Below are 72,089 nucleotides of genomic sequence, written 5' to 3' on the forward strand. Positions count from 1 at the left end.
TGCCTTGTAGGTAAAATCCCCTCTTCCCTCCAGATCCAGTCAGTATCTCAACAGTTAAAAGTACACCCATTAGGAGGAGCAAACTTCTAATACAAACACAGCAGCAACTGCTCTGCCAAAGTTTTCTTCTACTCACTGGCTTTATAGAGGTGAGTACCAATATTGTTTACTCAATTAATAATTGTAAATGTCAATGTTTTATCTTTTGTTTACAGTCCAATAGTGAGGAAAATATTTCTGCAATGTTTTCTCTTACAGAAAACACCTCTGGGTTAATTTTCTCTTTATTTTCCAGCCAAATAGCTGTGTGATGCTTTACACTTTGATGCATAATAAATACTTTGGTTTAGAATATTGATCTGAAACAGGCACCTCAGAGACACCTGGTTAGAAATAAAATTCACATCTGAGAAACAACAACATTGCTTTGACTTCAAATATATTTTAGAACAGTATCAATCAATATGTTATTTAAAAACATAGAGCTGTGCATTCAGTGTCAGAGACATAGAAAATAGACTGTTGGGTGTGGATCATATATTTAAGATTCACTAAGAAATATATTTCGCCTCTTTGTTAGTATCATAAAAGCACTAGTGAGGGTATGGTTTCAAAATGTGAATATAGCATGCCATTTGCTGACTTGAAAAGAACTTCACCAATCCCTTCTTATCAGTCCTACCGTAAAACAGCATTTAATGACCTAAAACCAATGTCCTGTTTATGAACATCTTCTCCAAAATCATCTGGAAAGAATTCATTGGACTATTGCTTGACAATATTCTGAAATCTTCTTACCACTGCTGTGTGTTAACACACTGCATCATGCCTCTGCAGACACAGGGATACTTGTAACTCATTTGTTGAGGCAGGCTGTGGCATGCCAGAGAAGCTACATACAGTCCTGGAAATAAGATACAAAATGTAACTTCACCTTGGAAACTTTATATGTATTATTTATCATATTGCCTAGATATTGCCTATCCTCTGTTCGGCAAAGTATGAATATTTTCATTCCTAGTATCCAGAGGTTAAGAAACATTTATAGAATACAAAGCAGGGTTTTTTTTTATCATTTTAAAGTGAACATGAGCAATTATTTTAAATTTAGACCAAGGTGTTAAGAAATATTAACTCATTATGGGCCATATTTTACTCTCATTTACAGGATTATAAAATCTGAATAACTCTATTTGCCTCAATGCAGTATTTCCAGATTTACTCCTCTCAAATGATTTCACTAGAGTTGCTTTGAATTTACACCATTCCAAGAGCAGAATCTGGCCCAGCATTTACTGAAATTTGTTTAGCATGTAAGTCGAAGTCCTTACTTAGTTCACAAAGTAGGGAAAAAAGGCCCTAACAACTGTGACAACCAATATCACTTCACATGGGAGGCAAAATGCCGGAGGCACCTTCCTTTATTGTTCGCAAAATATTTCTTTGGGCACAAAATGAAATCAAGTTAAGCTTTGGTTTGTAGGTAATATTGTTTATACTTTTAATACATACACTGAAAAATAAAATAACCTTCTATATGTTTGTGTCCAGAGTCAGATGTAGAGAGGCAGGTGAAATTGAAAACAAATGCACATAAAACTTTTTCTAACTTCAATACAGGCTCAGTTGGAGTTGTGGGTCAAAATTCAGGTCACTGCTTATTTCTAATTCATGTATGAAATAAAAAACAAAGTGATGAGATATTCTAGCTTTTTCTCAGTCTCCTCCACCCAAAAAACTTTCATTTTGTCAGCTAGAAGCAATGGAAAGATGGGACATGACATATATATGCCTATGCCTTTGCGCCAGTTAGAGGATTAATGTAATCCAAGGTCATTTGTCTTGCCCTATTATTCATCCATAATTCATGGTAGTTAAAGAGGGAGAAGGCTAAAACTGGGAATCGGGGGATTTCCATTTCATTCTTGACTCTGTCACTGATTTCTGTGTGACCTTGGGCAAATCACTTAATCTTTTTGTGTCTCAGTTTCACAATATGTACAACGGGGATAATAATATATCTCTACCTTACAAGGTGTTGAGTATTACTTAAAGGTTGTAAAGCACTTTGAGATCCTTGTATTAAAGACATTATTGAAGGGTAAAGTATTACTATTATTAGAGGCACAACGTAGGGTGGGTAATATCTTTTATTGGACCAAAATATATTACCTACCTGACCTTGTCTCTCTCATATCCTGGGACCAACACAGCTACAACAACACTGCAAACTATTATTACTATCAGAATTCTGAGCCAGATTCTATGGAAAACCAATGACAGGGAGCTAAGAGAGAGAAAAATTCTATTAAATTACCTTTGCCATTTCCCCAAGATCATTATGTCTCTGTGTGTATGTGCATGTGTACTTGCTTTCCAGCTGAATGGGCAGGGAATACAGTCCTGAGATCTGTACAGTGCCTAGAGGATCCACTTGAGACAGAAGCCATCCATACTGAGGCCTGTGAAACTGCACCAGTCAAAGGGCCTTGTTCCCCTCTCTCTTCCCAGGAAGCTGCCCTGCCAGCGACAGTTCTGGCCACTGCTGATCCCACCTCTTCAAGAGGGGTTTACAGTGAAATGTTAATGCAGCCTCTTCTCAGGAACAGACCAGATTCAGCAATCAGTGAAGCTGCACTGGTCAATACGAGTTGGCTGCAAGTGTAGACAAGGACAAGCAGAGACTTGCATTCATTGAGCTAATCATGGTTTAGGCCTGCTTCAAGTGTACTGAAAACTCTGTAGCCCAGATCTTCCTCACTAACCCCACTGTTAGTGCCATATACATGGTAAACAAAAAGGGAGACAAGATGGAGCTTTCCATAACTCCACACAAGAGAACCTTCAGGACAGAAGAAGAATGCCTGTAGCCTGAAGCATTGAATCTACTGCCTGACCGTGTCCACAATGTAAATAACCTGTACACCAGAGGGACTGGATTCTTAATGTCCCTGGGCAGTAATATAAGTTTTGTGACTTTTCATGGAATTTCTCATTTTATTAAAACGAATGAAATAAAAACAAATAGTTGTGTGTAATAGCATCAAGGGTTTGATACAAATGCCACAGGAAGTACAACAACAACAAAAATCAATATTCTTCCATTGCTAACCCAACCAATTGTTCCAGGTACTGCAAGTATACCTAAAATCTCAGTGATTTCACAAGCATAAAATTGCAGCTGTAGAACAAAGATTCGCGTTTCTTGTGTTGATTTGTTACATTAATTTGTCCATACTTTAAATGATGATTTGTATTTAATTTAAACTAGTTGTATGATAAACTAGGGCTAGATTCTATTCCCCTTATTCCCGCTGACTAGTACCTTACTCCACGGGTAACCCTACTGAAATGAACAGGACTACTTGGAATAAGGTACTAGTCAATTTGAGTAAGGGTGGTAGAATTTGACTGCTAGAGACTAGCTTACATACCATAGAATATAGATCCCATATAGTATTAAAAAACATTTTGTTCAAAGACTCAGATTTCAGTGAAGTCTGTGATACCATGAGAAGAAATATGGGTTTAGTGGAAAGCAACATAACCTTACAAGAGTCTACCCCAAATGCTGGTTCTTTGATCTCTAATTCCCATGCTCATTTACAGTATTTCCTGTTAATTTAAACAGTATCATGAACCACACATCACAACAAGGGTAAAACTAAACAGGAAATGCTCAAGCAGACCTTTGGTCTCAAAAGTGACTTACTAATACTGTATAATCTGACAAAGAATGTCTTTTGGTATCTTTCATTTGCTTTTAAAATGAATTCACTGCTCATGAAAGGAGTGACAGTGCTGAAAACTGAAGTCTATTTGGCCACAGAAAAGACATTCTGGGCCTAATTCCCCACTGCCTCATAGCTTGTATAGGCTCTTGCACTTGTGTAAAGAGCTACCAGATGAGAATGGCAGCATTCTACACGCATTCTGCCCAAGATTTGCACTCTTGTAAATGGCTGTACAAGTTGGAAAACATACTACTCCATACCTTGCCATTATGTCTCAGCACTGACCCAATAGTGCAAATTAAAAGTTGACTTGCAAAAGAAAAAAATTGGTCATATATTCTTTTTTGCTTCTTAGTGGTTTATAAACAAACCCTGGAAGGTTTTGTTTGGTTTTTTTTCTGCTTGTTAAAAATAAGAGATCTTGTCTAGCCTGGAAGCCAACAGTGACTGGAGCATTTGTGAAATAATGATATCTTTTATATTCTGTCCATTGTGAGAACTCATAATACACTCTTTTCCTCTTTCCCCTTCCCTAGGTCCTGCAGTAAAACTAGGAAGGGCAAAATCTGACATATTTCCAAAGTTATTTTTAAGAAGCAGAATATATATATATATATATAGAAATGGCACAAACTCACATTTTAAAGTTATTTACAGGTCACTTTTAAAGAATAGTTCATTCTGAAAAGTTCTCTGTAAAAATAGAATTTGAGGGTCCATATTTATTGTCCCTAACTAATTTTGACACCAAATATTTTCAGTTTATAAGTAAAAAATATTTGTTTTAAGTGCTAGTTATACACCCTCTCTGCCCCACACTCCCGGGATCCACAAGTCCAGGCGTTTTCCTTTCCTTCTCCTCCTCAATAACAAAGGTATTGCAGGCCAAATGCTCTCTTCAGCTACAGGAGAAAAATGTAGTAAAACTATTCTTTGTCTTCAGTGCACAAGCGTACTTACTGTCATTAAAATTTAGCTCACAATTTGTTGATGATAGACAAGAAACAGAATCCAAGTCTCTCTCTCAGTTATATTTTTGGCTCTGTGGGGCTAACAGGAATGAAAACAAGTAAAACATATTTGTGTCACTGAAGTGTGCAGAATGCAGATATGACTCTACATATAAACAAGAAGCAGATCAATTGAGTAAGAAATTGCCATTTTTACATACTGACTTCTCAGCATAGAACCACATTTAAAAGGATACAAGCGTGAATTCTTAATGCCCTTTCAACCCTCAGCCTTTCTGCTGAGACTATGAAAAGGAACTAAATTATTGCAAGTTGTGGTGGCAATTTTCTAATGTGGACATCTGCCACTAGGAACTATACTGAGACCAGGAGCTCATTTCACATAGTCCACCATATAGAGTTCAACCATTTCTTCCCTTGGCCAGATTTGAACCGGTATTCCACAGGTGAAAAGTGCTGTATGCTATCACCTGAGACATCTAACCCTCCAAAATAGTGTACCCTTAAACAATTGCACTAACTCTTGCTAAAAAAAATATAGTAAGTTTATTATTTGGCTGCTAGAGAACTAGCAGTTAGACAAGGTAAACATTCACATGAACTAGTAGTATCCCCAGATTTATTTTAACAGTATAGCTATTAATCGTGGCTCCATTCAAGTCAATGGGAAAATCTGTCACTGGCTTCAGTGGAGCCAGGATTTTACCCATTGTCTCTGTACAAACAAGGAAGAGCACATTTTCTATTCTATTCTATTCATGTTCTTATGCTGGGCCCATCCTTGTGTGTATTGAGAGTTGTATCTGTTTTTGATACGTGCTTTGTAAGAAACACAGACAGACAATTAGTGCTTTCCAAATGTAAGATGAGAAAACTGCAAGGAAAATAAGTTCTATATGTTCTAAAATAGGTTCTAAAAGGAAATCATCAATACTGAAAAAGGGGTTTTAAATAAATATATGCATACTTGACAATGGCATTTCATTAACGATGACTTCTTGTTACACGTGGCAAAATTAGAGTGTGACAAAACATGATCTGGAATTCTCTTTAGTACATCCAATAACAAATAACAGCACAACTTCTGAATGCCCTGGTATGTGTATAATTTCTCCATATTTTTTCAAATAAACAGAGAACCTGAAACATAAAAAGCTATGTATTTAGACACCTGATCTCTACAAATCTGTAATGTTTTCCAAAGGTGGCGAGAGCTGACTCTAAGAATTCAAGAGGGAAAGTAAAAGTGAACAATATGAAGAACATTCCAACAGTTGACCAGGGTGCCCAGTAGATACAGTAAGTGACCTTCCATAATTTATACTCTTCCTTTTTCCCTTTCTTTTTGTGAAATTTCAGTTTGAAAAATAGGAACGTAAACTGAAAAGGGAACAGGCAAACATATAGCATATTACATCTCAGCTTACTAACAACTGTGAAATATGTGACAGTTTAAAAATACATTGGGCCATATCCCACTCAATTTGCTCATTTGAGTAGTCCCGCTGAAATCAGTGAGACTACTTTCATTTAATAGGGCAGAGAAGATCAGGATTAGTCCATTGTTCCTGAAAGACCAGTAGAATGTATGGGCCAAGTGGTATACTGATGAGTTTGGACTCCTTTAATAAGGTGATGTGACTTGGTGGTAGCATAAATATCACCTAATTGCAGCCACTCTTATGTTAACTAATCTTTTTTATATTGCAACAGTTAAATAGTTATGTAAAACATGTATATTTGCAGAGGCAAAATAATAAGGTTGTCATATATCTCTTCTAAAAATGTGAATAGAGGATTGTAATTTTAAAAACTCATTTATGCTCAAACATTAATAGGCAGTAGGTTTCAAACAAAGAAAAGGAAGAACTTATTCACACAATGCACAGTCAACCTTTGAAACTCATCGCTAGGGGATGTTGTGAAGGCTAAAACTATAACCAGGTTCAAAACAGAGCTAGATAAATTCATCGAGGTTAGGTCCATCAATAACTATTAGCTAATATGGAAAGAGATGCAACTCCATGTTCTGGGTGTCCCTAGTCTCTGACTGACAGAAGGTGGAAGTGGATGACAGGGGATGGATCACTCAGTGATTGTCTGTTCTGTTCATTCCCTCTGACTACTTGGCATTGGCCACTGTCAGAAGACAGGATGCTGGGCTAGATGGACCTTTGGTCTGACCCAGTATAGCCATTCTTATGTAATTCAAGGTTAAGATTCCTGTACCATCCTCATCTTTGTGCTCTCATTCCCAACTATTTTTCATTTTGCAATCATAGATTACAACAGCATGGGTTTTTGATGACGTGACCCACGACACCCTTTTATCAGCTGGGGTATTGCCAGTTTTGCAGAGATTTACACTGCACTGAGAAGTGAGCCTGTTGCCCACATGTGAAGGGAGCACACCATGCAGGTTAATCTCTTGCCTACATTTGGAGTTTAGGGTCTCCGATCAGTACTGGAAGGGTGAATGGGGTACATGGGATTTCCAGATGACATCTGGGTAATGGATGGGAACAGAATAGTGTATGTGGAAAGTAAGATATAAGGTTTCAAAGTGCACATACAAAATTTCAGGTGGGATGGGGGTATGTGTGAGAAACTTCAGTCTAGGGATCAAAATTGGATTTATAAAGTGAATTATAGTATAGCTTGGAGCATGAAGGGAACTACCATCACAAGACAGCGGTAAAACATGCATGCTCTTTCTTTTTCATGTTTACTTTTTCAATCTCATGAGATTTTATCATGAGTATCACAATATTTGGTGTTTTTTCAAAGTCCTAGCTCCCACAGTCCTGTGATTACATGAGAATCTCAGCTTTCATTTAACAACAACAACAAAGTACATTTCTAGCCTTCATTGTTGTGAGTGAAAAAAGCTTGAAAACATGAAACATACAGGCTCATATGCCAGAAGAATCCAAATAAAAAAAAAATCCAAATGTGTTATTTTAAAAATCTCATGATTTTTAAACTAATCTCATGGTTGTCTGATGTCTGATTCATGAAATATAGGAGCTGGCAATACTTCAATCTCTTAGTTTCAACAAACACAATATAAATAACAATAAAGCACATAATACTCTGTCACTGGTGGACTTTATGTGACACTGGCAAAGAATCACACAAAGAGTCACTTTCTTCTAACACAGAGCAAGGAACTCTACTGGACATAAGAAAAACATTGTTCCTTCTAAGGCCTTGTCCACACACAAAAGTTGCACTGTTTTAACTATACTGGTGCAGTTGAAGTGGTACAACACCCCCAGTGCAGATGCAGTTATAGTAGTATAAATGTACCTATGTCAGGGTAGATAATAGGTTATCCAAGTATAAGGGCTAGTCTACACTGGCAACATTAAAGCACTGCTGTGGCTGTGCTTTGACGTGTCTTGTTTAGTCGCAGCGCAGCTCTGAAAAACCACCTCCACGAGGGGCATAGCTCCCAGCACTGGGAGCGCTGTCTACGCCGGCGCTTTACAGCTGAAACTTGCTGCGCTCAGGGGGGTGTTTGTTCGTTCCCCTGCGTGAGAAAGCTGCAGCGCTGTAAAGCGCTAGTGTAGACAAGCCCTTAGGCACCTTTATATTGGTATAACTGCGCCCACACTACTAGGGGTTGTGCCAGTGTAACTATTTTGGTAAAAATTCTCACCTCACCTTAAATAGTTATACATTGCGGATAGGTCACGCCTAAGGCTTTGTCTAGGCTAGGTCTTAAAGGTGTGTTAGTTAACATGTGATAACTAACATTTTCTACGTCCAGTGTAGACAAGGCAGTACATACTTTAACATGTTGCTAAGCTTGTTTTAAAGCCTAAATTCCCCTTGACTTTAACTCAACCAGCTCAGTATGTATTAAAACACACACTGCCTTGTCTATCCCAGAGTTTTATAACATATTAGTTAGTAGGTGTTAGCTAATACGTCCTAAGAGCACACCTTTAAGACCTTTAAGTAGCCTAAAGCTACTCTCTCTGCTTCATTGCAAAGCTTGTGCTTCCAACCTTGCCAGCCTTCTCCTGCCTGGCTCCTGCTTACCAATTTGAAGAAACAGTACCCAGACCTCATAGTAAGTGGAAAGAAAGGATTGGATATCCCTTATTTAGAAAGAAGAATCCTTACGTTACAGGGACAAAAATAATAATGAGATAAAATCACATCATATTGTTATGACCTTTAGACCCATACCTTTAGAACACTGAATATTAACTAAAATAGATGGTGGGTGGTTCTCAAGTTTTAGTAAGCAATTATTTGAATGAAGAAACATTCTTTATTTTTATGATTCTTTGACACAAAATGCCACACGTGATCAATCTGTGTTGGTAAAAAAATTATTCCAGTTCTTTAGAATAACTTTTTAATAGAAAATATGTCTATAAATATGACTCATTTATCCAGTAGAGATGGAAACATTTGAGATTCAAAGACAATTAGGAACAAGGATGGTAAAATAGAAAAATAGAAATGTATTATATTAAACTTATAGATTATAGTTTCTCAAGAAGTCAGTATACAGACAGTGGAGTATTACATGGGAGATTACATTAGAGGGTATTATTTTATAAATAGATACTGAAATATCAACTGTCATGAGGAGTATTGGAGTCCAAATAGCTCAAATAATCAACAAAAGTGACAAGGTAGCAGTTGGTTGTCTGGAAGAGATCAAAGAGACCAGGTGAATGAGATCTTTTATTGGATTAATTTCTGTTGGTGAGAGAGACAAACTTTCAACAGAGCTCTTCTTCAGGTTTCTGAGTAAGTGTGAAAGCTTGTCTCTCTCACTAACAGAAGTTGTTCCAGTAAGAGATATTACCTCCTGGTATCTCTAATATCCTGGGACCAATATGGCTACAACAACACTGCATGCATGGAAGAAGTCAAGTTAGATGTAATCACAATTTAGGAGGGTATTGTTCTATTAGTGGTAAAAGTGTAGCTCAATCGTTTGCGGGGGGGGGGGGGGGAGAAAGGGGGAAGGGGGTGCTACATTGTCTTGATTAGGCATAAAGGTGTTTCTTTTAAAGTAAAAGAGAATAACTCCCCCCCCTCTCAATTTCAGCTGATATCAACCCATTGCGAGTTGCATACTTTGATGGAAAATATTTAGGCACAGTGGACATAAAAGTTTATTTTAAATTAATAGAATTTGCTTGGGAAAACTGTATTGTGAACATTTTTATTACATAAACAGTGAAGGAAATTCACAGAAATTTATCATTTTTTTTTATTCAGTGAGGAGCAATTATCAGTGATTAAAGGATATACTGTAATTAGTCCAGCAGCCTCACAGTCCTATACTTCAACATATGCAGACATAAATAGCAAATTGCACTTAATTTTGTGCTTTGAGTGCCTGATCTGAAGCCCACTTGAAGTCAGCAGAAAGACTCTCATTGGCTTCAGTGTGTTTTGGATCAGGTCCTTAACTCTTAGTTTATGAGGGGCTGTTTTTGTTTTTAGAATATAGAGCAGAAACATTGACAGCAGATTCTGTTTTGAGAACACTCCAGGAACAAAGAAAGATAGACATGTCCTTTGAAAGTTAAATGAATGATGACAAAGTGTCACCAAATGAGAAAAACAGGCAAATTTGAACCAAGATTCACAATTAACTGCAAAATGGAATCGTTAGTGCCTGTGCTCATTATAGAGCTAAGGATTGAGGCAGTCCAATTAGTGCTTATGCATGAGACCAGTAAACTCACAGTCAGGATAGACAACAGTGGCCCCAGTAATAAAAGATGTTTTGTACATGTTTAGGAGATTGTGTGGTGCATTTGTGAAACAGTAGGTAATTGTATTTTCCCTCAGTTTTTCAGCATCAGAGATGAACCTTATTTGTTTCTGTAAAGACTTGCTCCACTTGGCCTCAATCACTGTTCTGAAGTGAAAAATAACATCTGCAATAAAATCGCAGTTTGTAAAAAACAATTTTAGGTCAATAGATCTAGATTGGTTCTTGTTCACAATACAAAGAGTTTTAGGAATTCTCTCTGTTTATAAACAAAGTATTATCGTTCAGTGACTAATGGTGAGAGGTGTTTAATGAACAATGCCTGCGACCACAATATGCATGAGTAAACCTATTAAAGGTATTCAACATATGTTGACTGAGAACAGATGAGAGCCTTCTGGAGAAAGAATTCCTTGCTTTCCTGAAGGTTTCTGTGCAAATGAAACTTTTTACTAGCTATAAGCAAGGAGAAATTACAGTTATAATGGGGCTTGAATAGTAAACATTATTTTTATTTATGTTGTGGTAAGTGCTTCAGGATCCCCATCAGGGATCAAGGCCCCACTGTCTAGGCACCATACAAACAATCAGATCATTTCAGATAAAGAGAGGGAGAAAGAGGCAGGAAAGTTGCAGGGCCGAGGGGAGGTAGAGAAGGCAGCTGTCAAAATATTTCAGAGTGTAATGAAAGGTACGTTCTATTTGTTTTTATGTGTGTGTTCCAACACTTTGGCTGGGTCATTCAGGGCTGCTGCCATCGGTAGGGGAGGGGAGGAAGTTTGGGTCTCATCTTAGAAGGGGTCCTCCTTGTCATCCTCCCCAAACTTGTCAACAGGTTGATAGCTTAGTACTGATTCTGTCACTCATCTTTCCCGTTCTCCTTACTGTAGCAATTGGCTAAGGAAAAGAAAAGAGTTGGAGAGGGGGCAGGAAAGGAGAGAAACAGGGGCTGCGGAGGAGAATGGTTGCTATATCAGAGACAGGAGGCCAAGGGAGTGGAATCAGGAGGAAAAGCAAAAGACAAGGAGAAGGGACTGGTGAAGAGGGAGAGACACATAATACTAGAGGCTAGAGGATAAGAATGGCAGGGAAGCACAAAAGACTAGGGGAGTCCCAGTCCCAGATATATCACTTGCAAACGGCAACACTTCCTCAAATAATGTACAAACTGGATATCCTTCTACTTCATTGTACCTGCTGTGGGTAATTGGGGAGGGTGCACTTGCAGTCTGATGGCAGATCTGGTCTCACAATCTGGTCTCACTCACTTCCAGTAATATTTTAAACAAAAATCAGTTCCTCTTTTTCATAGGTACTTGACACTTCCATGGATGATTTGTTGAGTTTAATATAATTAATTCTCTTTACTATACTGATATCTAAGTTACATACAGTATAACAACTAGCCTTCCCACTTTCAAGAGTCATTAAGAATGTCATCCTTCTGACCTGCTGAGTGATTATAATTCTTCCACCTACTCCTTTAGAAAAATGATGATTTTGTACCACAGTAGACAGTAATAAACATGGGCCTTATTCTTTTCTTAGACATGTGGTATACTGTATATTACCACATATCTGAGTTCTCTTGGTTAATCTAAGTGAGAAAGACACCCTATGCTTTAATTATAATAATAATAATTATTGCCCTATTTGTATTGTGATGTATTTGTATTGTGATGACCCCAAAAAGACACTTTTAGGTCCCAAAAGGTTATCTCCTAAGTAAAACAGATGGTGAGTACATAGGATATGCAGGGAAACTGAAACACAGAATAAGTAGGATGCTTTCGTTTAAAAATTATTCTAATAGTATTATATTATTAAGTCAATTCTTGTGTCTTCATGGAAGTGAGTCTTTCAGAGAGGTTTGCATGAAGAGAGGAAAGTGTCTTGGCAGAATGGAAATCAAGGAAAGGCTGAGTATTGGAAAGTGCTTCCTGACCTGAGAGTGAAATCGACCAATCTGTAGAATAGTTTCCCCAGGTACACACCTCATCCTTGAAGGCATTTAAACACTGACTTATTTTTGTCCTGATTATAGTTTTGTCTTTGTCCATATCTGTTGTGAGTACAAAGTTAAAAAAGAAACTCAACATAAAAGCCATATCTTTGACACAATATCTGTCCTTGCTGTGAATACTGTTTTTTTAAAAAAGTCTCTTCTTGTTTTTGTTTTCAGGGAAACCATCGCATTAGCCCCAGCGAAAACAGTATACCATGTGCAATTTGTGGATTAAATGGATAGAAATTACAATGCTGCTTATTATGGTTGATGGCCAACTGTTCAAGCAGGCAAAGGCCCCGCTGCTACTCCACAAACCTTTCATTGTTGTTTGGAATGCACCTACGGAACAGTGCAGGCTGCGGTATAAGGTGGACCTAGATCTCAGTGTTTTTGACATTGCATCAAACACCAATGAAACTTTGAGTGGATCCAATGTGACAATCTTTTATCACACTCATTTGGGGCATTACCCCTATTATTTAGACACTGGGGTTCCTGTCAATGGAGGGGTGCCACAGAATGAGAGTCTGATAAAGCACCTTAACAAAGCTAAGTCTGACATTGACCATTCCATACCCATGAAGAAATTCCAAGGACTTGCAGTCATTGACTGGGAAAACTGGAGGCCCCAGTGGGACAGGAACTGGGGTAATAAAACCATTTATAGAAATAAGTCTCTCGAACTGGTTAGGAGATGCCATCCTCAGTGGTCAGAGGACAAAATTAGGAAAGTTGCTAAGGAAGAATTTGAAAATGCTGGCAAAAGTTTTATGAATAACACTATCCTTCTGGCTGAGCACATGAGACCGAATGGTCTGTGGGGTTATTATCTTTACCCAGACTGCTACAATTATGATTACAAAGAACATCCGAAAGCTTACACAGGTAGATGCCCAGACATTGAATCTTCCCGCAATGATCTTCTGCTTTGGCTGTGGAAAGAAAGTACCGCTCTTTATCCATCCATATATCTGGATTATATATTGAAGTCAAGTCCAAATGCTCTGAAGTTCGTTCACTATCGGGTTAAGGAAGCAATACGTATTGCCTCAGTTGCTAGAAAAGACTATGTTTTGCCTGTTTTTGTTTACTCCAGACCATTTTATGCCTATACTTTACATGTTTTGACAGAGGTAAGCAGACATATATAGAAATCTAAAGATTAGCCACACAATCTCTTGGAAAAAGCATATCCTAGGACTTTCTCCTTGTATAATAACAATTATAGATGCATTTCTGTTTCATATATAGAACTATCCTGGTAAAGAAAGACACTACAGTCATGGTACAAAACACTACAGCTTTCAATAGAGATCCTGCTCTGGTTTGGTCTATTACTGTACAATAATATTGTATTCTTTTTATGAGAGTAATTTAGAAGAAAGTACAAAGCAATTGTTTCCTTAAGTAATTAAATATTTCAGATTAATTCTTCAGTTTGAGAAATGGAGTTGACAAATCTCAGTGAAGTTTGAAATCCGCTAATATTAAGGGAAGATAAACGTTCATGAGAAAGGAATCTCAGGGTTGAGTTTATTTGTTTTCTTCCCAAAATGGAAGCTCCCTTAGTACAGAAATTAATGAGACATATCAACTAGGTAAGCCCAAGTTTAGCTTGGCGTTCCTAGCTCCTGCATGAGAAAACTTGCACAGAGGCAGAATGTGACAGCAGGCTTCTTAGAGGAAGGATGACTGTGTTCTCCTGGCCATATTGTTTTCTGAAAGTACAGTATGTCTGATCATGCACAGTAACTGAGTATCTGGGTTTTGGCTTTTTAAATCTACTGTATTACAAAAATACAATTTCTGTGTCATGTGACGCCTCTTCAGCCAATGATAATTGAAGGAAATATTTTAAAAAATACAATCAAAATATGCAGGTTACAAAATAAATGTACAGACATCAAGATTTCTGATAACATTGTGGTAATCATAACCCTTGTCTTGGATCTTGTCTATGCAACTGCTCAGAGCATGTAATTCCTGAATGGCTTCCTAAATAGCCTTTTGCTATAGGCTGGCCAACCCTGGACGTGGAAGGATTTGGTTTGATACATACTTGAGGTGTGGACCCAGTTGGAGGGAAGGGAGCTCCCTCCCGACAGAACAAATAGCCCTCTTTGGATACTGATGCCCCCTGCCCCGCCTCACAGCCCCACTCTTGGGTCATGGAGAGCTGTGGTGTTCCCCATACAAAAATGGTATCATGGTTGGTGGCTTGGAGTGTCAGGGGCTCAATATCAGGGCTGTATCCGTCTACTTTCGGTTGCCATGGGTGTATGTGCGTATTCAGTCCCACAGGTTCCAGAGTGCTCCCATCTGACTGCTCCAGTTTGGAGCTATGAGTGGGGGATTCCTGTTGGAGCTGTGCAGACCCAGGCAGTCTCTCTGGCTGCTTAGTGAGGAAACGCAAGGTATACAGCCACCTTTTCAGAAGCTTTCACTAACTTTGTGTGCCTCAGCTTGTTAGTTCTCAGCTGGAGACTCCTCCATGAGGCATCGGAGTTTCAGAGATACCAAGGATTTTTTTCCATGGGAACTACCTGTCCTCAGCACCTCTGACAAAATCAGGCACCCAGGGGTGAAATCCTGGCCCCACTGAAGCCAATGGGAGTTTTTCTATTGACTTCAGCAGAGTTAGGATTCCACCCATGGTGTCTCCATCTGAGAACTCAAAATAGAGGCACACAAAGTTAGTGAATACTTCAGCAAGCATTGGCTCTAATAGCTATGTTCATCATAAACATAGATCTCGGGATTAAAATGAAAATACCATTACCACTAGCTAAACATCCTATAATATGAAATCTAGCACAATTATATATTATGCAAACCTTCGAACATACGAGGCTGTACAAAGTTAATTGTTTACCTGGACCTAGCTTCCACATTCGATAATAGTAACTGAAAATGATATTGCCCATAAGTTACCCTTTTATCCACTGGGCTGTATTTTAGTTGCATATCACCTTTTCCAATCTGGATGTTTCAGAGATCTTTTCTAAAACATTCAGCACCTGTGTGCACAGCCCATTCACAGCAGGGGGAAGCCCCTGTGAGGAATATTCAAATATATACTTTGTAGTGAAAACAAAATATACATCTTCAAAGACTGATCATGGGTGCCAGGCTTGTAGCTTCTCCGGACTACATATTTGGCAGCATGAGCTCTATGAGTGCAGCTTGGGGACTGGCAGGCTTTTTATAGATAGAGCACCGGAAAGAGCTCCAAATGCCAATGATCAGGAAAACAATGTTCATGGTTTTATTGTTTTAAATCTATTGTTTCACAGCCCTGATGTCCTCAAATGATTTTATATCAGCTCTTGTGAAACATAGTTGGACACTGTTACCTACTGTAACCTCACACTCTGCACTGCTCCAGTAGCAGACAGGACAACCAACTGTAGCTCAGAGAGTCAGAGATTCCTTCCCAGCACCCTGAACCCTGGGGAAAGTTGCACTTCTTTTTCTGGAGCACTTTACATCTCCCTATAACCCCCATCAGCTACTCTGGGCAGCAAATATAGGAGGAACAGAAACAAATCTACTCACACTCCCCACTCCGCCTTGCTAACAATGCAGAGTAGCTCCCTGTTCTCTTCCCTGTAGTCATAATGTGAGCAAGGCTGAGCAAGGGGGGAGGGTAATAGGGACTTTACTCCCCCTTATGCCCTACCATGGCTGAGCAAGAGTGGGGCAATCTAGCCCTATGGAAATTTAGCTTTTGTTTGGTTGCTGACAGAATAAGATGTGGTGCACAAGTACAGTAACATGTACAGTGTTAAAGATACAGCAAGTGCCACAATGAAAAAAATTAAGTTGAAGCAACAGTTGTGGGAACCACCAGAAAGAGCTGCAGGTATAAGAGCCCCACGAAAGACAAAAATTCCGAGGCCAGAAATATCCCTGCAATTGGGTCCCCCCTGCCTCATTTCTCTTTGCAAATCATTTGCCAACAGATCCTAACTTCTATGAATGGCTTTCCTATCTCTAAGTATTCACCACATAATTTATGCAAATGATTCTCTATATTGATGCTCTAGGGTGTTCAGAAACTGTCCCCCTAGACTACTTGCTATTAATAATGTGTGATCAGTGATTGAAGTTACATGGCATTGTTTCTGCTCCCTGACTGGAAGAACAAATCTTTTCATAAAGCAGAATGACAAATAAATGATGAATAATGAATAACAGCGACTCTCGTTCATGTAGAAATACCTGTGTCCTCATGTCACGGTGTGTATTTGTACAAAGGCCATTCCCCATGAACAAAGCCACCTTTGCACAAATATTCTCCTATATAGAATAAGATGGGATATGACTAGATTGAAACAAAGAGCCATTCAGAATTTGAAGTAAAGATCACAAACATTTTTCAATACAAAATGAAATCACCCAGCGAATCAAACTGTGGAAGGAGCCCTGGTGAGACAGGAGTTCCCTTTTTGTTTATACTCTACCCCAGGGGGCTAGTCCAGAACACCAGCTCAGGAGCAGAATCTTGAGGGTCTTTGGTTGCTGGGAACAGCATCCAAAACTTGGAACAGTACCTTGAGCATCAGCAGAGAGAGGAGGAAACCAGGGTATTGTGGGGAAATGTTGGTATGCTAAGCAGCTGTTGAGTCACAGGTAGGGGATGAGGGAAGATAAACAAACATCTTATAAAATGGAGCCTTTAAGTATTTTAAGTCCCTCTCTTTCCTCCGTATGGCTCCTCTAGGGGTGGGGAGAGCAAGGAGAAGAGCATCTAACTACCTAAGCTATCTACTTATCTATGTACTTATGTGGCCACTGTCACCATAGGATCTGAGCACCTCACAGTCTTTTAATGTATTTGGCCTCACAGCATCCCTATGAGGAAAGGAAGTGCGATTATCTGAAGCACAGAGAGGCTAAGTGACTTGCCCAACATCACATTGGAAGTCTATGGTGATGGGAATTAAACCCTGGGGCTCCTGACATCGAGGCCAGTGACCTCACCACTGGACCATACTTCCGTAAAAGTCCATATTTTCTATTCTTCTGCGAGTGCTATCCCTCTGGGTGCTCCACTTTAGGTGTTGGTGCAGCCCTGCCGGACACTGCTGCCAAAAATCTCCGATTGATGGTGCAGGGACACACCGACACCGAAAGTGGAACACCCACAGCGACACACGTCTCGAAGAACCTCAGAAGCTGCACAAAGTGAATAACCCTCTCTGTTCAGTTTTTGGTTCATTCAAACGTGTTTGATATATCGACCCCTTATTTTGTCTGACTGAGACGCGATCACCAAGTTGTTAATGAGATCGGAACTGCGTGTTGTGCTAGTTCACTGTACCCCCATGTGGTTGATTTAAAACAGTCAGGGTCCAGGATTTATGGTTTTATAATCTTTGCGAAGTGTTTCGCAGAAGAAAAGGGCTAGGGATCATCCATTACCAAAAAGAAAAGGAGGACTTGTGAGACACCTTAGAGACTAACAAATTTATTTGAGCATAAGCTTTCGTACTCCTTTTCTTTTTGCGAATACAGACTAACACGGCCACTACCAAGAGTTTTAACTATATCCTAAAGTCACTCAACTTTTCAAAGTTTGATCTTTTAGCCGAACATGTTTTTTACTGCTAAACTAAAGCCAATAAAAAACGCACCACCATTTTCAACATGAAAGTAACACCAGTGACATACCCTACTCTCTTCTTCTGCAGAAAGCACTGAACTATATGATTTTAGCTATAATAAAGTGCTCTCAAGAACTGCTTGGGTGATCAGCAGCACTATGAACTGCAGGTGAGCCCAATAACATGGCATAGTGCTGTGAAACCTACACGATGGACCAATAGGCAAACCCAGTTCTTTAAAATATCTCCATGATTTCCAATATTATTTCATCTGACCTTTAGTTAAAGGTCACCTTCACCACTCATGTGTCCCAGGAATCCTCCTCATATTCTTCTCCAATAATTCCGCACACTCTCCTTTTACTCAACCACTGATTTGTGTCTTCACTTTCTTGAACAATAAACATTTCAGGACAGCAAAGTCCTTACTTATAAACTGCTAGGTGCATTTAGAGAGCTATGTGTGATTTTTAAAAAAACAATAAATAACATTAATAATAATGACAGGTTTCAGAGTAACAGCCGTGTTAGTCTGTATTCGCAAAAAGAAAAGGAGTACTTGTGGCACCTTAGAGAAAAACCAATTTATTTGAGCATAAGCTTTCGTGAGCTACAGCTCACTTCATCGGATGCATACTGTAGCTTATGCTCAAATAAATTGGTTAGTCTCTAAGGTGCCACAAGTCCTCCTTTTCTTATTAATAATAATGGAGACATCCAGTTTTATCTATCTGTAGTTCTAACACACCTGCTGCCATCACATGATCATCCCCTGGGCCCTTGGGTGATTTCACAGTGATGGAGACAAGATAAGGAAACCGTATCAATATGCTATCAAGCACCAGCCAGTTTATAACATTTGCTGGTTCTTTATGAAATGTTTGTATTTCTCTTTGCGAAGGCTGCACAGTCAGTGTCCCTAGCCTCAGGGGATGGGAGGAAAAGCACTGACATTCCCAAATGAAAGTCACTTGCTAGGGATCTAGGGGATGGATAAGAAAGGTAGTTGCTCTGGGTTCTGTTTATTTATTTCCCCCCCTTCCCTGCTAAATGCTCCATTTCCCCGTAGCATCTTTTTACATTGGGAGGGTTCCCCAGCCTCTCTTTTTCTGGTATTATGAAGTGCTCAAACATATTGCTACACTGACACTAAGGAAGCCAGATCTGAACACAGTTTTTGTATTGGTATAATTACATTGTGATTTTTTACCAAAATAGCTACATCAGTACAACCCAAGCACAGCCTAAGTTATGCCAATACATAAGAACGGCCATATTGGACCAGACCTGTGGTCCATCTAACCAGTATCCCATCTTCCAACAGTAGCCAATGTCAGGGGCTTCAGAGGGAATGACTAGAACAGGCAATCATTAAGTATAAAAGCGCTTATACTGATATGGTTTATTTCCCTTCCTGTACAGGAATAAGTTAACTTGGTGTACAGTTCTACCTGGTGTATGTGCTGTTATTATGGGTGTAATTGTGTCTGCCAATCTCTATACCAGTATAGTTAAAGTGGTACAACCTGTGTGTATGGACAAGGCCTCAGAACTGCAAATACTCATGGACTGACTAAATGACAAACTATCATAGTTATAATCCCTTGCAAAAGAGGTACTAGAGTATTCTATACGAATTGTCCACTACAGTTCAGAAGAGTGTCACTGCCTTTCTGCTCCTCCCATCTGTCTGGAGAAATCATTCTGAATATACTACAACACACTGAAACATCAATAGGAAGGTGCATTTATTTGTGTGGATAAGCAAAACATTTTTTAAAAATTATTTTAACTATTTCCCCCCCCACCACCCCTTTGCAGTTTCTGCTGTAAGTCAATGTTCAGAATGAGTCAGTGAGTCCCTGGATCTATTGTTGTTATTCTCTATTACTTGTATTGTGATAGCACCTAGAAGTCCCAGACGTGGGCCATGACCCCATTGTGCTAGAAGCTGTAGAAGCATAGAACAAAAGACAGTCCCTGCCCCAAGGATTCGGGAGCTCATTGTGGGCCTTTTTGAATATGAAGATTCGTAAATCAACATCTCCTCTGGAGAAAAGTAGTGCTTAAATGTTAGTGTGTCCTCTGCTGTATTTGATTCTATGGGTTCTGATGCTTTTCCAATGTCCAGTTTTGATACTTTCCTCTTTCAGACTGACCTGGTGAACACTATTGGAGAGAGTGCTGCTTTGGGGGCAGCAGGGGTTGTCCTTTGGGGAAGCATGCAGTATGCCAGCTCAAAGGTAGGTGGGGTGGATTTACAAACATTCACGGGTTAAGTGCTATGTCCTTGATAAGAGACTCTCTCCCCACCCGTCCTCATTTCTACCATTTTACATCCTTACCATGAAGCTCTCCCTCACCCATCACTGTCACCAGCCTTTTGGCTGAAGATGACTGCTTGGGAGTCCTTTCACCTTGTTAACAACATACTTATATTAGCCATTGCTTCTTAGGAACCACATCCAGGGACCAAACATGGATGACATCCATAGCAGTGAAAAGCTCTGATACCAAGATAATAAGATACAGTTTGAAACACTGAAATGTAAATGTAAACAGTCTGTTTAACAGTGTGCTGCTTGCATAATCTGTACATTACTAAACACAAGGCTAAGTATTTGGCAGGGGATGAGATGCAGAACATTTTTCACAGACCAAATGTTGAGCGTTGTCCTAAATTTTATAACACAGTCATTGGTGGAATATAATCCCAACCTAAGAAAAGTCCTGCTCCTCCTCATAAGGCCCCAGGACTCACCTAAAGAAGTCTTATAATCCCCTCTCCTGGAATTACCAAAGGTGACAGAAGGTTGCATTGTGTATCCTTGCAAGGCACCTGATAGGCCAGCTCCCTCACCTCACTCTTGGAAAGGCTGCAGGTGGAGAAGGCAAGTTGACCTTTGATAGGGCATTAGCAATACAGGAAGACACAACCTCTTTCAATGTTTGATCCTGCTACTATCAAAGTCAATGGCAAAACTCCCATTGACTGCAGTGGCGTGGGATGAACTCCCAAACCAGTTCAGCGACCTAACATGGAGCTGAAAAAAACAAAACCTATTTTTCCACATTGCACACCAGCCAGTAAAAATTGTCTAGTAGCTACTAGGTTAAAGGATTATGGTGATCAGTGTAGAAATCCCTAGTGCTAAAGCAGTGTGTCAATAGATGTTTAAAACTTCTTTTATTTTAAATCATTCCTTTTCAACAATCACTAGAAAACCTTATTTTTAATAAAACATTCAATATGTTGCTACCAGGCACCCAAAAGAGAAAAGCAAGATTATAATAAAGGGCAATATCTTACTGGCCTTCCCATGAATGCGGATTAAGCCAGGGGGCCAATCACATGAGTAAAGCCTACAGGATTTATCTCAGTATATCACTTCAGCCAGTTCCATGTTAATGTTCTACCAAAAATATGGAAACTTGGACATAACTCTGGTTACTGATTAACATGTCACACTCTTGTTTTCCTGCAGGAGAGCTGTTCAGTTGTGAAAAAATACATAGATGGCCCCTTAGGACATTATGTCATTAATGTGACCTCAGCAGCCAAACTCTGCAGTAAAGTTCTGTGTAAGAAGAATGGGAGATGCATCCGTAAAATTAGTGACTCTTCTGCTTATCTGCACTTGCCGCCCAATAGTTTTGAGATTAGGGTCCACCATTCTGAAAAAGGCCCAAGATTCTTTGTGACTGGAAAACCTAAACCAGAAGACATAAAGGCCATGAAGCAAAGCTTCACATGTCAGTGTTACCAAGGCTGGACTGGGATATTTTGTGAACTGCCTGACCGAAGTGTATTTGAACAATGGGCTCACACTCTGTTTAATAGATCAAAAAATCAAATGCTCAACCTTCTCTTATTTGGATCCATGCAGATTTTTCTGCTTCTCACTGTACACTAATGTTTCTTACAAGGAAGCAAGAAACGTTGCAGTTGAGACTTCAGATCTCCTTGCTTAGCAAGTTTCTATTTAGATGGGAAATGGTGTTGCAGACTGTTGCTTTATTTTCATTCTGCTCTGTTTAAGTACCAATCCTACTGGTCAAGGCAGCGTTTTTGCACAGAGTGTTAAGGAGATTTCAAATGCATCTCCCTCTTACTGGCCCCACTCGTACTGTTCTAGCTCATTCCTTAATTAGTCAAAACTCTACTGATCCATTGGGAGTTTTGCTCGAGTGAGAAGCAAGTAAAGCTGGGTAAAGACTTCAGGATTTATCCTTAGACAAGCAGAAAAAAAGGATGTAAAGACCATTTATTTCAAAGGCTGGATGATTTAGAACACATTAATTCTGAGGATCTTCCCATTGACCAGGGGTCTAGTCTGTACTCCTTTGTCCTGTTGATTCACAAGCTGCTGTTTGACTAAAGACTGGGCCTGTCTGCAGTTTCTGATAACCCAGTTCAATCTTTGCTACTTATTAAAAAAATCACCTCTAAAATCCATTCAGGTCTGGGATTCTCAGTCTCCTGATTGCTGGGAGGTGGGATGCTCCACTCTCCTTCCTTCCAGATAGGGAGCGTTGTGTGCTCCTCACTGCCTCTTGGGCACTGAATTCCCTACCTTCCACCCTGCTCAACCTACATATAGATGGTAGAACACTCCTGTGACTGATGCTCCACTTGCCCTGCCCATCACCAGACTGAGTTAGTGGATTAGAGAGATCCATCAAGAGCAGGAAATGGTGAGCAGCCTCCACAGAAACCCTCTGGGAACATATCATCCTCTCTTTCAGGAAGGAGGGAGAAAATGGAGCACCCCACCTCCCACAAGCTCTGCCCTGGCTCCCATGTAGGGGACCCTGATCTAGATGATAGGGTCAGCACCTTGTAGCCTGATCCTCTTTTAAGTAGGGCTAGTGGAAAGATGGACTGAATAATTACTAGTGAATATAGTATCCAAGAAATGGCCCATCATACTAGTCCTATTTTTCAGTTGAAACTATATTTTAAAACATTAATTTAAAATAAGGCACTGGCCCATTTTCTCACAGGAATGCATCTATTTTTCAAAAAATTCTATCTTATATACAGTAGGTTTTTTAAAAAGTCATATATAAGTGACTTGATCAAATGGGTGACAAAACCAAGAAAAATTCTCTCTCTCTCTCTCTGAACTGAGTTGCTAGGTACAATATAAAAGTTGTTTTCTCTTGGAACTTCCAAATGATGGGTTGTGTAGAGTACTCACCTAGAGCAGTGTGCACTGAAATAATGAGAGACCTATGCTTGGATCGAAGAGAATATGGATACAATCCTTTACCCTGAGCAATCTGAGAGTTTATACTGATTATTCATGGTCAGAATTTGCCATCCTTACTCACACTGAGTAGCATCATATTCCATGAGTAGCTCCACTAAAATCAGTGAGACTACTCTCAGGGGAAAGTGCTACTCAACATGAGTAAGGGTGGCAGAATTTGGCCTCAGCTAGAGGCCATTCTTGATACTGGACTAAGTCTTGCTCAAGTAAAGCAAGTTACTTAAGACATTAATCTGCATATAGCACAATAAAATTCTTCTGTATATTTTGTATTGTTTGTACATCTTAAATTTATCCCCAACCATTACTGTAAAATAGGAGTCAGATTCCCAGCTGGTGAAAGCTCCGATGCTCAGATTTGCACCAGTTAAAAATCTAGCTCATAACAGAATTATAATGGATATTTTAAGGTTGCAACGACCAGTTTAAACCAAGACACTTAAGTGGGACTGACTTCAGTTAAATAGAGATCTAGTACAAGTCTTAGTATTCTGAGTCACCACTGTAATGATATGTTGGGCTGAAATGCAACAATAAAGGTTCACAACTCAACTTTTACTTTGTATCACGTAACTCGAATGGCTGACAGCAAATCTGAAGGTAAAAATCTTTTTTTTTTTGGGGGGGGTTGTTATTTGTAATTAAAAAGAAAACTTTTAGTACTGTGCCTAGAAATCATTACATTTTAAAAATTTTGTGTATGCTGTGCTTTAGTTCTTTTCATGTTCAGTGTTCGTTGAGGTTAAAAGAAAAGTTAAGCATACATTCAATCCACCTCATTTTAACACATGCATTTGAAACAATGAGCTTAATTTTGTTAAATATGTGTCATAAGTAACAGGTTTGCTTTTTGGATTTGACATTTCTGTATTGTAGAAGAGTAGCCTAATTTGTTTTCATAAGCCACACTGTGGGGTAAAAATATAATGTTATTAGGCATATGTTAAGTGTTAGTTAAATGGTAGTGTTTATTTTTAGCTTATTTCATGTTTTATACTGTAAAGTATTTCTTCTATTTATACAGATTTTAAAGAATAAAATACTCAATATACTTAACAATATACACAAATTATTTGGTAATATAAATGAACCTAAGTGAAATTAACACAAGATCTTCCATGAAAAGAGTGCTGGTACCTTGTGTAACGTTTTATATAAAACGGTATGAACATAGGGGCCAAATCCCAAAGTTTTAATCGAGGGAAAAATTCCCATTTTAGTCAAAGGGCCATATCCTCAGTTGGTGTTAACTGGCATAATGCCACTGAAGTCCTTGGAGGTACGTCAGTTAACATCTGCTGAAGATCTGGCCCAAAGGCCCTGTTTCTGCTCCGATTTACCATTTTGACAGCAGTGTAGCTCACTGATTTCATTGAAGTTACATCTGGTTTACACCAGATTTAGTGATAGCAGAGTCAGCCTCAATGGAAGGTTTGCCAGGGACTAAGTAAAAGTCTTTAGGGTTTGTCCCATATACTGCTATGAAGTATTGTGAGCCAAATTCTCCTCGCAGACTTCAGTTGCGTTCCCTGGTAGTTGCCAGAAGAATTTGGCCTGGGATTTTTAATTCTTTAATATAATCAATGGAACTCAACATATAACTGAGTATGATTTTACAGATCTGAATTTTATATTTTGATTAGTAATCTTTGAGTACTTCCTGGTGTAAGAAGAAGGATTTTATAATTATGAGTCAGTTAGAAAGTGGTTTTCTTTAAGGCTACAGTACTCAACATGGGGCCCAATTAGCACACAGCTGCAGCCCAGCTCAGCTGTGTGCTAAAGGCTGTGGGCTCTCAGCTGCTTGCCACGCGGCAGGGTCCGGGTCCAGCAGGGTCTGGGTCAGGGTCCTCGTTGCCCCCTGTCCCCTCATGGCAGGGGTCAGGTTGAGGGTCAGGGGTCCCCGCACAGCAGGGTCCAGGTCTCTCCGCTCCTGCCCCCACTCTGTGGAGGGGTCTCTGGACAGAAGGCACTGAGCATAGGGGGTTTGTGGGCGGGGGCTTAGGCGGGAGGCCCAGGTAATACTTTGTGGCCCACATTGATAAATAGGTTGAGAGCCACTGCTTTAAGGGGCTCTGTTACTATTGTCACAGATCTTAGCAAGAGCTACTTTCTGGCCATGCACTAGGACTGCTGTGAAGGGAATCTAAACCTCTGTGCTCTGGATTCCATGGGTTGTGTTAAGCTTCTGGAGCCCAAATGGAGTCTAGCCACCTCCCCAGTCTCTGGCTCACGAGGCACACTCTCAGGCGCAGATCTTCTATCTGGCACCCCTCTCCAAGTACTGGAACCCGCTCTCCAGGCGCTTCGCCCCTCTGGATGCAGCGTGGGCCCCTGACTCCTCAATACTTAAACCCAGAACTCTACCCAACAGCTGTGAAGCTTTTGGTTTGCAGTTAAATTATCTCAGGGCATGCATTGACACACACTTCATTCAGTCAACTTTATGCTCCTTATGTTCAATCATGTAAAGCACAGGAAAGTACAGATCACACAAAACAACAGAACTTCATAAATGCAATGTCCCTCGCTAGCTTACCCTTCCATTGAGTCACCCGCTTCTTTTGTTCTCCTCCTGATAACTTTCCATTACTTTCAACCCTGCTCCCTTCAGACAAGAGGAGGAAGTGTCTTCTCCCGGCTACAGCAAACCCAGTATCTCAAGGTGTTTTACTTTGAATCGACAACCATTGAGTGCTGATCACTCATAGTTGTCTCTGGCCTGGCACAGACCTGATACAACCCTGCTAACTCATTGGGGCTCCACATACATATAGGCTTTCCGTGAGACAATAACTTCATGATCTAATTTCATAAAATTATCCACAATTCAGAAGTGGGACAGACAGAACCTCCAGTTCATCACAACTATGACAACCTTAATATGTCTATAAAAGGCCACAGAGCATTAGGAGTATTATTGTACTTTTTCATTGAAAGCTGTGACCATAACACCTTACAATGTGGCATTCAGCCTCTGCCATTGCCCCTTACTTGGCAGTGAGGAGCTTGGCAAGTGGTCTGGCGCACAGCAGGACTGTATCGCTCGTATCACCCTGTAGGTGCAGCCAGCCAACTCCAGTAGAAGAGGCCGGTATGGAGAGAGGTGAAGCCATCACCCCCTCTTCTTCATTCTCCCCTCTTTTGAGCTGCCAAGTGAGTGGTTCCTGACCCTCAAGTGCAGGGACCACAATTATGACGGGCATCTGTTGAACTTTCCTGCCTGACACAGTCTGGCTGTTAAAGGGTGGGAAGGATGGGTTTTTTGGTCATAAGCATCTACACGTTCTTTTATTTCCAATTGACATTAAATTAATGTGAATCTTGACAGGGTTTGAAGCCCAGACCCTCAAAGGTATTTAGATACCTGCCTCCCATTGAAATATAGGGGCTTAAAACTAACTAACTAAAAAAGTAAACCTTCTTTGAAGTTTAAAGATGTTTGGTTAATGTTTTTGCCCTGTTATGCGTGCCTTTGTGTTTGCTGATACTGGTAGGACCAGATGCAGACATATCATGTAAATGGCCTTTCTTGCAAAAACCCAACCACCTGGAGGATACAGGGGACATATTACCTCACCATTTTTTATTAGTTCATTGATGTCCCCACAATGTGGTTGCGATCTGTGCATTATCACTCATGTATCAACCAGTATTTGTTCTGCATGGTTGCACTGCTGCTTTCTTGCCATACTTCTGATCAAGCCAGAATCCATGTACTATTGTACAAATAATAAACAGGAAATAGTGAGATCTCACAAACCAGTCAAATTACAGCTTTCATCCAAGCCCGTTTAACACACCATAATTGTTATTAGTGGGACTCACCAGATGGTGCTGTTACACATAGTCTTACAAGTTCTTTTTCTTAGCATGTGCACACTGTTCAGTCTTTGAAAAAATGCTTCATTGCTGTTAGTTTTGTGGTATGGTATTTTGGGGGGAGTTCTGGCAAGCAGCAGGGCAGTTTCCTCTTTGCTTAATTTTGCAAACTAAATTCTTTAGGCACAGTTTCTCCCTGGGAGCTGGTCACTGGTGTTTTGGCTGAGATTTCTGAAAAAGGGAATTTTCTGCTAGCCATGTGTGACCACCTCTGTTCCAGGACTGGTGTCTATAGTCTGTAATAAACAAGTTTCACAATGAATATACACAGACTACTACTAGTACTGATTTATCTTCCAACTGGAAGCTGATCTGTAAGGCCCTGACGTCTGCTACCCTACAGCAAAAAGCTAGCAATACCATCACAACTACGTGTTCAGATTACACATTTGCTCTCCTTGTAACTTGCATTTTAGCCAGTTGAAATTTCTCAAATTGTAAAATTCAGAAAAATGTTTTGTTTAGTTTGTCCCCCTGTCTTTTTGACTAGCTGTAGCCGTGGGACCTAAGCAACACAAATATTTGTTATCCAGTCTTATATTCCATTGCTGGTAGGTTTTTCTTCAAGCACTGAACAGTTCTAGGCCTGGTCCTGTATTTCTTTTGCCCCCAAAACTGAAGTAAAAATAAACAAAATCATCACCCACAAACAGGAAGGGGCAGACCAGAAGTAATACAAACTTGAGACCCAGTATCTTGCATCCAAAACTTTCACTGAGGTCAAAAGAGTGACCCCAGTAATGAATTTGTCCCACTATGTTTTTTTCCAGTGCTGTAAGCTGTCTCTTTTCCATGTCTGGAGATGACTTACCCCCAAACCATGAAGTTTGAATTGTTATTAGGGTTGTTTGTGTGGTAAGCATGACAAGTAGATTCATTTTAGCCAGCTGATTTGATAATGGGGGGTTGTATGCTTTGATCAAGCTATGAATGTAAAGTAAGTGGTGAAGCTGTGAGAAGGTTTAAAAGTGGTCAGGTAAGTCCCTTTTTAAAGTCCAAGTCTAAAGGGTCAGAGATTGGAGTGGCTTGTTTGAATTTAATAGTGTGACCATTTTTACATTTTACCCACTTTTTCCTCATTGCTGAGGTATGTAGATATTAATGGGAGGAAAATAGGAATAATGTGGTTAGAGAACACAGGGAGATCTAAAAGAAAACAAAAATGAGAATAAAATAGAATGAATGCTCAGATCAGTTATGAGTCATGACACTGTACATGCAAGTAAGTGTGTCTGTGAGAAATTTGTATTTAATAATCTCTAGTAAAAAGTTATAGTGCTCATTAAATGTAAACTGTATTTCAAATAAGCATATTAAAAATGCACTGGTTTTTTTCTGAGAATTTTTACTCCATAAACTAGAATTACATCATAAAACTTTGATTAATGAGACATTTATAGAGTGTTTTGCCACCTGAACTCTGATATACTTAGCATGCAGTGGCGGCCAGAACATATTCTTGTTTACATAACAGGGAAAGTAGTTTCCTGTCAATCTGTGCCAGGCTCAGACAGTAGGAGTATTTGCAAACACAGATTATTCTAAAAATAAATTGGAAATGATAGTTCTGTGCACTTTGAAGGATGGCAAGCTGGAAGCAATAAGGTTTCTTAAAGGCAAAAATCCAGGCCTCTCAAAAAACCCAATGTCTGGATTTGTTTAATAAGATTAAAGCAAGTGCGTTGTTTTTGTGGAAATAAGTAGTACACTAAATTATAAGAAGAATGTACTTACAGTTAAACTTCACCATGTTCTCAAATTACAATAGGCTAGTTCATCTCTGGTTTAATACCACTGAATTTATCCCAATGTCTTTGTTTTCTGATTCACTAAATATACTGTTTAAGTGGCAATAGAAGAACAATGGATTTTTTTTTTCAATTTGATGTAAAAGAAGCAAGACAGTTGACACAGGAGTGATGCTTTTGGTTTTTTTACTCCCTCAGGAGTACAGCTCCAGGCAGCTACATAATCTTATATGGCATTTACGATTTGTGCTCAGACTCAGATTGTATGCAATATGTAACTTCATTTGCATAGGAGGCTAAAAACACCTAACAATCAAAAATAAACAGAAATGGATGGTATTCCAAATGACAATATGTCAGTGGTCTCTACTCTGGTTTACTCCTTCTGTTTTAACAAACTTGATTAAATGTGATCACTTGAGAAAATTAATATTTTTTCTCTACGGCAATGTGTCTCCATATTGGCAGTCTGTTACATTATAGAGATCATAGATATCTGAGCAATTTTTTCCCTTATAAAATGGACTTCTGTTCTTAATCTGAGGTTAAGTGAAACAACAGATTTACCTTGCAGTACTCTAACATTTGTTTAAAGGAACACACCAAGCTATCTCTTCCTGTCCCCCCCTTGATAGCCAAATAGTTTAATCGGTGTGAGCAACTTTTAGAATGGAATAAAATAAGATTCCATGCTAACAACAATCCTCTCAGTCAAACAGATGACAGATTATTAACAGAAATTTTTTTAGGGGCCTCTTTCAGAGGTTGGCTTTTTTAGGCCTGAACATTAAAATATCTTATTTTCTCTCTCTCTGTGCTTGCTGCTTACCTTTGTTCTTTATTTGCCAGTCAATAATTGAGAAAATCATCCCAGATTTCCCTCATATAGAGCCAGGTTCTGCCATGCTTACTCGTATTGGGGAGTATCTTACTGTGACGTTCCCCTCTGGTATTGTCTGGACCGGTGATCTGCTAGGTCACTCCAATCTGGCTGATTCCCCAATTTACAGCATGTTTTAGTGACCACCATACAACACAATCCTGATAACTTCTTATGTATTCATGAAACACATATATGGCTAGAGAAATGACTTTCAGCAGATCATAACCTTTCCCCTGATACCTTACAAGGCATGCTTTATGTGTAAGATCATACTTATATGAAAATGAGGAATATGGGGGTTACAGTACGCTCCCCCAAGGTATAGATTGTCACACTTACCTCTTGAGTAATCCCACTGAAATGGGACATGACCTAACTAAGGAATCTGGCACACAATGCATAGTTAGATTTTTGAAGGCCTGTCTGTGGATCAGCATGTGTCTTCACTAACCTGAGGTGGTACTGAGTCTGGGAACTGCCAGTTGTTCTCTGGATTCTTCTCTCCCACTGGAGAAGCTTTAGCAGCCAAAGTGAGTCTGGGGAGACTAAACTCATTGCCATTTCTGGGGATGAAGCCCTTGGATTCCCACTGGAGGGAATGGTTTGGTGGATATGCCAGAACTTCCTCTTCCCCATAAGCCTGGGGCCCTGTGGTGGCTTTCTGCACAGAGGTGAATTGGAGCTTCTGTGAGCTTTCAGATTACTCTAATGGGCAAAATGAATACAATTTTCTTGAGTCTCATGAGCTCAAACTTCATGTGTTACACACTATAAACAAGTCTACAGTGTTCGAAGTGAAGGTTATACAGAATAACAGGCATTGGGAGTTTGCCTGTGTGAGAACTCAGTCTGATGCACGTAGATCTGGAAAGAGCAGATCTAGTTCTTAGCATAATACTGTCTAGAAACTGTCATCCTTATATTATTATTATGACAACAACATACATAAGGGGTCCCTGGGTCACATAGCCCAACTGTAAATGTCCTAGGTAATAAACTAAACTGAAAGGGCAAGATTCACAAAGGAACTTAGGCAGTGTGATGCTGAGTGTCGCAATGCCTAACTTTTAGGCAACTAGAAAAATCACAGGATGACACTGATTCAAAAACTCTGAGTTAGGTGCCTAAATGCCCTATACAGTGCATGGGAAGTAAGAGGTACCTTACAAAAGCCAGCTTACTAGGCAGGGACCTGCCTTAAATTAGCCAAGGGGGGAGGTGTGTCCTAAGCCACACCCCTCTCACAGAGTTTGGCACATAAATCCAGGTTACAGGCAGGCACATATCTGTTAGCAATCTACAACCAGGAATCCTCCTGAAGCCAGGCTTAGGAGCCTCAGGTATTTCTTGCGAGAATGAGCTAGGCAGGTACCTAAGTCCACACAAAACCACTAAAGGAGGTGCTGGCGGCAGACCCACCCTAACAACTTTTAGCCTACTGGTTAAAGCACTCACGTGACATGTGGGAGATGCAGGTTTGAACAAAGGTCTCCTATCTCTCTGGTGAATGCTTTAACCACGGAGCTATGCCTATGGGACACTCTGGTGTGGGAGGGGTTCCTCAGAATCTCTGTTGAAGCTGCTGCACTGTGGATTAAAGAATTAAATAGTCATTGGGCCAGCAAGAGACAGAATTAGAACGACTTTGTAGCCTGGTGGTTAAGGCACTGACCTAGAAGATGGGAAACCCAGGGTCAAGTCCACCTGCTTAGTGACTCTTTAGTTATTTACACACAGTGGAACAGTTTCAACAGGAAAAACATAGACAGTCCCATACCACAATATTCCATAGCTCAGTGGTTCGAGCCTTCTCCTAACAAATAGGATTTGACCAGGGGTCTCTTTTCTTCCATTCTGGCACAGAGGAAAGAACTGATTGTGGGTTTCCCACATCCAAGGTAAGTGTTCTAACTACTGAGCTAAAAGTTATAAGGTGGGACCTGATCTGGTCAGCTGCCTCTGAGGATGCCTACTGGACTGAGTCATGCATGCGAGATAGGCTGGTGAATGCCTGTCTCCACTGCTGCCTCTCTCTCTAGTCATTTGGATGCCTGTCTCCTGCTGAAGCACCTAAAGAATTTACCCTGAAAATTTAGGCAGCACGTGAGTTTAGGTGCCTAAAGGGCTCAGTGGGAGGTCTGTGGATCGCAGCGGAACCTGAAACTGGGACTAAACTGAGATTTAGGGTTTAGGTGCCTAAGTACCTTTGTGAATCTATCCCAAAGGTATTAAAAACCTCATTTGAATTTTTTCCTAATCATATTTAATAGAAAACACTCTCAAGTCGCAATTATCAGAATATGAGCTCCTCCTGCAGTTCTGTAATGATTTCTCTGCTCTTCAAGGGGCAAAGCCCCAGGGATTGAAATTCGTGCAGCATTCCTGACTTCAGTGGAGCTACACATATTTACACCAGGTGGGGATCTGGCTTCAAATGTTCACATATGCTTTGTCTATTCACCCTCAGATCATTCCCTTCCTCTTTCACTTTTTTATTCTTAGCCTGGAACTATACGGTTCCTTTCTTTCAGTCACCAAGCCCTCAGAGGCTGGCCAGCAACAGTCCCCAATTCCTTATGTTTAGACTCAAGTACTTTGAAGAGACATGGACAGAAAGAATGCACAGCAGATGTGCACAACAACTGGGATAGCTTGATAGATTTGCTCAAAAAACCCACGGTAAGAATAAATTCTGTACACTAGGCTTACAGAGGTTTACATGATTTCAGGTTCAAAATAATTACCATAATCCCCTCATCTGACAAAGGGGAATTGTTACATTTCTCTCAACAATAATATTTAGTGCTAATCCAACATGCAGCAAGTGGGAGAAAACCTGCAAGTTACATTTTTTCAGTCTGTTGGAGTAGGAAGAAAGGAATGACATCCAAGGCTGCTGTGTTTAGATGCAAGCTATAATCACTCACGTGGGAGTGCATTCTGAATTACTCAAAGCTTTCAGACCTCATTCTGTTCTGATGCTGGTGCAAATCAGGAATAAGTCTGCTGGAGTCGATGATTTACACCAGTTTTCTACAGGGGCTAAGTGAGAGGAGAATCAGCCCGTTACTATTAAACAGTGATAAACTTCTGTTTAATTTCTGCTAATGACCATATGAGGAACAACAAGAGTTGCTTACATGATTTTCATTTGAGATTCACCATATAACTAGGAACAGGAACACAAACAAGAAGAGAAACATTTTTAGAGCAGTCAATTCAACAAAGTTCAAAATGCTGTAAGTAATAATGGTGGGAGAGCAAAATACACAGAAATCCATTGGTATTTGCTCTTGCCTTCTGGCAGTTGCAGCGCTGTAAGGAAAGGAGGACATGGAGGATATGTCTACGCTACAATCAGAGGTGTGGCTGCAGCACATGTAGACACACCCAGGCTAGCTTTGATCTAGGTAGCTCAGCTAACAAGAGCAGTGAAATTGTGGCAGCCTGAGCTAGCTGCTGGAGTACATAGCCAAGATGGGTTTGTATAGCCTGTCCTGCCACCCGTGGTGTTGCAGCTTCACTGATATGGTTATTCAAGCTAGCAACATCAAAACTAGTCTGTTACACAGGCTGCGATCACACCTCTCATTTGCAGTGTAGACGCCAACATACCCCGAGAGCCTGATTCGCCATTGCGTTGCACCCTATGTATTCAGTTAAATCTGTGTCCACGCTACAAATCAGAACAATGGGCCCTGATTCTGGACTGTATTTAACCCAGTTATGCTGCTTCTGTAGCAGAAGGGGCCAGAATGGAACTGGATCTACCCACTGGGAATTTCCCCAGCACAAAGAGCATAATGTAATAGGGTTAATGTAATAGCAATGCACGGTCATAAGAACATAGAATGGCTATCCTGGGTCAGACCTAGTATCCTGACCTCTGACAGTGGACTTCTGACTCCCTGCCTCCCTGGGTCCCCTATGCCACTGGGCTCTGTACCATACAATGGGTGTTCAGCCCCTAAGCAACTGCCCCTCAGATCCTGCTTTAAATCCTGTGCAGGAGGCAAGATTCACCCTCGCTGCATGACTTAAACTCAACAAAACCTGCATCAGCCCCTCATATTTCTGAGCATGTCATTTTTAATTTGCAGATAAAAGTTTGATGAAAGAATTATTTTTAATTATAATTTAAATTCCGGGGGGTTATTTTATTTTTACACATATGGTATGTGATTTTTTAAAATGTGTACCTTTATGAATAAAATGATGTTGATTGGCTGAAGTATGGAGTCAGCCTATTTTTCAGCCAATTAGCATTCACTTTTTCAAGAACCATGCAATGAGCCAACATCACCCCACTACACCTACACCCATCATGAAAAACCTGCTGTTATTGATTCATCAGCTGCAGTTTTCCTAATCCCTTGATGTGGATAAAGTAAAATCACTGGAACAGAATTTTGTTACAGGATAAATGGTGAGGTTTGAAAATAAATCCCTCAACTATAGATTAATTTGGGGGCTTTTATAATCTAATCCATGCCTAGACTTTTTTGCCATCATTTATTTAACAGCAGGACACTCAGATCTTGTGACACTAATGTCCTCTTTATCACAAAAGCTTCTTTTTTTTCAGGCCAGTTCTTGCTTAGTTCTAGCTATTGCAGTTTTAGGGGGTATAGGAGACACACCTATTCTCTCTTCTCTTTTGGAAATTGCTGCTCTTTGTGCCTGCTGATAGACACTGGACAGAGTGGACTGCTTCTGTAGTCACTTTGTTCACAGACCTGCCATGGACTGGTTGAGGATTCAGATCCTAATTGGTAAATTCATTCTAGTGTCCAGCAGTAATAAGACGACACACACAATGGGCAGAAATACCCAGTGGAGAAGAAGAAACAAAGGTTCTTGTGTGCTCAGTAACTCTGCAACAGTTTATTACTAATTATTGACTCCAAAAGTATACGTAAGAGATAAGAATGGCAGCAGAGTAGGACTTTGGCACCTCACTTTAGTAGGCAGTTTGCAAATGAACAGCTTCAGACTCTCAGCCCACCTGGAGGTTGGATGTTTTTGTGTAAGTGTGATGGGGGGGTGGGGGTGGGGGGGAATCGAAAATGAGTAAACTTATTTATGCATTCATGCAGTAACACAAAATATGAACTAAGTGTATATTACATCCCGCCTCCAGATGGGCCAATCAGCAGGCACAAAGAGCAGCAATTTCCAAAAGAGAAGACAGGATAAAAGTATTCTTCTGTTTATGACCCTTTATGATAAGTTTCAGCCCAAGGGTGATGTTTACAGCTGATCCGCTCACACTGTTACAGTGCAATGCTAGCCCTCTTTCCCCAACATTCAGTAAGAGATACTGACTTCCCTAAGCAGCAATCTAAGGTATTCTGATGAAGAAAAATACCAAACACAGGAGACCATATACTTAATTACACCGACTTCACCCTGTCCCAGAACACAAGTGCTAATCAGTGACAAGTTGCAACCTTGAAAATTGCCCCTTCAGATTGATGGCAAAACTCAAGTATGTTGAAAAGCAAACAAACCATGTTTCAATTTAATGTGTAAGTGGGATGGCTTAGGTTGGCTATTCACCTATGTAAGTCAAGATATATGTAAGCTGTTCTTGCAAGAAACTGATGCTCCTTCGTTTGTATTATATTAGAAAGCATATACCATGGAGTTTTGTGTATGATGACATCTAGTGGCAAAAAATCTATGGTTAGGATGAATTACATGGAGTATGCACCCAAATCATCTTCAGTGACACATTTTCAAGTTAGAGTTTCAAAAGGCCTGGAAGGAGAAGAATAGTGAAGTGATATGGCTCTGCCAATGGGGGCTTAACACTAAACTACACCAGACACCTGAAAACTGACAGTAGGGAACAATCCTGTATGTGCGAGGAGATGGACTGGCTGCCTCTAATAAGACATCCCCATTGCTAACTTCTGTGATTCTCTCTGAATTGTCAGAATATTGTGTGAAAACAGCACAGCTGTCTCGCACGCAGGATGGCCTGTGCTTCCAGAAGGAAGGATGGTTGAGTAGTTAGGGTGCTAGCCAGTGGTACATGAGACGTGTGTTCAATAGCCTGTTCTACACAGGCTTCCTGTGACACCTTGGACAAGTCACTTAGGCCAGTCCATGGGAATTAGGTGCTTAATACCTTTTGGGCTCTGGGCCATAGTCTCTCTGTGGGAGATCTCAGAAGCACAAATGGAACTTGTGTGTCCAATTGCCACTGATTTTCAATAGGAGTCGAACGCCTAAATGCCTACTCTGCTCTTGAAAATCTGTGCCTCTGTGAAATGGGTATAATAGCATTTCCCTACTCACAGGTGTGTAGTGAGAATAAATACATTAAAGATTATGGAATGCTCAAATACAACAGTGATAGGGATCAGATTGTAGCCTGATCTAGGGTGTGTTAGTAATATTGATTTAATTTGCCAATTTATTTTAATTAATTTCAATTAATTAATATTATTAATTAATTATTAATATTAATTAGTATGGGTTTTAGGCTCACCAACCTGTTTGATCACAAGATCAAAGTTCTTGTCCTGAATCAGGCTTCACAGAATTTACAAAGGACCCTTGGGGTTATGAATTAGTGGGGAAGAATTAGTAGGGGAAGCTAAAGTGGATGGGAACCTGGGAGGCAGTGACCATGAGATGGTTGAGTTCAGGATCCTGACACAGGGAAGAAAGGAGAGCAGCAGAATATGGACCCTGGACTTCAGAAAAGCAGACTTTGACTCCCTCAGGGAACTGATGGGCAGGATCCCCTGGGAGAATAAAATGAGAGGGAAAGGAGTCCAGGAGAGCTGGCTGTATTTTAAAGAATCTTTATTGAGGTTACAGGGACAAACCATCCCGATGTGTAGAAAGAATAGTAAATATGGCAGGCGACCAGCTTGGCTTAACAGTGAAATCCTTGCTGATCTTAAACACAAAAAAGAAGCTTACAAGAACAGGAAGATTGGACAAATGACCAGGGAACAGTATAAAAACATTGCTCGGGGATGCAGGAGTGAAGTCAGGAAGGCCAAATCACACCTGGAGTTGCAGCTAGCAAGAGGTGTTAAGAGTAACAAGAAGGGTTTCTTCAGGTATGTTAGCAACAAGAAGAAAGTCAAGGAAAGTGTGGGCCCCTTACTGAATGAGGGAGGCAACCTAGTGACGGAGGATGTGGAATAAGCTAATGTACTCAATGCTTTTTTTGCCTCTGTCTTCACGAACAAGGTCAGCTCCCAGACTACTGCACTGGGCAGCACAGCATTGGGAGGAGATGACCAGCCCTCTGTGGAGAAAGAAGTGGTTCAGGACTTAGAAAAGCTGGACAAGCACAAGTCCATGGGGCCGGATGAGCTGCATCCGAGAGTGCTAAAGGAGTTGGGCGGATGTGATTGCAGAGCCATTGGCCATTATCTTTGAAAACTCATGGCGATCCGGGGAAGTCCCGGACGACTGGAAAAAGCCTAATGGAGTGCCCATCTTTAAAAAAGGGAAGAAGGAGGATCCAGGGAACTACAGGCCAGTCAGCCTCACCTCAGTCCCTGGAAAAATCATGGAGCAGGTCCTCAAGGAATCAATTCTGAAGCACTTAGAGGAGAGGAAAGTGATCAGGAACAGTCAGCATGGATTCACCAAGGGCAAGTCATGCCTGACTAATCTAATTGCCTTCTATGATGAGATAACTGGCTCTGTGGATGAGGGGAAAGCGGTGGACGTGTTGTTCCTTGACTTTAGCAAAGCTTTTGACACGGTCTTCCACAGTATTCTTGCCAGCAAGTTAAAGAAGTATGGGCTGGATGAATGGACTATAAGGTGGATAGAAAGTTGGCTAGATTGTTGGGCTCAACGGGTAGTGATCAATGGCTTCATATCTCGTTGGCAGCTGGTATCAAGCGGAGTGTCCCAAGGGTTGGTCCTCAGGATGGTTTTGTTCAATATCTTCATTAATGATCTGGAGGATGGTGTGGATTGCACCCTCAGCAAGTTTCCAGATGACACTAATCTGGGAGGAGAGGTAGATACACTGGAGGGTAGGGATAGGATACAGAGGGACCTAGACAAATTGGAGGATTGGGCCAAAAGAAATCTGATGAGGTTCAACAAGGACAAGTTCAGAGTCCTGCACTTAGGACGGAAGAACCCCATGCACTGCTACAGACTAGGGACCGAATGGCTCGGCTGCAGTCTGCAGAAATGGACCTAGAGGTTACAGTGGACGAGAAGCTGGATATGAGTCAACAGTGTGCCCTTGTTGCTAAGAAGGCCAATGGCATTTTGGGATGTATAAGTAGGGGCATTGCCAGCAGATCAAGGGACGTGATCATTCCCCTCTCTTCGGCGTTGGTGAGGCCTCATCTGGAGTACTGTGTCCAGTTTTGGGCCCCACACTACAAGAAGGATGTGGAAAAACTGGAAAGAGTCCAGCGGAGGGCAACAAAAATGATTAGGGGACTGGAACACATGACTTATGAGGAGAGGCTGAGGGAACTAGGATTGTTTAGTCTGCGGAAGAGAAGAATGAGGGGAGATTTGATAGCTGCTTTCAACTACCTGAAAGGGGGTTCCAAAGAGGATGAATCTAGACTGTTCTCAGTGGTACCAGATGACCGAACAAGGACTAATGGTCTCAAGTTGCAGTGGGGGAGGTTTAGGTTGGATATTAGGAAAAACTTTTTCACTAGGAGGGTGGTGAAACACTGGAATGCGTTACCTGGGGAGGTGGTGGAATCTCCTTCCTTAGATATTTTAAAGGTCAGGCTCGACAAAGCCCTGGCTGGGATGATTTACTTGGGGATTGGTCCTGCTTTGAGCAGGGGGTTGGACTAGATGACCTCCTGAGGTCCCTTCCAACCCTGATATTCTATGATTCTATGACAGGAAGCTCACACTGAGACATATATAGTTATAAAGACTTTTTATTAAAATCCATGAAATAGTAAGTAAATGGTAAAATAGTTAGAGTTACAAAGCTACAATTGTATTACTGTTATTTAAGAGATACATATGGTAATACAATATTATGTGCTGGAAAACTTTGGTTAATACTCACACCCTGTTTTGATAACCTGGTGTTGAAAGACACAGGACCTCGCCTCTGGCGGTTCCGGTTTCTCACCTCTTGCAGAGGAAACTAATGTGAAGAGCTGTCAAGGCTGCCTTAGAATTAACTTATTTAACTTAACTTAAAATTAAAAACCTAACAAACAAAACTGAGAATAAATGTTTAGGGGAACCAAGCTTAGCCTAGTCCCCTTGGAACTTAAAGTTTGAAAAGAAAATAAGTATAGCCTATTAATAATTACTAGCTGTCGTAGATGGATAGCATTGATAGTGAGTTGAAGATGAAGAAGAAGATAGCGAGGTGGGTCACCTCTTTTATAGGGCACAAATGCTAGAAATCCTTCCTCTTATGCCCAAATTTCATTCCTCCCCCACAGAAATGTTAAGGTACACTTACCCCATAGGCTAGTATGTATATGCGTATCAATGACAGGCACATATGCACATCCATTTTTTGTGGGGTACTTGTTAAATCTGTGGGTACAACTTTGAAAAAACCCCTATGCCATTCTTCCTTGTCTATTGGTCTAGGTAAAGATGTGGGTACTTTATCTATTTGGGTAACAAGATGAAGGTCAACTTTACTTTCGGGTTAAAAGGTCCTAATATAGATATACTAACTTTGCCTTAGCTTAACATATAGGTTTTTGGCCTGTAGGTCTCTTGCATTACAGACAAACTTATTTTCAATATGAATCTATAAATCTATTACAGTACATCAAATACTTAAACTTATAAGAAAAGATATCTATGCAAGCAAGCAGATTAATCCTTTGGGCTACAATATAAACAGGCAAACACATAGGCAAACTAAGCAAATACCTGACCTAAGTGGCACTATGGCCCTGAATGGTGATGCCACTCACTCAGATTTGGCCTGGCCCTCCCTTCCTCATGATAAAAGTGTGGCCAGGCTGAATATGAAGGAGTGGCATTGTGACCTGGTGCACAGTCACAGTGTTGCTTAGCTTTGTCCTGGCTGCCCCATGTAGGTTGAAATGCCATTTACTCTCCTTTTGGGTGGCTGGGCCAAACCTGAGTGGGTAGCAGAGTGGGCAGAGCATCTCCTTCTCGCCATTGTCATGAGGCCAGCTTCTGCACCCTGGATCCCCCACAGAGGCCTGCCTGGCCTCATCCTGCTTCCAGCAGCCCATGTACCCTCTGCTCTGCCCACAGGAGTCACTCAGTGACAGCCTCTAGACCTGCTACAAGTATGGGGAACTGCAGACTGCCCACACAGGAGCCAGTGGAAGAGGGGTGGCAGAGATCCCTGGAGGTGCGGACATTAGGGGTTTAACAGGGCAATGTCCATGCAGCCAGTTACTATAGGACAGGGTTAACTAAGCTACATCTGTGCAGTGGAAGCCAGACATGCTTGGGTTTATAGATCACTATTGTAGCTGTGTTGGCCAGGACAAGGTTAATATAAATGTATCCATACTGTGGGAGTATCTAGTTTAGCTGGCCAGTAGAGGAGCTCAGAATTGTATGTTTGCCTAGGGCCTAGTTATGGGTTAATCTGGATGTGTAGAGTTTAGCATGCTTGAGTTTCTATTCTGAGGTCAAGAAATGACAACCTGAATGCTTGTTGAGCAATAAACCAATTATAATTACTAGTTTATGCTAGCACCCACGATGTGTTAGGCACTTTCCAAACAGTCAAGAAGAAATGATGGTTCCTGCTTGAAGCAGATCCCAGTCTAAGGAGAGATAGATAGCTAAGCAGAGATTAGGGGAAGGGGAACAAGAGATAGGGACTTTTTAATACAAGTCAACTAGATTCACTGTAGGCAGCATTGCAAAAGGGGGTCTTTAAGAGGGACTTATATGGGGATGGGACCACGTGGTACAAGACACGGAGGCAATTAAGCAAGAAGCTGACAAACAGGTGGATGAGTATGGGAACATCTGCAGAGCAGAGGAGGTGGAAACAACACAACTTAATTAGGGAGGGGCAGAGCTATAGAGCTTTGAAGGAAGCAACAAGAAGCTGAACTTTAATATGATAGTGCACGGACAGCCAGCTTAAGGATGTCTCATGTTATGCAAAGGCACCAAGTATGGGCAGAAGAAAATGAGAGAGGACATACTGTAGTGAGAGTACTTGAATAGACCCCAGGATAAGCAGTGGCTAGGGTTATTGTCTTCCAAACTGAAAATAACTTCATTACTCATTCTTTCCTACTGTTAAAAATAATTACAAACATCCTCGCTTTGCCCACAGTTCTTCATAGTAACCATGTAAGAATGCAAAATATTTACGACAAGATTACTGTGTCAGGCACAGGAGAAATTAAGTTAACATTAAAATGCACGGGCCAAATTCTGTTCTCAACTGTACTCCTACATTCCCATTAAAGTTAAATCAACCCAAGCTAAAGTTAAGAGGGTTGCATAGAGTAGCTGAGAACAGAATTTGGCCCTAAATCCACTTTCTGGGGATTGCCCGTCTCCAAAGGAAAAAAAAATGTTTGAAAGGGAGATGAATGTGGGTAATTTGGATTGTAAATATTTAAGGGCAGGGACAGGAAGACAACTCTTGGTTCCAGTGAAGTAATGGCAAAACTATTAATTTCAATTAGATCAGGATATGGCTTATTGGGGTAGATTTACAGCTGCTATAAATTGCCACAGTTCCATTGACTTCCACAATGCTGCACTGATTTACAGCAGCTGAGAATCTGGCCCATTGTTTTTAGTTTGTCTGTAAAGTAGCATGTACATTTTGGCTCTCAGGTACTACAGCTGCAAATGCCTTAGAAATACCTCAGATTTCTAATTCTGTGTAAAGAACAAATAATGCCCCCTTTCTTATGTTTTGCAGACAATATTGAACTAGGAGATCTCTACAGTAGCCTCTTACATCATGAGAATACTATTTGAAAGTGGGATACTATTACATATTATCCAGTTGGCTCAGCTCATGGTGTGGCGACAGATTACATTTATTTGGAGTTCCACATTTGCAATGAAACCAGCCCAACCACTAGTTTTCCAAAGAAAACCTTTTATTGCTGCCTGGAATGCACCCACAGATCAATGCTCACTGAAATATAACATAACTCTGAACCTGAAAATGTTCCATGTGATTGGAAGCCCACTGGCCAGAGCAAGAGGGCAGAATGTGACTCTATTCTATGTGAATAGACTGGGATACTACCCATGGTACACACCGCAGGAAATCCCTGTAAATGGTGGCCTACCTCAAAACTTCAGCTTGCAAACTCATCTGGAAAAAGCTGGCCAAGACATTCAATATTACATTCCTGCTGAGGACTTTAAAGGATTAGCTGTCATAGACTGGGAATACTGGAGGCCTCAGTGGGCACGCAACTGGAACACAAAAGACATTTACAGGCGAAAGTCACGGAAGCTCATTTCTGAAACGCAAGGCAATATTTCAGCAAATGACATTGAACATTTGGCCAAACTCTCCTTTGAAGAAAGTGCAAAGGCTTTCATGAAGGAGACAATTGAGCTAGGGATTAAAAGCAGACCTCTGGGCCTCTGGGGATACTATTTATACCCTGATTGCCACAATTATAATTTCCATGACCAGGACTACACTGGTTCCTGCCCAGAGAGTGAAGTTTTGAGGAACAATGAACTTTCCTGGCTCTGGGATAGCAGTGCAGCTCTGTATCCTTCCATTGGCATCAAGAAAACCCTTGGAAACAGTGAAAACATATTACGTTTCTCACAATTTAGGGTGACTGAGTCCATGAGGATCTCCTCCATGACATCGCATGATTATGCTCTGCCTGTGTTTGTCTATACTAGACTAAGTTACCGAGATGATCCTTTATTATTTCTTTCTAAGGTAAGCCAATTTTAGGAGTTATAGAGGCTGCTTTAAGCGATCTAACCATCATTATTGCAGAGATGCTTTGTATGTTTGTAAAGGCTTGTATATGGGTCTACTCTGCTGATTATTGTTTAAATGACTACACAAGGCTGGCCTTACCATGAGACGGCCGCCTCAGGCGCCAGACTATGTGTGTATTGGGTGGAGGGGGGTGGCCACTAGGACCCAGAGTGTAGAAAATTGTGTCTGCTGCTGGTACGTATGTATTCTCTCTGCTCTAGATGCACAGAGATGGTGAAGTGCTGTGCTGGAGGAAAGAGGGCACATAACAAGCCAGCAGGAGAAGAGGTGAGAGGGAATAACAGAAAGCAGCAGGAGCTGCAGGGAGAGAGAGGATGAGGAGCCTCTTATGTACCTCTCTAGCACCGCGTGGAGCCTGGACTGATTAACACCAGCTTCTCAGGGAGCTTCCTCTTTCCTGCTGCTTCCCTGAACCCATTTGAGGAGAACAGGCAGTCAACTGAAGTAGTAGGAGCCAGTTAGGCCCTTAAGACGCTGATATCTTCCCTCACTCAGGCCCTGCTACCAGCCTGCTTATTTGTCCCCTTCAACTGAGTGTTGAGAGCCAGTGTTGAGAGGCACAAAACAGCAGTCATGAGTGAAAGTAGAAAACGCCCCTCTTGGGCAGCATTCAGAAAAAGAAAGAAAGCAAAGGAAGCTTTTCTATCTAAGCAGGAAGGAGCTCTCTTGAGATACATAGACACAAATGTTCACGGTGAGACTTCCGGCCCCAGTGAGGATGTGAGTGGTGAGGAGATGCCTGATTTTCCAGTTAGTCAGAGTGCAGGTGACTTGGCAGCTACTGCAGCCTCCATATTTCCATCTCAAATGGATGTAACCATGCACATTCCTGAAGAAAAGTGTAGATTAGAGAAGAGTGTGGTGGAGGTGCAAGAAACAGCTGCTGCTGAGTTAAGTTCCTTTAGTCTAGATGATCCAGGACTGTGGACCCACTTGAGCAATAGCCTGAGGGACTTCCTTGTACAGCAAGGAAGGGCCATAGCAAGTGTAAAACTTCATGTTCCCCAAAGACAATGAAAATAGAAGTTTCCATCCAACACATTACTGGCGTGAAATACCCAATGGTGACAAAGTGGAGAAGCAGTTCAAATCTTTGCAACCAAGAAGGCAAGGAAAGCACCACTTTGATTATTCAAACAGATAAAAATGCCATTGTTTACTATGCAGACAAAAAAAGTTACATTTGATGTTCAGGCATTTGAAAGTTAAGTGTTACATAAAATTTTTGAACAAGGCATTTTAAGTTGTTAGTTCTCCTTTATTGGGGTAGGTAGCAGAGCAGTACCATGAGAAGAGTAGAACAGGAAGAAGGCAGAATTGAGACCTTTCACAGTTTTGGCCCAAGCGAGGGGACATGGGGGCATCATTTGAGCTCCCGGTCTCAGGTGCCAAAATGTTGTGGGCTGGCCCTGTGACTACATGTTTTAAAACAGCCAAAGTTCATCAGTAAACATTCAATCTGAAAGACACTTAAAAAAAAATCTGCAATGTTGTTGTAGCCATATTGGTCCCAGGATATTAGAGAAACAAGGTGAGTGAGGTTGTATATTTTACTGGACCAACTTCTGTTTGGTTCTGAAAGCTCTGTGTAAGCTGAAAGCTTGTCTCTCTCCCCATCAGAACTTTGTCCAATAAAATATATTACCTCATCCACCTTGTCTCTCTAACATTTTTGTAATGTATATATTTTTCTCCAGTTCAGCACTGTGCTATATTCCTGTCTGGCAATGACAAAACTAGAGAATTTTTACAGATTTTATTTAGCTGGAATGCAAATGGTTAAATTAACACAAAATGCTTTTCTTCTGCAAAGCACTATACAGCTATTAACTAATTCTCACAGCTGTTAGGTAGGTATTATTCACGTTTTACAGGAGAGAAACTGAGGAGGAGATGTTAAGCAACTTGCCCAGTACCACATAGGTAGTCTATATGGGAGCCGGGTTTCAAACGTGGGAGTTGTTGCCCCAGGCCCCAACCCTGCAAAGACTTTGTCAAGTGCCTAACTTTAAGCATGTGAGCAGTCCCATTGAAGCCAGTAGGACGACATCCTTAAAGTGAAACATGTGTATGTGTTTGCAGGATCAGGGCCTTAGACGAGACCATTCTTCTCTTTTGGGTACAGAGATCCTCTCAGAAAAAGATAATATTCTTCTTTTAAATAACAAATATAACCTTCTTGTAACTCCACATTAGCGACAGCCACCAGGTTGCTGTATTAGACCCAAACCTTGGCTCCCACAGGTTTTTAAGTTTACAGAGTCTGAGCAGTATAAAGACAAGCTGTCCCAGTGCATGTCACTCACCACAATGGGCTGGCACTTCCTGCTGGCCATCTCGGGGATTAGCTTGAGGTTGACACCCCCCATCAGCAGTCTACACAGTGTCATCCAATCTCCACCATCAGACTGCAACCCCTCTCACAGCCTCAGGAATCACAGCATCCTCTTCGTGGTTCAGCCCTCCAGCTGTGTCACTGTCCGTGATCCCCCCTTCTGGGGGAATTTAACTTCTAGTGCAGCCACTTCCCCAGTGGCTGGGGTAGGAGACCTGGACCCACCCACTACTCTGGGTCCTGACCCAAGGACCCTGTATTTGGCAGCCACATGTTGCCTCCCCTCCAACTCCTCAATATATTTCCCTGGGCCACTTCCCCGCAGCCCCAGCACCTTCAACGCCCTAACCTCAGGGCCTCAGCATGCCAGTCCTAGCAGCCAGCCAGAAGCTCCCTCTCGCTCCCCTTTTCCTGTCCAGCACTGCTCTGTCCAGGGTGCTAGCTTCCTTCTACCTGCAAGGCATCCAGTCCTTCCTCCTTGAGCTCCCAGGAGTAATTGACCCCACGCTTCCCTGTAACTCTTTTTATATGGGCCTGCTGGGTCTTGATTAGCTGCTCCTCATAGCCCCTCCTCTATTGGCTGTTTTTCGCACAGCCTCCCTAGGGTTCTACCAACCCCCTACAAGCCAGTGTGAAGCCAACACCCCATCACACAAGCCTTTTAGAAAGACAAGGTGGGTGCGATAACATCTTTCATTTGACCATCTTCTGTTGGTGAGAGAGACAAGACCTTCTACAGGTCTGGGAAATGTACTAAGCGTGTCACAGCTAAATAGTTTAGCATATCTGTTTTATCTTGTTTTTAGCTGAGACACTCTGAGTACCTCTCCCAGACCTGAAGAAGAGCTCTGTGTAGCTTGAAAGCTTGTCACTACCACTATACTTCATATGAGCCTTTCAGGCACATTCCCAAGGAACACAGTCCAAGGCTTGTACACCTTCTTGGGATGTGGGACCTCACAGCCTAACTGTGTTAGACCACCAAGACCAATATGGCCCTTCCAAGTCTCCCCAGTAGCTCACATGCCGTCTCCAGAGCTTTACCCTCCTGGGTACGGAACTTCTGAAACATACACATATACCTTACTGATAGATAAGCACAAGAGATATATAGGTCTGTAGAAAAATAACAAACTCCTGCACATAAGACCCTCCCTCAGTTTCCTTACCCTTCCTTTGTAAAGTGCTTTGAGATCTATTGATGAAAAGTGCTATAAAAGAACTAGGTATTATTATTAGTCAGCATCTTTCAGGGAACCCAGGATCTGCCTGTACCCCCATTCCTTCTGCCCAGTCTTGCCTTCTGGTTCTGGTCTCCTCTTGTAGTGAGTCGCCCTCTAAGAAGAAGCTCCTAACATCTTAACTCTTCATGTACTTCCCCTGCAGTTTTTCATTCTCCATCCAATCCTCAATGTATTGTGACCTTCAACATCCCCAATGTTTATTACAGCCTACTGGAGTCATTAGCAAGTCAATAGTCTTTGGCTGGTTGTCTCCATTGTTCTACTAGGGCCAGGCTATTGTTGATGGACCTTAATGTCTGTTCCATTTAGGGACAGATCCCCAGGTGCAACATTCCCTTCCTTTGACACCAGAGGGATGATGTAAGGATACAGTAGAAGACATTGATGAGGATATAAACATAAAATCAGAATGGAATTTATAAATTCACATAGACAGATTCCCAAATTGTCATACTTTCTCTTTCATTTAAGTTATACAATGCCAGTCTTCTCCATCCTTGAATTTGCTGTCCATTCATGATAACTGCTAATCTTATATGAAGGCCTGAAGGAGTTCACACTGAAAAAAAGTGAGGCCAATGCATGACCTTGGACTTGGAATTACATTTTTCTAAATCTGACAAAGATTGGAATTGATTGGTGTACAGAAGTGGCTGCTTCTCCCTAGTTTTCAGCAGAGATTTATTAGCTGAACTGTTTAAGGAGTTTTCATGTAAAAAAACCCAACCCATCAGGACTTTTAGTAAATGTACTACACTATGTAGTAAATAATACTATACTATTGCCAACGTAAATGAAAATAAAATTATTTTTCCTGGTTTGATGGTTCACTTGAAAAATTCAGTAATTCCCCATCACCATGCCAACAATTAGTGTAAATTTTGCAAGGATCTATTTAATGATATTCATTAATTATCTTTGTATCCAGAAAATTAAGGCTTCTGGGAAAACAATTTCTTAAAATGAATCTTCTTTAAAATATGTTTAATATATATCTACATAGACAAGTGAGGAAAGAAGATACACTTTGCACCACGCTCATGCCATCAGAAACAGAAAGTATTTCTCTTGACATTCCACCCAAGAAATATTCGCTAGATGAGCCTGATCCTAAAGGGTTGAAACAAAACCTTGGATCCAAACATCCCAAGTCTTTGGAATGTTCCAGATCTGAGATACAATTTTGCATCATGAGCCCACCCCTATTTGAGTAGCAATTTAGATCTTTTCAGAAGTTATGGTCTAGATCCATTGAAGTCCATAAAGCTATGTCTATTAACACCCGCTGAAGAGCTGGCCCTTTGTGAGCTATCACTATGACACATACTATAAAATGAGAGATGAATGCAATAAGAAGTATGCACAGTGTTTTCAATAAAATATCAAGAAGATTCTATTTTTGTCTGGACTAGAAATCCTTATAGCCCTGTGAGTTTTGTATAACACTTACCTTGCTTTACATTTTGTTTAACACTAACACTTGCCTGGCTTTAATAACCACAAACTGTGAAAGCAATAAATTAGACTGACAGTGATGTCATTATTGTTTTCACTGTAGCAAGATCTTATTAGCACTATTGGAGAGAGTGCCGCCTTGGGAGCTTCAGGAATTGTTATTTGGGGAGATATGAATTTAACATCATCAGAGGTAAGTCAATGCCATAATGCTAATTCAAATGTATTAGCACAGCATATATCTTAATTCCGTTGTATGAACAACATTTTCCAAATACATCAGTTCCTTTGAGTTCTGAATTCCAGCGGGTGTGATAGCTCATACAGTCCCCTTAGCCACCCAATCAAGATCATGAGGGAATGTGCACATTTTTCATGATTGAACAGGTTATTCTCCTAATTATAGGCCACCATGGGTGGGAAGGGAAGTCAGTGGCTGGCAGCAGGGATTCTGGAGAAGTGTTCTGAATACCCATAATCCGGGTCAGGTTTTACAGAGCTGCAGGAAGTCAGCCAAAGCCTTATTAGCAAACCAGTCAGGCAGGGCAGGTGGCCTTGGGTATTCCTAAAATATCCATTAATTGGAATTTTCAGAAGGAGTTGGCTGGTTATGGGATGTGTTCATTTAGGCATGTGGACTCATAAATCTAGACTAGTACATGGACCCATGATGTAGGGGTTTTGCTTTATATTATGTTAAGCCTGCACATGTAAAGGACAAAAGGGCTGGCGTTTTAACTCTGTAACATGGAAATTTAGCTTCCAGAAGGCTGGGCATAAATTTTTACCATGTGAAAGGTGTGTGAGGCACGTCTTTTTAGTTACTACGACTCTGGTAGATGTAACAGGAACAAAAGGTTGTTAGGTGCAAGTAGTACTCCTGAGGGCATGCTATGCCAAAAAACTAAAAATTCTGCACACAGTATTTTAAAATTCTGCAAAATTCTGCAATTTTTTTTGTCAAATAAATGTGGAACCTCCAGAATGGAACTGGGGATCACAGGCCACTGGCTGCACAGAGGTGGGAGATCAATGTGTAGCTCCCCGCCCCCTCCCGGTACATGGACTCAGTGGTGAGGTTGCATCCAACCCTTACATAGTGCAAGAACCAGGGCTGTCCCAGAAACACCCCAGGGCCCTGCCCTTCCATGCCAGGTGCACCAGGTGTGGGCAGGCAGGCTCAGCAAGGCAGGATCCAAGCGTGGAGGGGCTTAGTATGGGGGGTCCAGGATATGGATTGAGAGGGTTCTGTGTGGGGCAATCTGGGTGCAGGGGGCTCAGTGGGGGTCTGCGTGCAGGGGAATCTGGATGCATGGGGGCTTGTTGGGGGGTTCTGGGTGAAACTGTAATGGGACTCTGCAGTGGGATGAAAGTGCTTGGGGTTCAGCAGGAGAGGTCTGGGAGGGATAGAGCTTGGCACGGGGGTCCGGATATGGGGAGTTCAGTGCGGGGAGGGTCCAGATGCTGGAGGAGTGGGGCTCAATGGGGTTCGGGTCCAGGTGCAGCTGGTTGGGGCTTGATATGGTGGGGATCTAGGTGCGGATGGCTCATTGGGGTGGTCCAGGAGAGAGAGTGAGACTCATTGTGGGGGGTGGTTCTGAGTGCGGGGGGAGGGTAAGGATCGGTAAAAGGGTCTGGGTATGAGGGGGTCTGGATCCACAGGGGTTGGGTGGATGCAGGAGCAGCTCCCTGTACAGTGATCCCTCCCCCTGCAAGATGGGTGCAGGAAGCATGGGGGGAGGGGAGTTTGCAGAGCTTCCTACAGCCAAGGGAATAAATCTGGGGGTGAGTCTGACCCGGTTCTGGATGCCATGCAGGGGAAGAGGAAGTCCCGTCCTCCCCAGCCCAGCCAGGACTAGCAGCTGAGCCCTGGGCAGGATAGGAGCCACCAGCTGGGTCTTCCCCAGTCCCACCCGCTGCCCCATAGTGATTTACTTCTCTGCTGACTGCCCTGGGCACCTGAAACATACTGCTGGGGAGGGTCGCATGACAGCTCTTGTGGCTTCCCTTTGCTTCCCCATCAAAAAGCCATTTTTTCTGCGGGGAAGCAAAGAAATCTGTGGGGGACATAAATTCTGCACATGTGCATTGGCGCTGAATTCCCTCAGGAGTAAAGTAGATATGCTCAGTTGTCAGTAATGAGATCAATTGCTGAAGCCAATCATTTGAACACAGAGCTGTGGCTCCAATCAAATTCAAAGATCTTAATGAGACACTATCAGGTTATTTTTTAAAATGAACAATCTCTTAGTGTATGTATCTAGTACTATTTTAGACAGTCAACATAATTTCAATTTTAATAATCTAATTCTAGCTCCAATTGTAAAGCTTTTTATTTACATTTTGCATATTTCTCAGTTTGAACAAAGAATACAGACTAGTGAGTTTCACGTCAGCTAAGTTTTTTTCTCTGCTTTTGAAGGGCAACTGCACAAAGGTGAAACAATTTGTTGCTACTGAATTAGGGGTCTACATCATCAATGTGACCAAAGCAGCAGAGGTGTGCAGCAACCATCTTTGTCAGAATAACGGGAGATGTATACGAAGAAAATGGAAAGCTCTGGATTACCTTCATTTAAATCCTAAAAACTTCAAAATAGAGGCTTCAGAGGACCAAGAATTTACAGTCAGAGGAGAAGCATCAAGTACTGACCTGGAAGTAATGTCACAGAAATTCACCTGTCACTGTTATCAGGGCTATGAAGGAGCTGATTGCCGGAAAGTTCAGACTTCAGATAAGCAACCTGGAAATTCTGCAGATTTCCTCTTACCCAAAACATTAGTAATAAGTCTGCTTTCTTTGCCTTTCTATTTTCTGAGTGTTAACTTGTGAATAGTTACACTGAATAGGGTCTCTCTAGACTCCATAGGTTCAGAGGAACCACTTTCATAAAAGAGAGAGATTGTGACAATTCTCTATTGTCTTTTAAAAATCAAGTGAGATATTGTAGCAATGAAAACACTACTAAAGTGATATCCTAAATCAATCAACACAGAATTGGGCAACTTTTTTTGGCTCAGAAGAGACTTTATGTGTTTTCTACCCAGCATAGTAGGACCAGGGGTTAAATGTTATTTTAAATTCTGTATCTACATTTTGCTGACAAATTAAATTAATGCATCACTGGAATCAAAACAATGGCAAAATATTTCCAGATGTTGTAGCCCTCCATTTCTAAGCAACAAATCAGACAGAGACAGATTAATTAGAACAGTCTGATTGCTTTGCACTACTCAGGTGATGCCCAACAGTCATAAACTCCTCTAAACGGGGCGGCTAAATTCAGATTGAGACCATTTTGCATCACAGGAGCAGGTTAGTGACTCTGGCTCCCAGTCTTCTCTCTCTTAGTTCCTGTGTCCTAAGCCACACAAGTTCCTCCCCACCCCCTTGTAAGGAGACCATTTACTGCAGTGCAAGACCTCTTTACACACCCACACCCCAGTGAAATAGATGAGAGTTCTGTGCATACAAGGGTTATTGGCTTGGGCTCAATATATGGCCATGCAGCTCAAGGGATTAAAAAGAGTCATCCCCAACCCTCATGTAGGTATTCCAATTAATACAGCAAAATACTTAATTAAAATAATCTCAGAAAAGATGAGTTGTAAAAAACATTCCAGAGAGAGTCACTTTAAATGTTATTATAATTCTGGTCTCAGCAAGTTCTGAATGGAGATAAATATTTTTTAAAACCATATTTCCAAAAACTCCAAGTTTGTTGGTATTTAAAAGAGTAGCTGTATCAAGGAAGATGGGGATAATATGGGCCAATCATTTTTCTACTTCAAAATGTACCACTCTAAAAAGGTAAAAAAAAATCATTTACTGAATTTGTCATGCACAGTGACATGGTGACTGCCATAGCAACCAGGTTGAAAAGAGACACCGCAATGGTCATGAATAGACACAGCTGGCTGAACATTTTGACACAGTTTTTCATAGAAATTTCTAATGTTGAGGAAAATAATCTATTGAAATGTTGTATGAATTTTGTTGTGAAAATTATATCATTTTTGACCAGTTCTGCTAATAGATGGACAAAGAAAGATCTAACAGACCCCAATAAATTGAAACAGTCATTACAGTCTGTCATGTCAAGCATCAATTTTTTAACCCTTCACAATGAGATTACTGCTTTTAAGTGGCCTTTACTGAAACCCTAATTCATCTTCTTGCTCACTAGCAGGAACCAGCTACTCCCTTCCTGCTTCTGCTTCTTAACTCACATCATGCCCAAATAGACTTCTCCCCATTGTCCTGGCCCATCCTAGAATATTCCCCTTCTCCTTGTATAATACACTCTTCCCTCCAGCCATGCCATTTCCCCCGCTGTGTTTTGCCTCCCAGTGCAAAAGAAAGGTCAGGATGGGCTCTGTCAAGGGACAGACTGGGAGGGAAAATTGAGGGATGTTTTCAACAAAGAAGGTATGTTGTGGAATTCACTTTTCTGAAGCGTTTTAACCTAACCTGCCTCCCAGAGGCTCTCTGTCCTGGCACTCTCCTTCTGTCCTGGCACAAACATCTCTTGTGCCTATTCAAAAACTTTTGGAAAATGGTCTGTCTTCAAAGTATTGTTTTTGTGGCTATTCATAGATTCATAGATATTTAGGTCAGAAGGGACCATTATGATCGTGTAATCTGACCTCCTGTACAACGCAGGCCAGAGAATTTCACCCACCACTTCTGCAAAAAACCTCACACCTATATCTGTGCTATTGAAGTCCTCAAATCGTAGTTTAAAGACTTCAAGGAGCAGAGAATCCTCCAGCAAGTGACCCGTGCCCCATGCTACAGAGGAAGGCGAAAAACCTCCAGGGCCTCTTCCAATCTGCCCTGGAGGAAAATTCCTTCCCGACCCCAGATATGGCGATCAGCTAAACCCTGAGCATATGGGCAAGATTCATCAGCCAGATACTACAGAAAATTCTTTCCTGGGTAACTCGGATCCCAACCCATCTAATATCCCATCAGAGGCCATTGGGCCTATTTACCATGAATATTTAATTACCAAAACCATGTTATCCCATCATACCATCTTCTCCATAAACTTATCGAGTTTAATCTTAAAGCCAGATAGATCTTTTGCCCCCACTGCTTCCCTTGGAAGGCTATTCCAAAACTTCACTCCTCTGATGGTTAGAAACCTTCGTCTAATTTCTAATCTAAATTTCCTGGTGGCCAGTTTATATCCATTTGTTCTTGTGTCCACATTGGTACTGAGCTTAAATAATTCCTCTCCCTCTCCAGTATTTATCCCTCTGATATATTTATAGGGAGAAATCATATCTCCCCTTAACCTTCTTTTAGTTAGGCTAAACAAGCCAAGCTCCTTGAGTCTCCTTTCATAAGACAAGTTTTCCATTCCTCGGATCATCCTAGTAGCCCTTCTCTGTACCTGTTCCAGTTTGAATTCATCCTTCTTAAACATGAGAGACCAGAACTGCACACAGTATTCCAGGTGAGGTCTCACCAGTGCCTTGTATAACAGTACTAAAACCTCCTCATCGCTACTGGAAATACCTCTCCTGATGCATCCCAAGACCGCATTAGCTTTTTTCATGGCCATATCACATTGGCAGCTCACAGTCATCCTATGATCAACCAATACTCCAAGGTCCTTTTCCTCCTCCGTTACTTCTAATTGATGCATCCCTAGCTTATAACTAAAATTCTTGTTATTAATCCCTAAATGCATGACCTTACACTTCTCACTATTAAATTTCATCCTATTACTATTACTCCAGTTTACAAGGTCATCCAGATCCTCCTGTAGGATATCCCTGTCCTTCTCTAAATTGGCAATACCTCCCAGCTTGCTATCATCCGCAAACTTTATTAGCACACTCCCACTTTTTGTGCCAAGGTCAGTAATAAAAAGATTAAATAAACTATTAGCAGTTTTCCTAGGGTTAAGTGTAGAAATGTGGATTTATTTGAATGGAGCAATTACAATCTATTTGGTGAATAATGACGTATTCTTAAAAATATACATACACAATAAATTATGTCATTACACGTCAGGCAAGGTACCTGGAAGAAGGATGGTCCAGTGGATAGGGGCTAGCTAGCAAAGCAGGAGATGTAGGTTCAACTGCTTACTTTGCCACAAATGCCTTGTGTGACCTAGGGTAAAATCAGTTAGATGCAGAGCCCCAAAGGTATTTAGGCTCCTAACTTCCATTGAAATAGAGGAATCTGTGCCTTTGTTCCCCATCTGTAGAATATTTTAATGCTGCCCTATCTCACATGGGTGTCACCAGGATAAACTTTTTAAAGAAAGGATTGTGAGGCACTCAGCTCCTGTGGTAACGGAGGCCATGTAAGTGCCATAGATAAAATCTGTGACAGAACTGTTGTACTCCTTTGTTGAATGAAATACATCAAAATCCATTTAAGTTTGAGGGAGGCCAAAAAACAGGCAAGCAACAAGAAATAAATTGAGTTTAGAACTATATTTTACAAACATCGATGAAATGAAGACTATTTCTTTTAATAAATGAGTGCTGTAGAACTGCCAAGAACTTTTTAAAGCAAAAATGTTTTTTGCTAGCAACTAGAAATGATAGGAAAAAAAATTGGAATAGTTTTACATCAGCAAATGCAATTGTGTCAAAATCAAAATGTTTTGTGGGAATTTATCAATTTCAACAAAATTTTCCACAGTAAAGTGTTGAAACTAATCATTTTGACATTCTTTTTTCATTTCGATAATGTTGACATGTTTCATTTCAATAAGGTAAAAATTTTTAATTTTGACAATTTTCTTTTTAACTATTATATGTTATGTACTATATTTAATGTTTTATATTATATTGTAATGTTTCAGCATTGTCTAAATGAAATACTTTGGTATTAGTGAAAAAATGATTTGCTGTTTCCAAATAATTTTTTTCCAGAAGTTTCATTCTGTGGTACATTTTGAAATTTCAACTTTTTGTTCTGATTAGGAATGAAAATAATTTTTGACATATTGAGATGGAAATTCCATTTTCTGACCACCTCCAGAGTAAAGGTCTTTAAAAAAGAATTGTGCAGACTCCATTAGTGTTTGTTAAAAATTTGTGAGCAAGGCTGGTTTTACTCAATTATCTAAAGTGACTCCATTAGTGAGTAAGCTCTTGTGCACATTCACATCACTTTGTTCTTCAGTGCAGGGACTGTCTTATCGGGTGTATCTATACTGAATTGTAAACCCAAGTCTGTGGGACCTGAGGTTGTGGACTCTATTTCCACACTTGTATTTGAATGTCCACACTGTATTGTAAACCTGGGTTTACAATTGTTGGACCCAGACCTCACAGCCATGTTAATGCGTCCGTACTGCTCTAAGCAGATCGTCCGACTTGGGTCTGCGGCTTGACCAGTATCCACACTGCAAAATGGCAGGGCTTGGACCCAAGTCACAGTGGAACTTGGGCTCTGACCCTCCTTTCTAGCCGGTCCTCAGACCTGGGTCCTGAGTGCCTGCTGACCCAAGTCAGACTGATTTATGTGTGGACAGAAGAAGGGTTTGGGCTTAGTGTGCAGTGTAGACATACAATTACAGTTTGTACAGCGCCCAGAACAATGGAGCCCTCACCTTAATCTGGGCTTCTGGACATTACGATCATATACAAATTATTTTTAACTAAAAAAATCATCTAATATTTCTATTGTAAAACAATGTGACAAAAGCAAGGAAATTCATGATTAAATCTGCTTCTCTACCTTTAACTAACTTTGTTATGTCCAGGGATTGCAATACATACTATACATCATAGAATGTCTCCTAATAACTCCTGAGTAGCATTTAGTTAAATCTTAGCTTTGACTTTTCTTGCTTTCTGGTTTGTATTACACCCTTAATGCTACTAATAGTAAATAAGAATTATACCGTTATTATATTATTTCAGTCAGGTCTTGACTCTTTTACAAATCTATTTAAACCTAGCTCCTACCTGTGATATGTTGCGATGTACCTAAGTATTGCAGCACATACTGCACGGTACGCTAGGGAATGTCACCTAATGATGTTTGAAAGGCATATACAGTTAAAGACAGAGATGAATTTCCTGTTTCCTTGATTTGTCACACCTGTTTTACTACTATTAATATTTCATGTCTATGTTAAGAAAACTTACAAAAATATGGCATTTAATTATGCCATAGCTATCGTTTGTGATGAAGAAATATTTACATGTTCTAACGTTACAATAGGGCACAGTGATGGTTTCCACCATTAGCCAGTTCATAAACAAATAATATACTACCTCAATGTTCTCAGTTTAGAAGTTTGTTAGCTTTTTTTAAGCATGCATTGACCCATGAGTGGCAAACCAGACTACCTACATTCTCTTCTATACCATCTGTCATTCTGAATGTATTTCTTTCAAAATATCCTGTAGCCTTGAAGCTGAAGACTGGAAAAAAGCTGTAATCTGTGGCATTAATGCTGAATGTCTTAAGAATGTGGAGCCACACCTTTTAGCATGTCTGAACAAAACTACAGACACCAGGACGACTTGGAACAAAGTTTCTCTTTGCTGGCACAGGTGCAATAATTTTTCCTTTTTTTCAAAAGCAAACCATATCTGCATTGTGCTGCTCTCTTCCCTTGACAGAAGAATTTGTTTAGATCACTCCAAAGATTCTCAAATGCCCCCCCCCCGCCCCCCAATTCCAGAGAAAGATACACATGTCCAAGCTTTCTTGGAGAGCTTTCTTCTTCTTATGTGACATCACCATTACTGGAGGTTTCCAACCATTGTAGCCCATTCTATATGATCCTCTGCTAATCTCCGTGTGGATGAATAGGCCTGTTGATCCACCCAGGATACTACATCATCCATTGAAGATCTTCTTTTTCTGCCTTGTGTTCTTTTGCCATCAACTTTCTCTTCCAGTGCCCATAAACTTGAATCTCCCACTGAACCCCTTAAAATATGCCTAGCAAATCAAATGTTTTGTTTAATAAAATTTGACTAGTGTTTGCTGCGGTCCAGTCATCTCCAGTACTTTTTCATTGGTTACGTGGTCTATTCATGATATTTTCAGAATTATTCTATACAATCCTTCGAATTATGGTGTTACTTTCTTTATTATCTGTTGTTTGAATGTCCAAGTTTCAAAGCTGTAATTTAACATAGAAGAGCTTTAGCCAAACTTCAAGGAAAACCAGCGTGCTGACTTATAATACCTTAGATAGCTAAAGAATTAAGTGCAGGATTGTATAACATGCTGCAAAAACTGAATTTTAAAAAGATACTGGAGAAAAATCTGTCACTGCTTCAGCATCTCCATGATTGTGAACAGTGTTAATGGGCCAGATCTTTAACTGGTGTAAATCAGCGTGGAGCCATTGACATCAGTGTGCCACTGAGGCTTTGTGTAAGGATGAGATTATGGAATCCATTCTAAAACACTAACCGTGGCAGGAGGTTACCCAGCTATATTCACAATTTCCATTCTTCTGGCTGGAGCAGAGCTCTAGGTGCTTCTGAGAAGGTCAGGATGAGGCAGTCCCTCTCTCCTCTGATCTCCCCTCTCTTGAGGGCAAATCCTCAGTTTGTGTACATTTACACAAGGTGATGCTCTGCTCCTCAGTCTCTAGCCTGATGATTTCCCATTAGGCAGTACTCAAAGATCTTAGGCACAGATCCACAAAGGAACTTGGACATTGCAATCTCGACCTTGGGTGCCTGAGGCCGAGATCCATAAAGATCCCTGATATTTAAGTACGTAAAGGTATGTCTACACTGCAAGAAAAGACTCATGGTGCCCAGTGTCAGAGCTTAGGTCAGTTGACTTGGGCTCACAGAACTCAGACTGCAGGGCTAAAATTAGCAGTGTAGATGTTCTGGCCTGGGCTGGAGCCCAGGCTCTGGAAACCTGGTGAGGGAGATAGGGTCTCAGAGCCTGAGCCAGAACATCCACACTGCTACGTTTTGCCCTGCAACCCAAGTCTTGTGAGCCCAAGTCAATTGACCTGGGCTCTGAGATTTGGAGCTGTGGATTTTCTTTGCAATGTAGACATACCCAGTTTTCCAGTGTCCCAGTTTTAGGCTCTGCTGCAAAAAACAATACCTGTGGTCAGTTTCTGCCTAACCACGTAGGCTGCTAAACTTACTCAGCTCTCATATTTCTAGGGTAAGAGTCCCCTTGGCGCCCAAGTTTCTGCCCCTAAGCACGTGTACTGCTACCTCATTCTAGATATCTGGCCGCCTATCTCCCACCCAAGCCCCAGAGCCATCCACAAACTGAAGGAAGATAGGTGGAGGAGTGCCTACCTCATCTGGAGGGCCCGAGCTGGTAGGCATGCTCAAAGCATACCTACCGGATTGGGTCCCTTCAAAATTTGACCAGAGAGGGTGGTTCTGGTGATGCCTTATAACTTTTAAGCCACTGATTAGAGCACTCACCAGGATGTGGATTCCCTCATTCCATTTCCCCCTCTGCCTGAGGATTTGAACAGATGTCAAACTCAAACCACTGAGCTATGGGATAGTCTGAGACAGGGTTCTCTCAGACTTTCCTGTTGAAGCTGTTCCACTGTGCATAAATAATTTAAAAGAGTCTTCAGAACAGGGGGAGCGGACCCTCGATCTGCTCCCTCCCTGGTGGACGCTCTAACCACTGGGCTACAGAATCATTCTATCTTTTGCTCTGTCTCTGTGGCCCAGTTACTCTTTAATTATTAATTCACTGAGGAAAAGCTTCAACGGGAGAGATTGAGGGAACCCTACATCAGAACATCCCAGAGTTCCGTGGTTACAGCACCCTCCTGAGAAGACCCCTGTTCACACCTTGAATCTTGTGTGAGTGCTCTCACAACCAGACTAAAAGCTATAAGGTGAGCTCCTCCTCTAGGTGTTTTATGTAGAGTGAGGCAGGTGCCTGAATGCATTCACACAAGAAATAACTTAGCAGTCTAAGCCACCTGATTGCAGGAGACAAGTTTCTGGCTGTGGATTGCTAGCCTATATAGGCATCTCCCTGCAGCCTGGACATAGGCAACTAACTCAGTGAGGGGGGCAGGGCTTAGGACACACCCGTCTCATTGGCATCTCCCATTGTCTTCTCTAGGTGGTTCTCCCACCTCGCATGCTGGCTTTTGTAGATTCCATTCTAAGGTGCCTGTCTCTCCCCATTTATTGTGTAGGGAAACTTCGCACCTAACTCAGGCTTTGTGGATCCCATTGTTGTTCCAGTGGTTTTCTAGAAGCCTAAAATGTTAGGCCTAAATCCCTTCATGGAGCTGGGCCTTAGCTTCCTTTTATCAGGGAGCTAGGAGAGGATAGGTAGAAAGCTCCGGCAAAGCCCTCTATTCTCCATGAAGGACTCTCCCTAATTTGAATGCTGCCTCTTCTCAGACTTTTACTCCCCCTGGTTTTTGTATATAAAATCCCTGGCTTCTTACTAATTCAAAAAGTGTCTGGTGGTCATTCAGACTCTCTCAGAGTTACTTTCTGAAGAGCTGAGCTCTCATTATTTGTCTCATTTGAAGACAAAACCAGTGCTCTGATCAGAAAGTTTAGAGGATCATTTATGTGCTGGAGTTACTGTTGCATGAGCACACATTCCCACAAGAGCACACTGGCTCTGTAGAGGAAGAGTGGCAGGGTTTACTGAGAAGTGGTATACACCACAGAGTTATACCAAAAATACCATTCCCCATCAGAACTGGATCTTAATGTACTGGTTTAAAGTTTGCCATAAGAATATAGTGACTTTATATTAAGCTAACTACACAGCTGGTCAACTTGGGCCATGTCTACACATACAGCCCTGCAGCTGTTCTGATACAGCTGTGTCACTGCAGCACGTCTGGTGAAGAAGTTCTATGCCGACAGGAGAGAACTCTCCCGTTGGCATAAAGAAACCACCCCTGTGAGTGGCATAAGCTATGTCAGCGGGAGAAACTCTCCCACTAACATAACACTGCACACGAGCACTTTAGTCAGCGCATGTTGCTCGGTGCGGGGAGGGGGTTGAATATTCACATACCCGTGAATGACATAAATTTTGCCAACAGAGGCAGTAGTGTAGACATAGCCTAATAGTATGTATTATGGCATGTAATAATAAAAGAGAGAGTGGAACAAATTATTTTAACTGTAGTTTTTTCTTTTTAATGAGAATTAAAATTCAATGTGGATCATTACACTCACTAAGTGGTAGCTACAAAACCCACTAATCTTACTTTATACATTTAAAATAATACATCCTCCTATCTCAAGGATAAAACATGTAAACATACTTTCTCCTATTACAATAGACATTTGTGAGTTCCCACTTTATTCTTTGTGCAGCTGGTTGTTGCTCAGTTATGACATATAAAAAATAATGTAATTAAAAATAAAGTACTCTGGTTAATACGAGCTGATCCAAAGCCCACTGAAGTCAGTAGGATTCTTTCCCTTGGTCTCAATATGCACTGAATCAAATCCTATGTGCATGCCTGAAAACTATCCAAACATGTGCCACCAAGTGTCCTTGTTATTTTCATGAATTCCTCTCTTATTTTCTTGCTTGAACTCTTTTGTAATAGATCAGCTGCAGAATCACATAAAATTGGGGGAAAAATAGGATTTAGAAAGTCTTACTGATTTCTTAAGGACATTTATTACAAAAATATACAAAAATACTTTTTTCCTAGTTATCAAAGTTGTCAGAAGCCTTGACAAGATGCTTAAAAGGATTATAATAGCTAAAAATTATGTATTAGAGCTGGTATTTGAGAATATTTATTGATTTGTGCCAGACAACAAAATAACCATAATTATTGTTTCATTTATCTAGGAAGTGAACAACTATTGAACAATCGGCATAAAAACAGCATTTAACTCCTTAATTATTGAAACAGTCTGGCAGAGATCTTCTGTATGCTCAGCCTGCTAGCAAAGGTAACCAAGGTTATTAAAAAATGGTTTTGGGAAACAGAATGCTGAGGTTTAGATCAGAAGAGATGGGAAAAATCTGGGCAGAGTGTTGTGATGTTGTTATCAGAAAGAGATATTCTCAGTGTCTTTTATTCTACATTCTAGTCCTTGTAGCGAGAGATACTCTGATATTAGCTCTGTCTTTAATTTGATTTAAAATTTCTATTTGTGGTATCAGTTATCCCTTAATTCAGACATGCAGTCCAGCCTTGCCCACTTGTCCAAGCTGAATAAAATGCCATTAGTTTTTTCAATTTCCATCATTGTGGTAAAAGGCAGGGGAGCAGATGTTTGAGCCTGGAAAATTGTTCTAATCATGTTGCAAGGTGGGGTTAATAAATGTGGGTCTTGATCCTTCAACTGGATTTGCTCAGGCAGAGTCGTGCACACACATAGACCTAGTTACCGGATCAGGGCCTAATAATAATGGGGTAGGCAGTCACTCAAATACATAGTGGTCAAATACTGTGAAAGATGTAACTAAAGATGCAGACATGTCAGCATGTCAGAAGACAGAGTCATTCATTCTATTTCAAAAGACTATTTAAGTATTCAAAATGGAAGTGCTTCAACAGGAGACCCTGAGGGAGTTTTCTTCCCCCACCCCATCGCCAAGTGGTTATGGTACTCTCCTGTGAAACAGGAGACCACTGTTCAAATCCTTCTCCTCCTGAGGAGGGAATTGAATACAGGTTTCCCACATGCTGTGTGAGTGCTCTTATGCTAGGTGAGTGATCTGACTACTGGTCTAATAGCTACAAGGGAGAGTGCTCCTCCTTCTGGATCAGACCTCACGGGGGTGATAGGATGCCTATCCTCAACTGGTTTGAAGATAGCACTGGGGCTTAGGGGTGAGATAGGCACCCAAATGCCTAAAGTGAGGCAGCAGTGTTTGTGCACAGAAGCAGAAATGCAGGTGCCTAGGGAATTTTTACAGCAAAAGTGTAGGTGCTGAGTGAGTTTAGGCACCAGCTGAACTGGGATTTTGTGGATCATAGTAGCAACTACATCTGGGGTTTAGACACCTAAAGCCCTTTGTGGATCTGGGCCTATTTTCCTCCCAACTACTACATCAGGGTGCTACTATATCTTCTTGATTTAAACAGTTAAACTGGCTAAATAATCAATTGAGAGTTACAGGTTTTTCTTCACTACTCATCCCTTTTGGCTTGTTTGGATGTGGGCAGCAGAAAAGTTTAGCAGGAAATTAATCCCAAATTATGGGTGCTCTGGCAAGGCTTTTGACGCATATCAGTTTAATAGTCAGATACACAATATAGTTGCTCTGTCTTAATTTTTCTGGTTGTGGTGTGGCATGGGTTAAAACATTTTTATTTATACTGTTTACACTGAGATTTACTACCCTGATTTATAGTACAATATGTTATAGTCACATGCAATAATTTAATCTCAGCTGCTACAGAATACTGGGTTGAGGGGGTGCAGGAAATTATATATCCCATTTTTTAGATTCCCTTGCCTGTACTTCAGCCTAACTCTTTACTGGAGCACAAGCCAGAGCTCTGTCCTTTCTGAAAAAATTACAGTCCAACAAACCTATTATATTTAAACCCTAAACTCATGATTTATTAATAACTTTGAATCTACAAAGGGCTCACCTAGGGCACTATCTGTAACTGACATGCCCAGCTAAAATCAGATAGAAGACATCAGAGGTGACATAAGCTGGTATGGTATGGTACAGTGTACGGGACTGGCTCTCCCAGGCTGGTGATTTAAAGGGCCCAGGGCTCCCTGGGCCCTTTAAAGTGCCACCTGAGCCCTGCTGCTGGAGCCCCGGTGCAGTGGCTGGAGCCCCGGTCCCTTTAAAGCGCCACCCGAGCCCCGCTGCCAGAGCCCTGGGGTAGCAGCGGCAGGGCTTGGGGGATGACTTAAAGGGCCAGGGGTTCCTGGCCACTGCTACCGCAGTGGAGCTCGAGGCCCTTTAAATCTCCGCCTGAGTTCTGGGGTAGCGGCGGCAGCTGAGAGCCCCTGGGACTCTGTTGGCAATTTAAAGGGTCAGGAGCTCTGCTCTGGTAGTGGCAGCGGGAGCCCCAGGCCCTTTAAATTGCCCCTGAGCTCCCAGCTGCCTCTGCAGCTGGTAGCTCTGGGTGTGATTTAAAGGGTAAGGGTATTAAAGGCCCCACCTCTTCCAGTTGAGGCCACGCCCCCTGCTCAGGACTCCGGCTTACTGGTAAGTCCTTTAAGTTACTTTCACCCCTGGAGGACATACAAACCTTTACCTAATTGAGCTTTGGCTCTTCTCTACCATATCAAGACCCTGAGCCTGCAAGACAATGGGTCACGCAAACTAATCTGTGACCACAGTTGGTACTCTAGACAGATTTCTTATTTAAATCAACTAATTAAAATCTAAACGCAATCTTCATAATATTTAAAATTGTATATATAACAAAGGATTATAGGTGTGGGACCCAGCCTTGTTCTCTTGGAGCCTCAATTTTCCTTCCATTCTTCTGGCTGGGTAGTCCTTATATATAACCTTTGTCCTTTGTCCGCTCATTGGTAAATATAAAGAGAGAGAGGCCAAACCATACCCAACCCCAGACTCATGTAATTAGGGCAGTCATGTGGGAGACATAGGTTCAAGTCCCTGTTCTACCTGATTTGGAGCAGAGATTTGACCCTGGTTTTCCCACAGCCAAGCTGAGAGCCCTGTTTATTCCGGTATTTAACTAGCTCTTCTTTTGCTCTTATACAACAAGAACAATATGAAGAAACCAGACAGGCAAAGTTGGAACGGAAACAACTGTGTTTACTAAACATACACAAAGGTGAGGCCTAGCTACATGTATACTGCTCTGATGGGATTCTGGGGGCTTCTGAAACATAGAACACTGTGAAAACTTGTCAAGGTTCCTCCCCCACTCTGAACTCTAGGGTACAGATGTGGGGACCTGCATGAAAAACCTCCTAAGCTTATCTTTACCAGCTTAGGTCAGAACTTCCCCAAGGTACAAAATATTCCACCCTTTGTCCTTGGATTGGCCGCTACCACCACCAAACTAATACTGGTTACTGGGGAAGAGCTGTTTGGACGCGTCCTTCCCCCCAAAATACTTCCCAAAACCTTGCACCCCACTTCCTGGACAAGGTTTGGTAAAAAGCCTCACCAATTTGCCTAGGTGACTACAGACCCAGACCCTTGGATCTTAAGAACAATGAACAATCCTCCCAACACTTGCACCCCCCCTTTCCTGGGAAATGTTGGATAAAAAACCTCACCAATTTGCATAGGTGACCACAGACCCAAACCCTTGGATCTGAGAACAATGAAAAAGCATTCAGTTTTCTTACAAGAAGACTTTTAATAAAAATAGAAGTAAATAGAAATAAAGAAATCCCCCCTGTAAAATCAGGATGGTAGATATCTTACAGGGTAATTAGATTCAAAAACATAGAAACCCCTCTAGGCAAAACCTTAAGTTACAAAAAAGATACACAGACAGAAATAGTTATTCTATTCAGCACAATTCTTTTCTCAGCCATTTAAAGAAATCATAATCTAACACATACCTAGCTAGATTACTTACTAAAAGTTCTAAGACTCCATTCCTGCTCTATCCCTGGCAGAAACCAGCATAAGACAGACACAGACCCTTTGTTTCTCTCCCTCCTCCCAGCTTTTGAAAGTATCCTGTCTCCTCATTGGTCATTTTGGTCAGGTGCCAGCGAGGTTACCTTTAGCTTCTTAACCCTTTACAGGTGAGAGGAGATTTCCTCTGGCCAGGAGGGATTTTAAAGGGGTTTACCCTTCCCTTTATATTTATGACAATACTGCTAGAGGGTTCACAAACCAATTAAAGGGACACTACCCTATTCATATATGCTACAGCTGCCAATACACAGTTAGATTTTCTTTCTGAGTACTGGTACAGTAGATGTGTTTCCTGCTCTACTCCATGCACTAGTACACAAACACAAATGATTACAGCAGATCCTTTGCTTCTCCCAGCTAGTGCTCTAGACCTTTCTGTAGGCGTTAAAAAGTAATAAAAGCTATATCAGGAAAGGGACGGATAGGAAAAACAGGCAGCAGTATTACCCTCTTTCGTTCCCCCCAAAGCCTTGCTCAAAACTGTGGTTGTTAGTAGAAGCTGGGTGTCCACGTCCCAAAGTTTGTGGAGCCCAGTTCTGTGCTGTGCTCATACTATCTAGACTATGCCTCCCTCTGTTATCAAAAAGGACATGATGATTCTGGAACATCATAGAACTTTCCCCTACATTCTAGAACCTTTTGTTATACTTCTGCCAGGGCCACATAGCTTCTAGACTTTGAATTTTTATTACAATAATTCAGTCTTAAATATTAAGAAGTTGAACACTGAAAAGCAAAAGTGAAAAGTGGAAACCAACAAAAATTCAACAAATGTACTATGCTGCTTCCAAATAGATGACATGCAATCTTGATGGGGCTTTTGAACGCCACAAAGGGACCAAACCAGCTCCCATTGAAATTAATGTGAATCTTTTAATTGGTTTTGATGGGAGCTGGATGGAGGCGTCACTTCCATGGAAATTATTAAAGACTGTACTTACCCTTCCCCCCCCACCGAAAACAAAACAAAACACACTGGAACCCCAGAGAAGGGCCCAAAATGCTAAATTTGATTCTACGTTTCAACCCCCATTCCCAGAACTCAGGGTTGGTAAGTCCTGTTTTTGAAAAAAACTTCAGCAGTGTCTTCAAAGATATTTCTATTTATTTTATCTGTATTGCAAGAAATGTTTTATGTCAGAGAATATTGTGAAGAATGTTCTTTATTTCAGACACTTCCCATTTTGTCCAGCTGTTTGATATAATATAATATATCAAACACCAGTGCTCAAAACTCCTACTGAGTTTTTAAGCTCTTTGAAAACTATGGATCAGATTCCCAGCTGGCGTACATCAGAATAGCACCACTAAATTCACAGGAGCATTTCTGATGTACAACAGCTAGAGATCTGACCCTGAATGTAAAAAAACCAGGCTAATGACCAATCAATAGTTAAAACTTAAGGCTGGTTGGTGTTTACAAAATAGAATTCAAGTGCCAATTCAGTCCTTGGCCTCTCTACTGAGCTCTTCAGCAAGTAATGAAATAGTAATGGTGGTGTGATGGGTTCCCTCCCCTCCCCCCTTCAGGGTGCCACCTGGGACTGGTGTACCATTGAGCCTGTCTGACCCACCAGCTTGGGCTCCCTTTACACTGTATTGCTGAGGCAAGCCAGCCAAGCCCTCCGTCAGGCTTCAGACTGCACTTTACCAGCACACATACAGCTAGGGACACCAGCTTCAGCTATACACACAGATGCTGAGATCAGTTCTGTATGGGAAGGCTCAGCTAAGGAATTGCCTAGTTACTCAAGTGTACACCCCCCTCTGGAGTGTAAACGCAAAATTACACTGCCTTGCACTGTACAGAGAACTGTACAGCATAAGATCATGAAGTTTACCCTCTCCCTCAATATGGAGAGAGCTATGCAACAGCTTTCTGCCCCAAGTTGTAATTTCTACACACTGGTTTTAGACAAAACAAAAACAAGTTTATTAACTACAAATGATAGATTTTAAGTGATTATAAGAGATAGCAAACAGTTCAAAGCAGATTATTTTAGTAAATAAATAAAACCACAAACTGATCTTAACACACTAGATAGGTAGGATATGAATTAGCAAATTCTCACCCTGAGTGACAAACAGGCTGGCAGATTCTTAAGGCACAAGTTGCTTTGGCTTTCCCAGCTTTTCATACACAGGCTAAAAGTCCCTCTAGCCTGGGACCATCACTTCCCAGAGTTCAGTACTTGCCCCTCAGGTGTTTCCAGGTGTGTTGTTGTAGGGAGAGTGAGATACCATCATGATGTCATTTCCCCCTTTTATATCTTCTTCCCACTTGCTGAAAAGCTCTTTTGCTGTGACCTGGGTCAAACAGTTCCCATTGTATAATGCTATCTCTGAGAGGTTTCTATTGTACACAGTTCTTGGGGTAATCCTTGTGCTTGTGTGCATTTCCTCAATAAGCCATTAATATTGTTTGGCCTTTTTATTGTTGTACCTGAAAGGCTGCTTGTGGGTGTTTTCAACCTCATAACATGTTTCAGTAACACACACATATGATGGTAGCACATACAATCCAATGAGATATTAATGTTGAGAAGATCATAACTTTTAGAATCATAGAATCATAGGAAGACACCTCCAGAGATCATCTAGTCCAATCCCCTGCTCAAAGTGGGACCAACACCAACTAAATCATCCCAGCCAAGGCTTTGTCAAGCCAGGCCTTAAAAACCTCCAAGGATGGAGATTCCACCACCTCCCTAGGTAACCCATTCCAAGGCTTCACCACCCTCCTAGTGAAATAGTGTTTCCTAATATCCAACCTAAACTTCCCCCACTGCAACTTGAGACTATTGCTTCTTGTTCTGTCATCTGCCTCCATTGAGAACAGCCTAGCTCCATCCTCTTTGGAACCCCCCCCCTTCAGTAGTTGAAGGCTGTTATCAAATCCCCCCTCATTCTTCTCTTCTGCAGACTAAATAACCCCAGTTCCCTCAGCCTCCCGTCATAAGTCATGTGCCCCAGCCCTCTAATCATTTTCGTTGCCCTCCGCTGGACTCTCTCGAATTTGTCCACATCCCTTCTGTACTGGGGGGACCAAAACTGGACACAGTACTCCAGGTGTGGCCTCACTAGTGCTGAATAGAGGGGAATAATCACTTTCCTCAATCTGCTGGCAATGCTCCTACTAATACAGCCCAATATAGCATTGGCCTTCTTGGCAACAAGGGCATACTGCTGACTCATATCCAGCTTCTCGTCTACTGTAATTCCCAGGTCCTTTTCTGCAGAACTTCTGCTTAGTCAGTCAGTCCTCAGCCTGTAGTGGTGAATGGGATTCTTCCTTCCTAAATGCAGGACTCTGCACTTGTCCTTGTTGAACCTCATCAGATTTCTTTTGGCCAAATCCTCCAATTTGTCTAGGTCACTCTGGATCCTAACCCTACCCTCCAGTGTATCTACCTCTCCCCCCAGCTTAGTGTCGTCTGCGAACTTGCTGAGGGTGCAATTCATCCCATCATCCAGATAATTTATAAAGATGTTGAACAAAACTGGCCCCAGGACTGATCTCTGGGATACTCTGCTTGATACCGACTGCCAACTGGACATTGAGCCATTGATCACTACCAGTTGAGCCTGACAATCTAGCCAACTTTCTATCCACCTTATAGTCCGTTCATTCAATTCGTACTTCTTTAACTTGCTGGCAGAATACTGTGGGAATTATACCTTACAAGGCATACTTTGTACAAAACATATCCTAATTACATGAGAGCGGTGAATATTGGGGTGCCAGGGTGTCACAGGTAGTTTCTGTGCACAGTAAAGTGTGCATCTCATCCTCCCTCTAGTGGCTGGTCCACACCAAGGATATCAGCCTACTCCTGTTACCAGTTCTTCCATTAGTTCAGGTGTTAGAGGTCTGTGGGTCAGTGCATGCTCTACCCCTCCCACCTGAAAAATCTCACAATTACTTCCATGAGGAGTCCCAGTGGGTTTTGAGGAGGAGGTAATGCCATTGAGGTGGCACTCCTCCTTTTCATGAGCGAAGGGAAGATCCCCCTATACTTGGTCCCTTCTCTCTGTACAAATTGAAGGAATGCCATGGCTCATTATTACATCTATTTCTGAGGTGCTGACCTCTGTCGTATCTGGGGGTACTACAGAACTTTATAAGAACATCACTTTTCTCCAAGGAAAACAAAGCTCTCCTTCCTTTCCCCACAGATTAAAGCCATTGAAGTAGAGGAATGAAATCCAAATGGGCCAATTTCCTAGAACATGCAGTCATTAGTTACTGTTGGCACAGCACATTGAAGATGGAAAGTGCGATACAAAGAAGCAGTACTATTACTAATAAGTCCTATTACAAGGGCTATGAAAATACAAAGCTGTATTCAGTGACATTTGTTTCATTAAATAAATAGCAGGACTAATGAACCCAGCAAGGTAGTTCCTTTGCAATACTGGAGGACACAGGAGCTTTAAATGAATATCTTTGCTTTTGAATTTTGTAATGATTAAATTGCAATATAGCAATTGTTACAGGAGAGATTCGAAAGAAAAGCACTAGAGGGCAACAGTGAGATGAAATACAAAGCTCTTTTAGCTTGAAGTTGGAGCTGGGAGCTGAAAACTGAACATAAAGCTTTTGCTTCACTTACATATCTCTGCATGACTGCCTTCCACATTCGCAAACCCCTTTGAGCAAGTAAGAGCAATGCAGTGCTAGGCTCTGGAGATCTGTAGTTGCATTCAGACAAAACATTTGGAGGCAGGAAGAAGGAATATAAAGAGGGGAAAGGAAAGACATACCATATGATTCTAGCTTGTAGCTTGTTATGATATGGAGGTGAAACATTGACAACTGAGCTTTCAGATTGGTTGATGACAATTCCAGGCCAGATCCTCAGCTGGTGTATATCAGCACACAGTGATATCAACCCTTCTGATTTTATGATCAATTTTGTTACATTTGGGGGGTTCCTTAAAGCATCAGCTGATGGAGATATGTGCTTGCATGAGAATCCCAGCTTTCATTTATATATAAAAAAGTAAGCATCTGGCCCGCATGCTTGTAGAGAAAAGCTTGAAAATGTGAACCCTAAGGGCTCAAAACCCAGAACGCTAATAAAAACCCAGTCCCATAATTCTTTTGAGGTCTAGTTCATGAGTTTTGAATGCTTGGGGTTGGCTACATGTTTTAAACAGCAGTCATATAGGGGTCAAGACTTCTGTGGAATTTATTGCCACTTGAAGTGGAGAATTCTGAACCTCCCACTGCTTTTAAGACTTCTTTCTCCAGCCTAGTATGTGGTAGATATTTATTTTGATTGTGTACTTATTGGAACAGCACTATTGTATATGCAGTGAACACTGTGCCCTACCTATCTCCTGAATATTTTATTGCTTACAGTGAAACATGAACAAGAAAAAACCTCCTGTCTGGAGAGACATCCCTAAAATATCACCAGAGGTACTGAATACAATTCTGCTCTATCTTTAATAGAAGACAGTCTCCATTAAACAACCAGGGTTTGCCTGTCCTTTGCGTCATCACACGTTTTTATTGTGTCACAATATATCTGTATTTTTCATTAACATCGTTCAATTTCAATTCATGTTTCATAGAGGTTGTCAGATAACTCATAACCTAATATAGCCAATGGATTTGTGCCTCTTTCTGTGATTGGACTCCCAAGTAATGTGGTGCCTCTCTCTTTCCTGACTGGATGAATGTAACTCTTAAAATCAAGTTTCCAGTGCAAATGCTAAGGGGAAAAGAATTTAAGATTCACTTTTTGAAAATAATTCTCCAGTTTTTACTTAACATTTCCTGTTTCCTCAAAGATTGCTGTCAATAAACAGAATATTCATGGGAAGCCAACACAAAAGTGGCATGAACAGTCACAAGTATCTTGAAAAAAATATAGGTGGAAAATTTCAATGGTGCAAAACTACTAGAAAGAGAGATAGAAGCGGCTGGGATTTTCCATGATGGCAGATAAAACAGCAGGATTAGCTAGTATAATTATGGGATACCATGGGATACATGGGATATATAATGGGATACCATGCTATACAAGGATACTGTGTGTGCGGCACATATGGTGGCTCCTTCCAGAGGGGAAGGACCCCAGACACAGGAAGTAACCCTGACAGAAAGGTCAGAAGGGGTGCTCCCAGCCAGGGTGAGGCAAAGTCAGGAGGGAATTTGCCTAAATACCTTCTTCCAGTAATAAACACATGGTCTTTTGTTCCTGAGTTCATGCCTATGTCATCATTCCAGGGATTCTGCCTGGTGTGCTAACCCAGGGGGAGGAGGCTGTGAGGCCACACAATACAATTAGCCAGGATAATCATCTTACACATATTATAGGAAGGGCGTCCTGTTTCCACCAAACTGGTTGACACCCATTAATTTCCCTACTGAACTCACCAGCGTTGATGTTTAAATCTGAAAACAACCAGGCAAGATTTACATATCTGCTCATCACCAGTTTTGCCATGCTCCCCTCATGTCCTAGACTGCTGACAGGACTTTTGAATAACTGGAACACTGTCCCAAACAAGTAATCTCAGCTTTTACAGGAGACCTCACATGCTGGAACAGGGCTTTAGCAGTTTTGGCTAATGATATTTGGATGACTTTGCAGTGAAGACAGTCAATAAAGCTGGTAGTTGCTTTAGTGCATTAATTAAAGAAACGTCCAGTAAATGAAGATACTCCACTTCTCCCCTAAAGGAGCCACCTCAAAGGACCAGTCTCCATGCTTGTCCCCACAATCCTCAATTCCATGCCTACGCTTAACCTTGTGTAACTCCTGTTTCTTTTTCATATTTCCTAGTGTTCAACCAACAACATTATTGCTGTAATTACAGCTGCTATTTTTACTTGCTCTTAGTTAAAGGAAAACATTCCCAGACAAGGTGGCAGTATGGGATGAGTGACTGCAAACAAGCAATTGCTATTACAGCACACTAGAGAGAGTGCAGGAAGCTGTTAAACATGCTCAGTAGCTGTTCTAAAGCTGGTGTGGAGGGCTTCATTAATGGCAGACATTCCTGCATGTACACACATGCCTCCCTTCGTTAGAAGCTGGAAGCTCCTGAGCAATCAGTAGTAAGTTTTATCAGGAGTAGAAAACTGGAAGCCATGTTGAGCACTGGTCAGTTCCATCCCAGCCCTTCTGAACGAATTGATAGAGCTGAAGACTGAATTTGTGGGTTGGGATCTCAATGCAGTTTCCTGTAGGTCAGAAGAGACCCCACCTCCCTTAACAGATTTCTTGGTGTGTTTGGGGTGGTTACTGGATCTGTGATCTCCAGCTAGGAACTCAGATACCACACTATATGGTCTGAGGAGAAAATCCTCCTGGACTTAGAATACACCTTAACACACTTAAAGCTGCCTTCATCAAACAAGGTCAGTCCACTAGAGAAATAGATCGCATGTGGAATGGGTCACACCCAGAGAGAATCTGCTTCAGTAGGAAATAAAATCCCCTCTGATTGCACATCCTACCCTGGGACCAATACAGAGTATCATTAAACAATTACAACCCATATCACCCCACACTGGAACCAATATGGGGTATCATTAAACAATAACAACCCATACTCTGTGGAGACCACATCCTGAAAGAAATCTTTCCTGAACTCTTTATTCTGGTCTTCAAAGAACCCCACAATTTCTCCAAGCCATCATCAGAAGTAAGCTCCCCACAGACCATGTACCACCAACTCAAAGTGGCACCAGACACGACCAGAACAACACATCC

The 72,089-nt window shown here is 41.3% G+C and overlaps 2 protein-coding genes across 2 annotated transcripts; both read left to right on the forward strand.

Annotated features, from left to right (window-relative positions):
• The first annotated feature begins 12,674 nt into the window (after nt 1–12,674).
• Nucleotides 12,675–21,982, forward strand: LOC140906877 (hyaluronidase-1). The gene is made up of 3 exons (XM_073331733.1): nt 12,675–13,595; nt 20,222–20,311; nt 21,554–21,982. Exons 1-3 carry the CDS (start codon nt 12,675–12,677, stop codon nt 21,980–21,982), a joined length of 1,440 nt encoding a protein of 479 aa, XP_073187834.1.
• A 19,885-nt stretch (nt 21,983–41,867) lies between these two features.
• Nucleotides 41,868–50,652, forward strand: LOC140910503 (hyaluronidase-4). The gene is made up of 3 exons (XM_073341588.2): nt 41,868–42,719; nt 47,923–48,012; nt 50,242–50,652. The coding sequence occupies exons 1-3, from the start codon at nt 41,868–41,870 to the stop codon at nt 50,650–50,652; spliced, it is 1,353 nt and encodes a 450-aa protein (XP_073197689.1).
• The last annotated feature ends 21,437 nt before the right edge of the window (nt 50,653–72,089 follow it).

The sequence above is a fragment of the Lepidochelys kempii genome, chromosome 1 (assembly GCF_965140285.1).
Source record: "Lepidochelys kempii isolate rLepKem1 chromosome 1, rLepKem1.hap1, whole genome shotgun sequence".
NCBI lineage: Eukaryota > Metazoa > Chordata > Testudines > Cheloniidae > Lepidochelys > Lepidochelys kempii.

Bases quoted from the DNA above. Each gene is read 5' to 3' on its own strand.
- LOC140910503 (XM_073341588.2), top strand. From the start codon at position 41,868: ATGAAACCAGCCCAACCACTAGTTTTCCAAAGAAAACCTTTTATTGCT. The intron at 42,720-47,922 runs GTAAGCCAATTT...TTTTCACTGTAG, and splicing joins CTTTATTATTTCTTTCTAAG to CAAGATCTTATTAGCACTAT. The intron at 48,013-50,241 runs GTAAGTCAATGC...CTGCTTTTGAAG, and splicing joins TGAATTTAACATCATCAGAG to GGCAACTGCACAAAGGTGAA.
- LOC140906877 (XM_073331733.1), top strand. From the start codon at position 12,675: ATGTGCAATTTGTGGATTAAATGGATAGAAATTACAATGCTGCTTATT. The intron at 13,596-20,221 runs GTAAGCAGACAT...TTCCTCTTTCAG, and splicing joins CTTTACATGTTTTGACAGAG to ACTGACCTGGTGAACACTAT. The intron at 20,312-21,553 runs GTAGGTGGGGTG...GTTTTCCTGCAG, and splicing joins TGCAGTATGCCAGCTCAAAG to GAGAGCTGTTCAGTTGTGAA.